Here is a 69,655-nt window from a genome sequence, read left to right on the forward strand (position 1 = left end):
AGAAACTAGGAACACAATGAAAAAGGTAAACAAATCAGGAAGATAAAACTTCCAAGTTCTGGAGACATAGAGACATTTTCCTCCCCACTACTTGACATTCAAAATGTCCCAGCTGCATGGTCAGGGCTTGAAAATGTTTTGTTGAGTTAATTAATGAAACTGAGAGTAACTAAGATCTAGCCATGGATTTCTCGACATGGTATGGATGTCATCAGTCACAAAGTGTCCAACTTCATTATACATGGAGTCTGTCTGTGCTGATTAGCCTACCTGCTAATGTCGATCTATAACCCCCAGACACATGCACTCACCACTATTTGTAGAGGCAGGGACAGAGGCCTGAAATATATGATCCACCTTATGTGTTGCCTAGTGAGACTGAACCAGATGTCCCTCTGCCTTCCTATGTTAATTCCCACACTGTAAACACGTCTAGTTCATGATCCATCTGGTGCCACATTTCTTAAATTACATGATGTTTCTTGGTGATTTCAGCATTTAAAAAGGCCGTGAAGCCCAGAGCTGCAGGATTGACTGGTTCCTAAATACAAGAAGGTGGGATATGACTCATGACAAAACACTTACGTAGGTAAGACTCACTCAGGTTTCCAATGCAGAGCTGTGGACCATAAGGTCAGAGGTAATGAATTATCAATGCAGTAAATCCAAGAAAAAGAATAGAACATTCATGACATCTATATGGAGCCACACCAACGAGTGCTAAAATTACATCTAAGACACTTAGATAATACCACAGAAAAGGGGGGAAAGAATCTATATTTGTGGCTTCATTAGATGATGACTGTTTCTTGTTTGTTTCTTGAAGCATCATGGGCAGCACAGCTGTGGGGCTAAAACCAAAGACACTGGTGATCACAATACATGATGTGGAAAATGTTACACTTCTGAGCTAATATTTCAGCATTGAGAATATGGCACCCAGTGAATTATTTGGAAATTATATATATATATATATATATATATATATATATATATATATATGCTGTTTTTAATCAGAAACACATATGAGTCCAGACTGTGTATTCATCAGTCACCAAATGTTATAAGCAGAAGCTCCTAGGAACCCAGCCCCAGATCTCCCCCCAGGAGCAATGGCTCACTGTCACTGACTGTATCCTCATGATGGTAAGACACAGCAGTCATGGATGCTAGGAGGCACAGTATGCAGTCTCTCTGCTGGATCCCCATTTATTCCTGAGCAAAATATTCCTGCTTTCTTTCCTGGAATGTGTCGTTTCTGTTCAGAGACACCCTTGGCACTGCTACCTCTCAGGCATCATTTATATCAGTGCCTCTCACATTTTATGCATCTGTGAATCCCTTGCTGACTTTACTAAAAATGCAAATAGTGATTTAGTGAATCTCTGCTGAGCCCAAGACCTTATATTTCTAACAAGCTCCAAGGTGACAACTCTGCCACTGTCCCTGAGCCTCACAAAGAGCAAGCATCCTGCCTTCCTCTTTTTATTCAGAATACTTGGAGCACCAGGTCCACTCCAATAGGGGTCTGCAGTAAATGCTTACGGGTAAAACTGAGTTTCTTCTCAGAGGCTCAGAAATGACACAAGTCATTATGTCCCTTCACACAAGTGTGAAGTCCCTTGGCCAAGTGAGAAGATTTTTAATAAGAAGAGCACCAAACATCTTAACTACTATCAACATTTCAGGAAGGAAAAGAAGACAACCTATAAATTTTACAAAAACCCAACACAGGTTTTTATTAAGCATGTATTCCATGCAGGTGAGACACCTTACCAAGGATACTAATAGTTAAAAAAATATGTATGAACTTTGATCTCAATGGGCCTAAGAATTAGAAGGAGAAAAGGCACCTCACTAGGGCCCACATTGGGTGGGGCTCAGAAATAGATTTGCCAAAGTGCAAGTAAAGGTTGTGAGAATTCCCACCAGGCAGAGACTGCTTCCACTAGTGAATCAGGGAATACTCTGAAGAAAATGACATTTCATGTCTGATGTCCCATGGAGGTTCTGGGACTTTTTTCCATACGGAGTTAAATTTTGAATTTTAAGGTCCCAGAATCAGGTCACAACAACAAATCCTGGTATATCACACTAAGCGTATATTGACAACTGGTCATCAATCAAAAATGAAAGACAAAGTTGCACACAGAGAGTTACAAGCACATCACCACCAAGTTGGGTTTAGGTAAGTACTGGAGCTGAGGCTGTCAGGATCTCACTCCAAAGAGAAGCCAGTGCACTGATGTCTCCATTGTGTTTTCCTGGGAGGAACAGAGGAAGAGTCATTCTGCAGCAAGTTGGAGGTGTGGACTGCACAGGGGAAGGACACTGGGAGCAGGAGGGCTGAGGACAGCCTGAAAGGTAGGGAGACACCTAGGAAAGAGCAGGAGGGTGGCTCTAGAGACTTACCAGCACTTCCAGAGCCACAACGTCAGACCTGCCAGAAGCACCAAGGGCACCATCACTGCCAGGAAAACCAATCCCTTGGAGTGGGATTGCTCTATGGGTTTGGCACACAAGGAGTGTTATTTCCCATCCACCACAGGTTGACCTGCACCTCCCTGGTCCTTTTTGCTCCTGTCACCCTCTGCCTTACCAACTGCCCTTCCTCCTTTCACTTCTCCCGTCCTGCCTCAGAGGTGGGCCTTCACCCAACAAGATGCATCCTCCCACATCCAGAAGGCCTCTACTCTTAGTTCTCCATTCCTTGGTTTACTTATTTTAGTCATTTTTTTGTCTGGAATCCCAGCAACCCCAATTTTTCATCTGGCTCTCCATCTCTGCTTTAGCACCACCTGCCCCCTTTCGTAGGTGGGTCCCAGCTCTTTCTTACCCCAGTAGAGGACCATGTCCTGGCCTCTTAGACTGCTGTGCCTCACCCGGCACAACAGGCCTGCTGCCTCCCTGGTTTTCACATCCAAGGACACCTGAAGATACCATGTCCCATCAGCATGAGGCAGGACTTCACCTTGGTGGGTGCCCTGTTGCTCCTGCTCACCACGCATCCACATCACCAACACAGGCTTTGGGTAGAACCCAGAGACATGGCACACCAGCAAGAGACGACCAGGACCAAGACTGGGGCCAATGGACAGCCAGGCCTCTGGTCTCACTGCAGACACAGAACAGGAATTCACAAACTGAGGATAGATCTTCACATCACTTTATATAGACGTATTTCAAACCTCTAGAAACCTGTCACCATCCTCCCCTCTCCCTCTTGGCTCCTTCTCTCCCTGAATTTGAGGGAATGGTGCAAATGTATGAGTGCAGAGTAGAGAGTTCATGGATGGAGGGAGCAAGACTGACCTTGCCGCTGGAGATCTGCCTTTCCTGCATCAAGAAGACCCAACAGGAACTTGGGGCAAGTGTCACTGAAGAATGTGTGTATTTCTTCATTGAGCACATGGTACTGATTGAATCGTTTGCAGACCTCTTGAGCCCTACTTCCTCCCTTTGGAGATGGCCACCATGTCGTGTTCTGGAAGCTTGTGAGATCTGCCCCTTGATAAGCAAACTTCACAAATCCTACTGATGCTTCCCCAAAGTGTAGCTCACAGCCTTCTGCCAGCTGTATCTGAAATGGATCTGGGGAAGGGAATTTGTGAGTTACAGGACAGGGGGTGTGAAGGACATGAAATAAGATGAGTGGAACCAAGGAGGCCTGAAGCAGAGGGGAAAGTTCAGGGGCTTGGAGGGAATGGAGCACAGTTTGGATTAAGGGCAGGCTCAAACAAAGGGGAAGTAGTGATCACTAGATGCAGAGGAAGTGGTGAATGACTGAGGAAGGAACAAATGTTAGAGAAGATACATGAAGGGTGTGGGCAGAGAATAGGGAAGGGCTCAGTAGAAGACCTGGAGATGAAAACAATCTAGAATGAAGAGAGTACAGTGCAGTACAGGGAAAACACAGACATAATTTGCTGGTGGGACTGAATTGGGAGAAAAGCACAGCCCAAGGAGTCAGTCACAGAATTACGGAACAAAGTGTACCTGGTTGAAGGCCAGGGAAAGTGGTGGTCGCAGGAGACACTAGTGAGAGACAGGAGAGCACAGCCTGTGGTCACCGAGATAAGTGGGAAGTAGCAGAAGAAGTGAAAATTTTCAAGAATCAGGATCTGGCTTCTACCCCTTGCCCAGAGGTTGTGATTCAGATTTCTGATGGGGAAATGTGAGTTTTAGAAGCCAGTGGATGCTCTTTCCTTGAGGAAGAAGGAACCCAAGGATACCTACACACACCTGCCACCCCCATCCCTCCTTCCCTGAGGGAACTGAACTCACATTCAAGATGCCAGTGTCTGACATGGTCTTGAAACACCTGACGAAGTCCAATGAAGTATGCATAGAGTAACTTTTCCAATTTTATCAGCTCCACATTGCTCCAGTTGCCTTTGGACCAAGGCCACAAGAAAATGAAAGCACCAGTCTTGTTGTCCCAGCCATGAGTCTGTATTTCATCCAGCCAAGCTGAACCCAGACTTTGTGTCCAGGAACGGTTGTAAAAGGATACAGTCAGGGTAATTTGGAAGGAAATTGGCTCCTGCACAGCTGTGGCAAAAGTAAAGATAGACTTTGGAAGAGAGGGCATTGGGAAGGAGAGAGAATGGAGAAGGTGCCAGGGAGGGGAACAAAAATCTAGACCACAGAGAAGCCATAGTTGTCCCAGGAGACATGTGGTGCTCCAGAGCCCCGAGTTTCCTACCCACCCTTCAGAAGAGCACACTGCCCTGGGATTAGGGGTGCTCTCAGAAAGGAAAAAGGCTGGTACTTTCCCTCCCCAGGTATTTGGTGGGGACTCACTCCGCAAGTGGTCACATATGCTCATGCACAAACACACTTATGAACTCATATAAACTTACATAACTTTATACACTCTTACACAAACAAACATACACAGATACATATGTACATGGGCATACAGACACAGAGACACACATATAAACATAAATAAACACAGACAGACATATACCCACATGTACACATACATAGACACATGTAGAGATACACACCTACACATGAACACACACAAACTCCTATGTACCTATACATACACATGCACACATACAAACAGACGCACAGGGACACACATCCCATATACAAAAAGGCAGAAACACACACACACACTCTTAAACCCACTGGTCAGGACCAGATCTCACCATCTTCACTGTCACCATCTGGGAGGAAAACCACCAGCAGCACAAGTTGCAGGAACAGCATTGTATTTGCAGATGTTCTTTCTGTCTCTTACAAAGTTGGTCTTTGACGGTTTTTCTAACAAACCTACCGCACACACAGCCCTCTCTTCTGACTTCCTTCTCCACACACAAGCCTTCCTTTAGTCTCTGCGACAATGTTAATGTGCTCCTCCCTCAACCCTCGATACCTACTCAAACTCTTACTTCCCATCCTGGTCTGTCCCCTACTCTAGCTTCTAACTTCTCCCTGTCACCAGTTTCCATCTACTCCCATCCCCTAATTCAGATGGTGTGGAACAATATTGTGTATCATGGAAAAATTACCCCACTTCTCATGCCCATTCTTCTCATCCAGACAGTAACCCATGAAAATCCATGGCTCCCAGCACCCAGCCCTGGACCCTGCTGCCACTCTGCCCTCCTGCCTTTTGACACCCTCTGTGTATTTCCTTCCGCATCTCACCCCCACCCCAGCTCATTCACATTCTGACTTCTCACTGCTTTTGTTAAAAAACAAATCCATCAGGTAAATTTGAAGATCTAGTTGGTTTTATTAAGGGACTCAAGAAGCCGGTAGCATGCCACCTGATAGGTAGAGGGGAGCTCTGAAGAGTCCTGCAAATGGGAAGTTTTTAATAGGAAGGAAGTTGGCAAAATAGGAAGCAGTGTTTCAGGGAAGGTCACCTTCTCTTGGTTAGGAGAGGAGGGGGTATTATCATGCAGATGACCTCCCCTTTTGGGGGGTGGAGAAGGCCCACGTGACAGAGCATCTCCTTGCTGCTGACTAGAGAATTCCTCACTGACAGATGGATATTTCTGAGGGAGGTGAGAAATATAGTGAGAATAGGGATGAAACAAGTTTGGGGGACTTGACTGGGCCTGAGGCACCATTTTGGTCCCAAGTGTTCCTTTTTAAAAGTTGATCTATTTGATTGTCCAGATTCCCCCATGATTGCTTGTGGAACAGTATCAGCTACCAGCAGTCTGCCATGGTTCATAGGGAGGAGCCAGTAGCCATCACAGAGACCACAGGACATTGAAATAGCTGAAGAATATCCCTCTCAGTCAGACCTGCATTAATATATGTTTACTCCCCGGTCACTTAGCAGCAGCCAGGATCCAAGCACTGTGCTACAGTCATGAAGATACAGTGTTCATGGTGCAATCACTTTATGCAAGGAGTTTTTAGTCTACTTGGGAAGAAAAACCATAAACTGAGAACTACACATTTTTGTGTGCTGGGTTTTATTATAATGTGCTGACTCTAGACAAACACGAGTCTGCTGGAAATAATATTTTCTAGAATGGTGGTCCTTGGTGATGTTTGCCCACTGATTATCTTTTTTTTTTTTCTCTTCTTCCATTTTTTTTATTGTGTTATGTTAGTCACCATAAAACACATCATTAGTCTTTGATGCAGTGTTCCAAGGTTCATTGTTTATGTACAACACCCAGTGCTCCATATAATACGCGACCTCCTTAATACCCACCACCAGGCTCACCCATCTCCCCATCCCCCTCTGCTCTAAAATGCTCAGTTTGTTTCTTGACTCACTATTTGGCCTCACGTGTTTCTACTCCTTTGTGAACCAGATTCCCACATCTAACAGAAGGCCTAGCATGAGGTTCATGCTCAATGATTATTTCTGAATGATTGAATAATTCAGTCCAGGTATCTGATTATTCTTAATGATTACGGAGATTTTCAGCATAAAGTTTTTTAAGCATCCAAAAGTTTAAGCTATCTTACTTAATGAAATGAATATCCTACTCAGTTTTCTCTAGAATAAAACCATATGCTAATAATCATGAAGTTTACAGAAAGTCCTGCCATGTATCTCCTATACTTGCCATACAAAACCATGAAAACTTAAAGGAAGTGAGGTCAGTATTCTAGAATCATGCATCCAGATTCTCTTCTTACTGTTCCTGCTTGAATGTTCCATGCTTGTCTTATCATGAGCTGGCTTCTACTGGACATGGTGCCCTTCCTCTTTTGTGATGTTCTTACATGTTTTATGCCGCTTCAGTATTTGTGCGTGCTTCATATCATTGGAGCAAATGTGCCTAGGTTATTGGTCTTGTTATTTCTTGGCTTACAAGTAAACAGAAGTAACCTCGGGTTGTTAGAATGATATCTCTTGGAAAGTTCCAACTGAAATCCAGAAAGAGATCACTCTCATGCTCAAGATGTTGAAAAGCTGAAGATCAAAATGACTTCTCTTGAATCCATCAGAGCTGAAGGATCAGGACAATTTGTTAACCCAAATTATAGGGAAAGACAGATTCCTCCAAAAAAACTGAGATTGCAAACCTTGCTTTCTTGGAACAGATCCCAGATGCTCATTAAGTCAGAGAGAATAATTCAGCTAAAATTTCTAACAAATAATTAAAGGCTAGCATGAGTACTGGGAACCTGAGATTCACAGACCTGGGAAGCTCCTGTATCTCCAGGCTTCCCACACACCCCTTGAACTCACCAGGGACTCCTGACAGGCTGGAATCCAGGATACAGACCAGAAAGCTGATTATATCTATTGCAAGCCTGAGGCCAGAGAGCAGCTACTGCCTGAGAAGGGCAGGAAGGCCACCATCTCCACACAGAAAGAAGACTTAACTGTGTGTGGGAAAGGCAGGGAGCCCCACTGCCTCAGGGCACAGGTGAAGCCACACTACAGCTGGGGAGGAAGGCCAGTGGGTAAGGGACTGTAACACACCCTGTCCCGGATTAAGAGATTCTACTGAGGGAAAGGTGGGGAACCCTTAGAAGTCCCAGACCCCAAAACTGAAAATAAAATGCTCTGCTGAGGATGAGACTGAACCAGAGCAGAGCTAGTGCCCCACTCTCTGTCCCAAGCAGGCTAGCCAGCAGGTACCAAGAGCTGCTCTGCTGGTGGAGGCGCAAGTGAATGAAGTGAATGAAGAACCTCCCCATGAGGTTCTTCCTATTAGAAAATTGTAAGTCCAAAATGATGTCATGAAGTGAGTTCCCACACTGAGCTTCACACCCAATCTAAATAATTTAAGCCCATTCCTCCAGAAATATGGCCTTCATGAGTCAGTGTCAGTACATTTTTCTTTCCATCAGAGCTAATGAGTCTGTCACCTGGACCATCTCCACCCAAAAGGCAGATGAGATCATGTGAATGATATGACCCCTTGCTCTTCCACCTAGAAACCAGGCTGGCAGTTGAAACACCTTTCTTTTGCTAATAAGTCCCTGGTCTCACCTTCTGTATAAAACATTCCACTTTGTACAACTCTTGCTAAATGGGGGCTGCCGAGTCATGCTTCAAATAATAAAGCCAATGAGATTTTCAAAAGTACACCATTGAAATTTGTTATTTAGCAGGTTTGGTGGTAGCAGTGGGATTCAAAGTGAGCTTCCAGCAGCATTCAGGGACCCAGAGAAACACAGACAGGTACCCAGGCTGCCTTGGACCGCACTGCTTTTCCCATGTTTCCAAAGATTGTGGGTAAGCTTCTGGCTCCAAGCTCAGCTGTGTTGGTGCTTCCAATCTGGTTGGCTTTCTTTGACACGAAGCTGGAGCTTATGCCCAGAGCCACCTGCACTTTTGCCTGGAACATGCTGAGTAGACAGAAGAGTATGCCCAAAGCCAAATCTCCAGGCTTTGAGACCATAACTCCTGGGGGGGAAACCTCAGCGAGGTTGCCAGGGAATTGGTGATGCACACAGGACCTTCTTATGGCCAGATGAAGTACTACCAGTATATTAAATACATGTTTGTTATCTTGTTTTGTGTAAATAGAGGCTGTTACTAGTGAGATCTCAGAGGTCAAATATTCCCAAAGTTGGTGGGTGCACGTCAAGCACTGAAAGGCTGTTAAAGCCCTCACCACCTCCAGAAGGCTCCCGAGACAGGATAAGTTGGTCACCAAATGGGTTAACACTAGGTCACCTGCCAACCTCAAGAAAACTTTTGGCAACAAGGTATACTATAAACTATGCACACCCCAACCCCACAGCCTGTCCCTTGTAGGTATTACCACAGCTCCAGAAAACCTAGAGGCTTAGTTTGGGGGACGATCCTTACATTCCAGAGTCAAGTGTACCACCTTTGGGTGCATCTGCTCAGTTTACATCTACTGACTAGAGTCCTGGAAATTGTAGTCATGGAGCAAGATTTTTTTTTAATTATTATTAAAAACAAAACAAAACAAACAAACAAAAAAACCAAACTAGAATTACAGTGGCCCCTACAGGGAACATTCCTCTTAGACCATTGCTCATTTAGGAAGTACACATGAAAGTAAGTGTTCCCAATTTCAATAAACAGAAATGGATGCCTGTTTTTTTTTTTATTGATTTTTTATTTTTTCAGCATAACAGTATTCATTATTTTTGCATCACACCCAGTGCTCCGTGCAATCCGTGCCCTCTCCAATAACCACCACCTGGATCCCCAACCTCCCACCCCCCTCCACCCCTTCAAACCCCTCAGATTGTTTTTCAGAGTCCATAGTCTCTCATGGTTCACCTCCCCTTCCAATTTCCCTCAACTCCCTTCTCCTCTCCATCTCCCCATGTCCTCCATGCTATTTGTTATGCTCCACAAATAAGTGAAACCATATGATAATTGACTCTCTCTGCTTGACTTATTTCACTCAGCATAATCTCTTCCAGTCCTGTCCATGTTGCTACAAAAGTTGGGTATTCATCCTGGATGCCTGTTTTAATTGGCATGCAGAAAATTCCAAGAAGCATCAAGATTCAAAAATAGCCTCATCAGAAGATTCACCACAGGGGCGCCTGGGTGGCTCAGTGGGTTAAGCTGCTGCCTTCGGCTCAGGTCATGATCTCAGGGTCCTGGGATCGAGCCCCACATCGGGCTCTCTGCTCAGCGGGGAGCCTGCTTCCCTTCCTCTCTCTCTGCCTGCCTCTCTGCCTACTTGTGATCTCTCGCTGTCAGGTGAATAAATAAAATCTTTAAAAAAAAAAAAAAAAAAGAAGAAGAAGAAGAAGATTCACCACAATAGTCTGACCAAAAACAAAAAACAAAAAACAAAAAACAAAAAACCTAAAATGCAACAGGTGCCTAAGAGAAAAGAAAAAGGCTGATGCATCTCCTATTACCCCTCTACCCTTCTTCACCTGAGGACTCATAGTCTAATTTTCCATCTCAATCACCCCTCCACTCTAAAGAGACAGCTCCCTTTCCAACAAAACCTCCTGAGATCACAGATTATTCTCCTCAGAGATCTTCTACTCCTTGATCAAAGACTGAAAAAAGGGCCATAGCAAAATAGTTCTTTAACTTAGATAGGGTTCTCCAGAGTCATTTTAAATAGATTACCTCCTGAGTCCAGTAAGTCGGGGAAATAAAAGTTCACATTAAGTCCTTCCTTTCCAAATCCAAACCCATCCACTACTAGTCCTTTCCTGAAATAACTATTTCCTTCCTGTTCATAGCCTTTGACATCCTAAGAGCATGGTTTGTGGCTTTCTGCTGCCTGAGATATGCAGGTTGTTGGTTCTTTCTAGGTGATCTTGGGGGGTGGCTAAAAGTAATACCTTGGTGGATGCCTCTTGGGTCCATAAGGTCGTAGTGCCAGAAATCTCTACTGTTTGTCCCAGCTACATCCTGATAAGATACATTTAAAAATTTAGTGACTCCATGATAGAAAACTAAGCCAAATTAAAAGCTGATAATCAGAGCTTGAAAGAAAATGCTTTAGGCCTCCTCTCCTCAGTGAAAGGTAGTCAGAGGAAAAGAAGACTTTCTCATAGGTGGATGGATGTGTCAGTCTTTTGATACATTCAAGGCAATTGGGACATTCCTTGAGAAACTAAAAATACCTGTTCTTGTTTTACACATCTAGTCTTTATGGGGTGAGAAGTGTGGTTCCAGAAGCAATTCAAAGACCAAAGATCTTTTTTTATCTGAAACTGCTATATGTATTCTAACCATTCCATCCTTGAAAGATCAAGTCATTCTAGAAAGGGCTGGCATTTATTTTCTCTGAGTGTTTCAATTGCAAATATATGGATTTCTGCTTGGCTCTTCTCCAGGAATTCCTTTCAAATGCAAATGTCAGATCCTTATCAAGTACAAAATGAGAGGGAAAATCCATTTAAAAAGTTGACTTGCCCAGGTTTTTGGGTGGTTTTGGGTGGTTCAGTGGGTGAAGCTTCTGACTCTTTCTGGCTTATGTCAAGATCTCAGGGTCATGATATCAGGGTCACGAGTTTGTGCCCTGTCTGGCTTTGCACTCAGTGTGTAGTCAGCCTGTGATTCTCCCTCTGCCCCTTTCCCTGCTTGTGCAAATTTTTTCTCTAATTAAATAAATAAAGATCTTTTTAAATTATTTAAAAAATTTAAAAACTAAGTAAAATTTGACTTGCCAAGGACAAATACAAATCTTAAGTGTCTTTACCACAAGTACTTTAAAAGAGTCTTTAGCCATCTAGACAAATCATGTTGATTTATTCCATCTGCCCAAAACAAAGAAACAAAGAAAGTACTTCAAATTCAACTTTTATAACTAGTGAATTTGCACCTATTTGATGGCAGTCACTTGAAAACAGAAGCTGTAAAGTTCTACATCTGTCTTGTATGTTCCTGTCTGTCTATACCTGTGTTGTAAATGTGTTTCTGTCTCGTGAAAGTATTGCTAAAATTAATTTGTGAAAGAGCTATTTAGCTTTAATTTGTGAAAGAGCTATACAGTGGATTTGAAGACAAGCAGTTGTGGAATTTGGGCATTCCAAAACTCAAAATATAGAAACAGACCCAAATTTTGTTGAAGTCCTTGTGAATGGAATAATATTTAATATAAAAGCTAGTTTGAGATTGATAGTTTAATTAAACCAAACATGTTTTTAGAGTTCTCAACCTTAAATATAACACTTCTGCCTTTTTTACTAACTGAGTAAGTGTGCCTTATCTCGTTTAAGAGCCAGCGATAACAACAGCAAAACATACACGATGGTTGACTTTCTCTAATGCCTCCTGTAATCTTGTGGGTAATCTAATCATAATTGTTAAGAACAAGCAGTTTTTTTTTCTACTTTACATTGATTCTTATTTATAAACAGTAAGTACACTTTGAGTACATATCATCAAGGACAGAAGAAGGAAACCAAATACAGCTACAAAGAATGGCATTTAAGATGACAAAGTGAAATGAAACAAAAGGTCTACTTGTGCCTTTGATCATTCACTGTAGGTGACTCAGTTCCGAACCTGCTTTTTTTTTTTTCCTTTCAGCCTTTTTAAAAAATTTTATCTTATTTTATTTTATTTCAGTGTTCCAAAATTCATTGTTTATTGCAGTGCTCCATGCAATCCATGCCCTTCTTAATGCCCACCACCAGACTCACCCAACCCCCCACGCCCCTCCCCTCCAAACCCACAGTTTGTTTCTCAGAATCCACAGTCTCCCATGGTTCATCTCGCCACTCTGATTTCCCCCAACTCCCTTCTCCTCTCCATCTCCCAGTGTCCTCCATGTTATTCCTTATGCTCCACAAGTAAGTGAAACCATATGATAATTGACTTTCTCTGCTTGACTTACTTCACTCAGCATCATCTCTTCCAGTCCCATCCATGTTGCTACAAAAGTTGGGTATTCATCCTTTCTGATGGAGGCATTATACTTCATAATATATATGGGCCACATCTTCTTTATCCATCCATCTGTTGAAGGGCATCTTGGCTATTTCCACAGTTTGGCGACTGTGGCCATTGCTGTTATGAACATTGGGGTACAGATGGCCCTTCTTTTCACTACATCTGTCTCTTTGGGGTAAATACCCAGTAGTGCCATTGCAGGGTCATAGGGAAGCCCTATTTTTAATTTCTTAAGGAATCTCCACACTGTTTTCCAAAGAGGCTGCACCAACTTGCATTCCCACCGACAGTGTAAGAGGGTTCCCCTTTCTCCACATCCTCTCCAACACACGTTGTTTCCTGTCTTTTTGATTTTGGCCACTATAACTGGTGTAAGGTGGTATCTCAATGTGGTTTTGATTTGAATCTACTTGATGTTATTAATTCTTTTACATATTTGGGTACTCCCAAGTTGGGTGCATAAATATTTACAATTATTAAATATTCTTGTTGGATAGCCCCTTTATTATGTATAGTACCCTTCTTCATCTCTTGTTACAGTCTTTGATTTGAAATCTAGTTTGTGTGACAGAAGTATGACTACTTTGAATTTTTTTCAAACTCCATTTACATGATAGATGGTTCTCCAATCCCCTTAGTTTCAACCTGTGGGTGTATTTAGGTCTAAAATGAATCTCTTTTTGGCAGCATGTAGGTGGGCCTTGGTTTTTCATCCATTTGGACACCCTATGTCTCTTTTGGAGCATTTAGTTCATTTATGTTCAGAGGGATTGTTAATAGATATGAACTTAGTGTTGTTTTATTACTTGTTTTGTCATTGTTTCTGTAGATTTTCTGCTTCTGTCTAGTCTTTGTTGCATTTGATCTTTCCAAAAGAGTCCTCTTTAATATTTTTTGTGGGGATGGCTTAGTGGTCACTAACTTTTTTAGTTTTTATTTGTCTGGGAATCATTTTGTCTCTCCTTCTATTCTGAAGGACAGCCTTGGTGGATAGAATATTCTTGACTGCATATTTTCCAATTTATCACACTGAATATGTATCATTCCACTTCTTCTGGCCTGCCACATTTCTGTGCACAGATCTGATCTGCTGCTAACCTTATTTGCCTTCCCTTGTAATTTAGGGACTTCTTTTTTCTTGTGGTTTTTATTGTCACTGTTAGGATTGTTTCTTTATATCTATATTTTGTAAATTTAACTATGATTGTCTTGGTGTTGGCCTGTTTTTGATATTTTGATGGGAAGTCTCTGTAACTCCTGGATTTGAATATCTGTTTCCCAGACTGGGGAAATATTCAGCTATAATTTACTCAAATAAAGCTTCTGTCCCCTTTTCCTACTCTTCTTATTTGGGGAGTCCTGTAATACAAATTTTATTGTGCTTCATGGAGTCACTGAATTCGCTAAGTCTCCATTTCTGATCCAATATTTTTCTTTCTCTTTTCAGCTTAAATATTTTTCACAATTTTATCTTCTATCTCACTTCATCATCCCTCTGTTTCTTCCATCTTTGTGGTTATTACATTCAGTCAGTTTTGAATCTCAGTTATAGTACTTTATTTTCAGCCTGACTAGTTTTTAGGTATTTTATCTCTATGTAAGAGACTTCCTGGTTTCTTCTATGCTTTTCTCAAGCCCGCTAGTATCCTTACAATTTTTGCTTTAAATTTGGGATCAGGCCTATTGCTTATCTATTTCAGTTGGCGCCTAGCTGTGACCTTTTCTTGTTCTTTCTTTTGGGATGAATTCCTCCATCTTGGCATTTTGTCTAGGTCTCTGTCTTCTTCTGTGTGTTCTGAAAGCCTGTTATGCTTCCGGCTCCTGAGAGTAATGACTTTATTAACAATAGTTCTTAAACAGTCCAGGATCTGGTGCTTCGAGAAGTGTCTCCATTGTGTGCTATGTTCACCCTACTACTGTGTTTTGGCTGCTCTTTCCCTCAGGCCAGTCATCTGCAGAGACTCTCCTTGCCTGCAGTGGGGAGTATTTATACCTTGTCTAGAGTGTGGCAAGTTTTAACTAGGTGTTCAGTGATCTGCTGGTTAAATGAAACCTGATGCAATTTCCACTAGAAATAAGCTCTGCAGAACTCTGTGGTCAGTAGATGCTGCACATGTGGAGGTTTCTGCTGGTCTTTTAGGGAGGGGCCCACTGCTCTGGTTCTCAGGAACACTTGTTTGCAAAGCAGTACCTGCAGAGCACTGAGGAGGAGGGATTGATGAAGTGGTTTAGGCCACCACTGTTGCACTTGTCTGCTTACTGAAGTTAGTTTATGCTGAGGGACAGGGGAGGGAAATAGTACAAGCCTCATCCACAGAGAGGGGTTCAGTGTTTACTGCTCTGAGGGAGGCACTCAAGAAGAGCGAACAATCTCACTTCATGTGTCCCAAGTGTTCCTTAGATCCATGCCTTCACCCTGAGCATCTTCTATCTGGCAATGCAGTGCCCTGTGTTCTAACCCCAGCAGGCTGACTGAGTTTTAAAATTCCAGACTTGAGGGAACTGGCATGGTGCTGACGCCTACTGTTCCTTGGGGAAGGTCTCACTGGGCTGGAACTGCCTCAGATTTGTTCTAGAATGACAGTCACACCAAAGCACAGGGATGTGGGTTTGGACTAAAGTGCAGCAAATAGCTGGTGTCCAGGTAAAGAACCCTCTGCAAGTGTCTCTAACCCTATGCTTTGATGTGGGGAAGGGTAATGTTGCCCCCTGCTTGGCTTTTTTGTCCCTGGAGATGCAGTGCCACCTCTCCCAGATGTACTCCAAGAAGGGGAACCATTTCTCCCTGAGTGTCCCAGGGTATCCTCAGGTCATACCATCTGCCCTTGGGCTTACTGCTCTCCTTCTCCACAGGAGCACTGCAGTGCCTGCCAGACTCCACACTGGCCAAAGTACCAACTTCTAAAACTCCCTTCTTTCAGCCCTACTGGTTGTAACAACTCATGAAAATCAGCCTCTCTCCATTTAGTCAGTGGCACTGGGGAAGTGTTTTCATTGGTGATCTCCTGTGGGTTCCTCTCTCTAACTCTCTCTCTCTCTTTCTCTCTCCCCTCTCTCTCAATGACCAGGATTTCTACCCCTCCACAGAACCCGTGATCTGTGTCTACTCAAACCACAATTCCATACCTCCTACCTTCCGTGATGTGACCTCTTCTCTCCCTAAGTTGTGCAGTTTGTTCTTTCAATCTTCAGACCTATTTTTGAGTATTCAATATGCTTAGATATTTGTCTAGCTGTGTTCAAGGGAAGAACAAGCCTGGGATCCTCTTACAACTCTGCCAACTGAGCTCTTCCCTCCTGACCCTCTTCCTTTTTTACTTTTCTTTCATGTTTCTTGTGGTGAGACACTTGGGATCTACCTTCTTGGCAAATTTCACGTATACAATTTCCCTACCTCCTTGCAAGCAGATTTTATCTTCAGGGTTGCTTCTCTGCTGCTGAAAAATAGACAATAGTTGTTTCAACTTTTATACCCCAAACCTGATCATCCAGGCAAAGAGAGAGTGTCTCATTCCTCTCTATCAGTGATAAAAATCAGGCTCTGTGTGACCTGTGCCAACTGGAGCAGGTGACTCGATTGATCACTCTTTGTGAGGTCAAATGGCATCTATCTGATGATTGGCCTGAACTGGAGGTTACCTGCCAATCGTTCAGCCTGTCTCATGGTCATGGTCGCCTTCTCCTGATGGCCTCAGGCTGATCAGAACCCAGGGCTACAATGATATTGGAGTCAACCAACCAAAAATTACATGACAGTTGTGCAAGGGTGATAGGTGGCCTGGAACATAGAGAAGCAGCCATACAGTCTGATCCAGGTGAGGAGACTGTGGTAGCCCCATGATTTTCTCTCCCTGCCTCCCATTTTCTCATCTTTGCCACCTTTCCCAACAAAATGTTATTTTCTAGAAATGTCCACTTGAAGTGATGGAAGTTTACACATGGTCCCTCTGGATGTTCTCCTGTACTGGGACCCTCTAAACAAGGTAGAACAAAGTGCCTTTCCCCTACATCAACACAAATAAGATGCTGTACTAACTGGATAGAAAAAATAAAAACCATAATCAAATCAGAAAACAAAATTTTCAAGCTCCAAAAGTAATGATGACCTTTTCTTCCCCACTACTTGACACTCAGAATGTCCCTGCTGCACTGGGATTGAGAATGGTTTGTTGAGTTAATTAATGAAACTGAGAGTAACTGAAGTCCAGCCACGGATGTCTCCACTCACACTGCCATAAACGTCATTAGTCACAAAGGATCCGTCTTCATTATTCATGAAGTCTGTCTGTGCTGGTTGACCTACCCACTGACATTGATTTGTAACCCCAAAACACATGTGCTCATCATTGTTCATGGACATGTAGAGTGGCCTGACATGTGTCACCTACTATAATGTGTTCTCACCTGAGGCAGAACCAGGTGCTGCTCTGCCTTCTTGTTTTAATTCCTATACAGTAAACATGTGTCCTATTCATGGTCCAATTGGTGCCACACTTTCTGCATTTACATGTTCTTTCTTGGTTATTTCAGTGTTCAAAATGGTCCTGAAACCAGAGCTACAGGGCAGACTGATGTTCCTAAGGAAAAAAAAAAAAAAAAAAGTAGCATATGACTCACAAACAAAATGAACGTGTAGATAATGCTTGCTCAGGCTTGGGAATCATAGTCGTGGGTCATGAATTCAGAGGTAATGATTCAACAATGTAATGAATCCAGGAAAAAGAACAGGGAATTTGTGAGGTTTATGTGGATCATGTAACAAAGCAAAAGAAAATAAAAACCTATGAATTTGGCATATATCACCCATATTTTTATTAAGGAAATATTCCATGCAATGAGACATTTGGCAAAGATAGAAATATTTAAAAGACATGGACATTGTTCTCAAAAGGACTAAGAGTTAGAAAGCAAAAGGAACCTAATGGGACCAACAAGGGTTTGGGGACAGGAACAGATTAGCCAAAGTGGAGGTCAAGGTAGTGGTAGTCTTACAAAGGATACTGAATCTACTTGTGAATCAGGGAATTCTCACTGGAGGAAGTGATATCTGATTCTCGTGACCCATAGAGGTCACTCATAATTCATTTTACTCTGAGTTCAGTTTTGAGATTAAGTTGCAAACCAAATCAGAAAAACAAATCCAGCTAAGTTACACTGGGCTTAAATTGTCAACTGATCATTAAGCACGAATGAAACACAAAAGTTGCACAGAAAGGGTTGCAAAGACATCACTGCTGAGCTGGGTTTAAGTATATCCTGGTCCCTGGGCTGTTGATTTCTCATTCCAGTGGGAGGCCAGTGCATTGAGGTCTCCAGTGAGTTTTCCTAGGAGGAACAGAAAAGGAGTCATTTTGCAGCAGGTGGAGGTGAGGAATACATGGTGGGAATGACAACAGAAGCAGGAGGAGTGAGGACAGACTGAAAGGTGGGGAGCCACCTGAGAAAGACCAGGAAGACTCCATAGATTTACCTGTGTTTCCAGAGCCACAATGTGAGAACTCCCAGGAGCACCAGGGGCACTATCACTTCCAGGAAGACCAAGCCTATGGGTTGATGCTTCTCTGTGGGTTTGGTGCAGAGATTGTGTCATTTCCCAATCATCCAGGGTTGGACTGTACCTCCCTGGTCCTCTTTGGTCCTGCCACCCTCTGCCTCACCAACTGCCCTTCTTCCTCTCTCTTCTTCCATACCTCCACAGAGATGGACCCTTCACCAACCCTTTGCACCACCCACATTTACAGGACTCTCACCCTCAGCTCTTCCATTTCTTGGATTACTCATTTTTGTCCTTTTTGGAACGGAGTCCCTAGCAACCCAAATTTTTCTTCTGGTTCTCCTGCTCTTCTAGAGAAATACCCATCCCCCTTCCCAGCTGGGTCCCAGCTCTTTCTCACCCCAGTAAAGGACCATGTCCTGGCCTCCTAGACTGCTGTGTCTCACCAAGCATGACACACCAGAAGCCTCCATGGCTTTCACATCCAAGGACACCTGAAGATACCACGTCCCATCAGCATGGGGCAGAACATCACTTCGCTGGGTGCCCTGTTGCTCCTGCTCACCACGCATCCACATCACCCACACAGGCTTTGGGTAGAAGCCAGAGACATGGCACACCAGCAGCAGATGGCCAGGACCTGGACTGGGGCCAGTGGACAGCCAGGCCTCTGGCCTCACTGCAGAGACAGGACAGGTATTCACAAACTAAGAGGTTAATTCTTCACATCACTTTAAACAGATGCATTTTTCTACCTCTAGAAAGTTGTCACTGTCAAACTCTCTTGACTCCTTCTCACCCTGAATTTGAGGGAATGGTCCAAATTTATGAGTGCAGGGTAGAGAAATCTTAGAGGAAGGGAGCAGGACTGACCTTGTTGCTTCAGATGTGTCTTCCCTGCATCAAGAAGACCCAAGAGGAAACGGGGACAGGTGTCACTGATATGTGTTTGTAGTCTTACATTGATCACATGGTACTGATTGAATAGTCTGGAGACCAGCTGAGCCCTTCTTCCTCCCTTTGGAGATGGCCACCATGACTTGTTCTGGAAGATCACAAGATCTGATCCTTGATAAGCAATCCTCATGAAGCCTACTGATGGTTCCCCAAAGTGCAGTTCACAGCCTTTTGCTGCCTGTACCTGGAAGGGATCTGAGGAAGAGAGACTGTGAATTTCAGGACAGGGGGGTGAAAGAAATGAAATGAGATCAGTGGAAGACAAGGAGGGTGGAAAGCAGAGGGAGAAGTTCAGGGGATTGAGGGAAATGGAGCAAAGTTTGGTTTGAGAGGAGGCTCAGCCAAAGGAGAAGTGTTGGTTTCTGGAGGCAGAGAAAGAGGTGAAATATTGAGGAAGGAGCAAATGTTGGAAGAAGAGACATGAAAGGTCTGGGTAGAGAATAGGGAAGGGCTCAGAGAGAGAGCTGGGGTAAAAATAATCAAGGGAAAGGGAGTCCTATGGGGTACAGGGAACACATAGACAGACATCACTAATGGGATTCAATGGGGAGAAAAGAAATGTTCAAGGAATAATCACAGAGTGAGGGAGCAGGTGTGCCTGGATGGAGGCTAGGAAGAGGGGTTGTCTTGGGAGACACAAGTATGAGAAATTGAGGATAACCTGTAGTCAATAAGAAATTGCAGAAGACATGAAGCTTTTCAAGAATTGGGGTCTGGCTTCTACCTCCTCCCATAAAAGGTATAATTCAGTTTCAAAATGAGGAGACCTGAGGTTCAGAAGCCAGTGGAGTCTCTTTCCTAGAGGACGAAGGAACTCAAGGAGACATACACACAACTGCCGCTCCATTTCACCACTGAGGGAACTGAACTCACATTCAAGCTGCCATTCACTGAAATGGTCCTGAAATATCAGAGGAAATCTAATGGAGAATGTATGGAATGACCTTTCCTCTTCCATCAGCTCCTTGTTGCTGAAGTTTCCCTTGGACCAAGGCCATAGGCATGTGAAATTGCCAGAGTCACTGTCCCAGCCATGAGTCTGTAGTTCATCCAGCCATGCTGAGCCTAGTTTTTGTGTCCAGGAATCATTGTAAAAAGATGTGGTCAGGATGATTTGGAAGGAGGTCTCCTGGAAGTCTGTGAAAAAAGGACAGATAAACTAAGGAGAAGGAAGACTTTGGGAAGGACAGAAAATGCAGAAGGTGCCAGAGAAGAGAACCAAAATCCAGATGACAGGGAAGCCATACCTGTCTCAGGATAGATGTGCTGCCCCCGAGCCCTGAGCTTTGTATCCATCCTTGAGAATAGCACAGGGCCCTGGTGTCAGGGAGTTCAGAAAGGAACCAGGCTGACATGCTCCTTTCTCACGTATGTGCTGGGGAACCCACACCACAAGTGCACACACACACACATACATGTACACACATGCACCACAGATTCACACATGCACAAAAACCCTGCACAACCATAAAAAACATACACACATTTACACACTCTTAAATGAACATGCAAAGACACACATGCACTAAAGTATCCAGATACAGAGACACATATTCACACATGCACATATGTACACACACACATTCACATATTAAAACACACACATAGACATACAAGCATATGCACACACGCACGCACACACACACACACACACACACACACACGCACCCGGTGGGCAGGGTCAGAGTTCTCACCGTTTTCATTGTCACCACCTGAGAGCAGAACCACCAGCAGCACAAGTTGCAGGAAGAGCATTGTATTTGCAGATGTTCTGTCTCTTACAAAGTCAGTCTGTGACAGTTCTAACAAACCTACCCCACACACCGCACCTCTCTTCTGACTTCCTTCTCCACACACAAGCTTTCCCTGAGTCTCTGCTAAAATGCAAATGTGCTCCTCCCCCAACCCTGGAGACCTACACAGACTCTCACTTCCCTTCCTGGTCTGACCCTTCTCTCAAGCATCCAGCTTCTCCCTGCCATTGGCTTCCATCTGCTCCCTGTTCCCTATTTCAGTTGCTATGGGAAAAAAATCTTGTGTGGCTTGGAAAAGTCATCCCAACCTTTCCTTCTCATGCAGAGAGTAAACCATGAAAACACATGGCTCCCAGCACTCAGCCCTCGACCTACTGTTACTCTGTCCCTCCTGCCCTGTGACACTTCTCCTGTATTTCCTTCCCGGTCTTGCCCCCACCCCAGCTCATTCGCACCTCTGACATCTCACTGCTTTTCCTAAAAAACAAAATCAACCAGGTAAATTCGACGATCTAATTGGTATTATTAAGTGATTGAAGAACCTGGCTGCATCCCATCTGGCAGGTAGCAGGATTCCACCTGCTGAGAAAAGGGCAGGAATGATTAGAATGTCCAGTCCCCAAAACTGAAACACAAGTGCCCCGCTGCAGATGAGACTGAACCAGAACAGAGCTAGTGCCCCACTCTCTGTCCCAAGCAGGCTAGCCAGCAGGATACCAAGAGCTGCTCTGCTGATGGAGGGGCAGAAGTCTGAAATACGTCCCCATGAGGCTCTTCCTCTTTAGAAAAAGAAAATCACAGGTCCCAAAAATGGTGTCGTGCAGACCCAGTTCCCACACCGGGGCTTCATACTGAGGTTTCAAATCCAATCTAAATACAGTTTCAACCTCTCTTAGAAATTCAGCCTTAACCAGGCAGGCAGGAAACTTTTCTTTCCCTCAGTACCAGTGAGTCCATCACCTGGGTCTTCTCCATTCCCAACAGACAGATGAGGTCATGTGTATGATTACACCTCTTGCTTTTCTCTAAGAAAACAGGCCTCACTCCTGGAAAAATGCCCTTTTACTACTAACTCCTTGGTCCCAACCTTTCTTTAAAAAAAAACCTTCCATTTTGTACAACTCCTTTGAAAGAACCTCCGCATGTCAGATGGGAAGTGTCCTGATTCATGGATCATTTAATAAAGCCAATTAGATATTCACATATATGTGGCTGACTTTCCTTACTGAACAGTTCTGAAGTTTGACTCTGGGTAATTAAATGTGACATGAAAAAGGAAAGAGCTTGCAGGAAGAGATGATTCCTAATATCTTACATGTCTGCACACAGAGCTGCTTCTCATGTCTGTTGGAACCACTCTCAGGATATGTTTACCAGACAAATAGGAAAAGCTAAATATATGATGAAATGAATGAATGGATGGATGACTATGTCAAGAAGAATTCTATGGAAGATTTCTTGCATTTTGACTACTTAACTGCCATTGGCATGACACTTTCTGATTTATTACATGCTGAGGCAACTTGTCCTTTCATTGGTAGGAAAACCTTGGAGTATAAATATTTGCCAGTCACTAAGCAGCAGCAGACCCAGCACCTTGATTCCTGAGCAGTGGTTTGTTAGATATCCATGAAAACACCCATGACAGGGATTGCTCCAGATGTCAGAGTTAACACACAAGACAGGGGAAGTGTCACAAGATGAGCACACATGGAAAAAAAAAATAAATAAAAAGCAAACAGGCAAGAAAAAAAAATAGAAGAATACTTTCAAGAATCAAAGGACAGGAAGAGTGAAGTGAGGAGGAAACTTGCAAACAAGAGAGACATTAGCCAGTATCCCCCAGGGGCCACATCCACCGCTGTCACAGGGGAGCTACCAGTCACAAAGAATAGAAATGCACCTTGTTGGGCTGAAGTCATGTGGGGAGTGTATTGGCTGATGGAACTGGGGAGCCCAGGGTCACTGGGGATCCAGCCCCTTCCGTGGGTCTATGTGCCTGCCTTTGCTTTTCTGATGCCTTGATTTTGTTGTTGCTACTATTTTCTGCTTCACTGATGTATGATGATAGATGAACATTGGACCTATGGACAGTGTGCAACTTTCCAGCCTCCCAGGAAGGAAGGTTGGGAGGCAACATGGGCCATGTGAGTCCTCGAGGGCTCTAACAGGTGCAGTAGAGCCTGTGACATGACATGAATGAAGGTCTTCCTGAAGAAAGTCCTTCAACAACTTCTCAGAGAGGATGATCTGAAGACCCACAGGAGCCTGGTACACATGGAGCCTGCAGGGAGCTCAGATGAATACCCACATCCTTACCTGTAGTGCCTCTAATGAGGGCACACCGCATTTCAGAAGGAAAATGCAGAATTGGTCAAGAAAACTTCTATTGAAGCAAATCATGAAAATTAATATTTTATGTAGCATTCATCACATGTTTGAATACTTTTAATTGCTGGGCAATAAACTCTGTTTTCTTTCTAAAAATGTAAAACAAAGTAACCACTTGATGTTTTAGTGTATGTGTACATGGAGACATGATGCCCACAATGAGGCCAATTAACACAGCTACACACTTCACATCCTAAGCCTCTTCGTTCCTTTCATTTTTCATTTTTAAAAATTTTTATTCAAGTTCCAGTTAGTTAACTTACTGCGAACATTAGTTTCAAGTGTGGAATTCAGTAATTCATCACCTACCTATCAGACCCAGTGCTCATCACAAGTGCCCTCCTTAATGCCTATCCCCCATCTAACCCATCCCCACCCACATCCCTCCATTCATCCTCAGTTAGTTCTCTATCTTTAAGAGTCTCTCTTATGGTTTACCTCTCTCTTTTTCCCCCTTATGTTCACCTGTTCCGTTTCTTAAATTCACATATGAATGAAATACGGTATTTGTCTTTCTCTGACTGACCTACTGTGCTTAGCATAATACCCTCAAGTTCCATCCATCTTGTTTCAAATGACAAAATTTCATTCCTTATTTTGGCTGAATAATCTTCCATCGTGTATATATATGCTACATCTTCTTTATTAATTCATCAGTCGATAGACATTTGCTCTCTTTCCATAATTTGGCTATTGTCAATAAATGCTGCTCTAAACCTTGGGATGCTTATGTCCCTTTAAATTAGTATTTTGTATCTTTTGGGTAAACACCTAGTAGTGCAATTGTTGAGTTATGGGATAAGTTCTATTTTTAACTTTTGAAGACATCCATACCGTTTTCCAGAGTGGCTACACCAGTTTTCATTCTCATCAACAGTGCAAGAACATGCCTCTTTTTCTGCATCCTCACCAATATCTGGTGTTTCCTGTGCTGTTAATTTTAGCCATTCTGACAGATGTGAGATGATATTTCATTTCACTTTTTATTTGTATTTCACTGATGATCATTAATGTTGAGCATATTTTCATGTGACTCTTGGCCATCTACATGTCTTCTTCAGAAGAATGTCTACTCATGTCTTCTGTCCATTTCTTAACTGGGTCACTAGTGTTATTGGTGTTGATTTTGACAAGTTCTTCATAGATTTTGGATACTAACCCTTTATCAGATATGTCATTTTTCAAATATCTTCTTCCATTCCAAAGGCAGCCTTTTTCTTATTGTTCTTTCCACTATGCTGAAGGTTTTTATCTTGATGATTATAAAATACTTTATTTTATTTTATTTTATTTTATTTTATTTTATGTTTTCAGTGTCCTAATATTCATTGTTTAGGCACCACACCCAGGGCTCCATGCAATACATGCCCTTCTTAACACCCACCACCAGGTTCTCCCAACCCTCCCAAAACCCTCAGTTAGTTTCTCAGAGATCGCAGTCTCTCATGGTTCATCTCCCCTTCTGATTTCGCCCAACTCACTTCTCTTCTCCTTCACCCAGTGTCCTCCATGTGACTACTTTTGATCCACAAATAAGTGAAACCCTATGATAACTGACTCTCTCTGCTTGATTTATTTCACCCAGCATAATCTCCTCCAGTCCCATCCATGTTGATTCAAAAGTTGGGTATTCCACCTGGACGGGACTGGAAGAGATTATGCTGAGTGAAATAAGTCAAGCAGAGAGAGTCAATTATCATATGGTTTCAATTATTTCTGGAGCATAACAAATAGCATGGAGGACAAGGGGAGATGGAGAGGAGAAGGGAGTTGAGGGAAATTGGAAGGGGATGTGAACCATGAGAGACTATGGACTCTGAAAAAACAATCTGAGGGTTTTGAAGGGGTGGGGGGTGGGAGGTTGGGGGAACCAGGTGGTGGGTATTGGAGAGGGCATGGATTGCATGGAGCACTGGGTATGGTACAAAAATAATGAATACTGTTATGCTGAAAAAATTAAAAAAAATTAAAAGTCAGGTATTCATCCTTTCTGATGGAGGTATAATACTCCATTGTATATATGGACCATACCTTCTTTATCCATTCATCTGTTAAAGGGCATCTTGGCTCTTTCCATAGTTTAGCAACTGTGGTCATTGCTGCTATGAACATTGAGGTACATATGGCCCTTCTTTTCACTAAATCTGTATCTTTGGGGCAAATACCCAGTAGTGCAATTGCAGAGTCATAGGGTAGCTCTATTTTTAATTTCTGAAGGAATCTGCACACTGTTTTCCAAAGTGGATGCACCAACTTGCATTTCCACCAAGAGTGTAAGAGAGTTCCCCTTTCTCCACATTGTCTCCAACACTTGTTGTTTACTGTCTTGTTAATTCTGGCCATTCTAACTGGTGTAGGGTGGTATCTCAATGTAGTTTTGATTTGAATCTCCCTGATGGCTAATGATGATGAACATTTTTCCATGTGTCTGTTAGCCATTTGTAAGTCTTCTTTGGAGAAGTGTCTGTTCATGTCTTCTGCCCATTTTTTTACATGATTATCTGCTTTTTGAGGGTGAGTTTGAGGAGTTCTTTATAGATCTCGGATATCAGCCCTTTGTCTGAAGTGTCATTTGCAAATATCATCTCCCATTCCATGGGTTGCTTCTTTGTTTGTTGACTATTTTCTTTGCTGTGCAGATGCTTTTGATCTTGATAATGATCCACTGGCATTTTTCAAAGTGCTGGAAGAAACAATCCTAAAATTTGTATGGAACCAGAAGAGACCCCAAATTGCTAAGGAAATTTTGAGAATGAAAACCAAAACTTGGAGCATCATGTTGCCTGACTTCAAACTTTACTACAAAGCTGTGATCACCAAGACAGCATGGTACTGGTACAAAACCAGACACATAGACCAGTGGAACAGAGTAGATAGCCTGGATATGGACCTGCAACTGTATGGTCAACTAATCTTCAACAAAACAGGAAATAATGCACAGTGGAAAAAAAGTCTCTTCAATAAATAGTGCTGGGAAAATTGGACAGCTATGTGTAGAAGAATGAAACTTGGCCATTCTCTTACACCATACACACAATAAACTCAAAATGGATAAAAGACCTCAATGTGAGGCAGGAACCTATCAAAATCCTAGAGGAGAACTTAGGCAGTAACCTCTTCAACATGGGCCACAGAAACTTCTTTCAAGATATGTCTCCAAAAGCAAAGGAAACAAAAGTGAAAATAAACATTTGGGACTTCATCAAGACCCAATATTTTATTTTTCTGTTCTTTCCCTTGACTCAGGGGACCTATCTAGTAAAAAGTTTCTACGGCCCATATTAATGTGATTGCTGCTTGTTTTCTCCTCTAGGGTTTCATGGTTTCCAATCTCATATTTAGGTCTTTCATCCATTTTGAATTTATTTTTGAGTATAGTGTAAGAAAGTGGTACATTTTCATTCTTCTGTATGTTGCTGTCTAGTTTTCCCAACACTGTATGTTGAAGATTCAGTCTTTTTCCACTGGATAATCTTTCCTGTTTTCTCAAAGATTAGTTGACCCTAGAGATGAGGGTCCATTTCTGGGCTCTCTATTCTGTTCCACTGACCTATGTATCTGCTTTTCTTGCCAGTACCTTACCATCTTGATGACTACAGCTTTGTAATACAGCTTGAATTCCAGAATTGCGATGTCTTAAACTTTGCTTTTTTAATTTTTTTTATTTTTTATATTTTAAAAATATAAATTATATATTTAAAAAATATTTTATATTTTTTATTATTATTTCTTTCAAAATTGCATTGACTCTTCAAAGCTTTTCTAATTCCATACAAATTTTCAGTTTGTTTGCTTTAGTTGTGTGAAAAATATTGGTGGTATTTTGATAGGGATTGCATTAAATGTGTAGATTGCTTTGGATTGTATAGGCATTTTAACAATGTTTGTTCTTCCAGTTCATGAGCATGGAACATTTTTCCATTTCTTTATGTCTTCTTCAATTTCTTCATCACTGTTCTATTGTTATCAGAGCCCAGGGCTTTTACTTCCTTGATTAGGCTTATTCCTATATACCTTAGTGGGTCTGGTTCAGTTGTAAATAGGATGGATTCCTTGATTTCTCTTTCTGTTATTTCATTACTGGTCTGTAGAAATGCAACAGATTTCTGTACATTGATTTTTGCATCCTGTGACTTTACTTAATTCATATATCGTTCTAATAAATTTTTAGTGAAGTCTTTCATATTTTCTCTATAGAATATCATGTAGTCTGTGAATAGTGCAAGATTGACTTCTTCCTTGTTAATTTAGATGTCTTCTGCTTATTTTTGTTATGTATTGGTGAGGCTAAGTACTTCTGGTGCTATGTTAAGTAAAAATGGCAAGAGTGAATACCCCTGTCTCGTTCCTGACCATAGAGGAAATGCTGTCAGGTTTTTTTGCCATTGATGATGATTTTAGCTATAAGTCTTTCATATGGTCTTTATGATGTTTAGGTATGTTCCTTCTATCTCTACTTTCTTGAGTTTGTTTTTTTTCTTTTTTTTAAATCAAGAAATGGTACTGTATTTTCTCAAATTTTTTTTCTGCATCTACAGAGGTCATATGTTTCCTACCCTTTCTTTTATTAATATGGTGTATCATGTTGATTGATTTGGGAATATTGAACCACCCCTGCTGTCCAGGAATAGCTCCCACTTAATTGTGGTGAATGATTCTTTTAAAGGACTATTAGATTCAATTTGCTCATCTATTGTTGAGAATATTTGCACCTATGTTCATCAGGGTTGTTGGCTTCTATTTCTCCTTTTAATTGGAGTCTTTTTCTGGTTTGGGAATCAAAGTAATGCTTGCTTTATGGAATTAGTTTGCATTCTTCCTTCCATTTATATTTTTTGGAAGAGTTTGAAAAGAACAGTTATTAACTCTTCTTTACATATTTGATAAAATTCCACTGGAAAGCCAGCTAGGCTTTTGCTTATAGGGAGATTTTTGATTACTGATTCAATTTCTTTGCTAGTTATTGGTAGGTTAAATTTTTCCATTTCTCCCTGTTTCATATTTTGTAATGTGTGCTTTTCTAGGAATTCACCCATTTCTTCCAGAATTGCCCCATTTGTTGGCATATAGTTTTTCATAATATTCTCTTAAAATTGTTTATATTTTGTGATCTCTCCACTTTCATTTATTATTTTGTTTATTTGGTTCCTTTCTCTTTTCTTTTTGATAATTCTGGCTGGGGGTTATCAATTTTACAATTCTTTCAAAGATCCTGCTTCTGGTTTCTATGATCTGTTCTACTATTATTTGTTGTTTCTGTATCATTTACTTCTTCCCTAATTATTATTATCCCCTACTTCTGCTGACTTTAGGCTTTATTTGCCATTCCTTTTCTAGCCCTTTAGGTCTAAGGTAATATTATGTATTTGAGTCTTTCTCACTTCTTCAGATAGGCCTGTATTGCTATATACTTCTTCCTATGTCCACTTTGCTGCATCCCAAAGTTTTGGACAATCATTTTCTCATTTCATTTGTTTTCATGTATTGTTTTATTTCTTCTTTAATTTCCTGGCTGATCCATTTATTCTTTAGTAGGATGTTCTTTAATCTCCACGTATTTTTGGTCTTCTCAAATTTTTTCTTGTGACTGACATCAAGTTTCATAGTGTTGTGGTCAGAAAATAGCTATCATGTGATCTCAATCTTTTTGTATATATAAAGGTCTGATTTGTGACTCATTATGTGGTCTATTCTGGAAAATTCCCCATGTGCACTTGAAAAGAATTGAAAAGTGTATTCTGCTTCTTCATATAAAATGTTCTGAATATTAAGTTTATCTAGTCCAGTGTGTCTTTCAAAGCCATTGTTTCCTTGTTGATACTCTACTTAGGAGATCTGTCCATTGCTGTAAACGTTAAAGTCCCCTACTAGTATTGCAGTATTATTAATGAGTTCTTTCATGTTTGTAATTAATTGATTTACATATTTGGGTACTTCCAAATTGGAGGCATAAATATTTATAATTGTTTGATCTTCTGTTGGATAGACCCCTTTTATATGATATAGTGCCTTTCTTCATCTCTTGTTACAGTCTGGTACAATATCTACTTTGTCTGATACAAGAATGGTTACTCCAGCTTACCTTTGACATCCATTCATATGATAAATGGTTCTCCATCCCCTCAATTTCAATCTGTGTGTGACTTTAGGTCTACAATGGATCCCTCATGCCAGCATATAGATGGGTCTTATTTTTCATCCATTCTGACATCCTATGTCTTCTTATTAGAGCATTTAGTCCATTTGCATTCAGAATGATTATTAAATAGGTACAGATTTAGTACTATTTTATAACTTTTTTTTTCTGGTTTCTGGAGGTTTTCTCTGTTTCTTTCTAGTATTTGTCACACTTGATCTTTCTCAAAGAGTCCCCATTAATATTTCTTGCAAGGCTGGCTTGTTGGTCATTAACTCCTTTAGTTTTTGTTTTTCTGGGAAACTCTTTATCTCTCCTTCTATTCTGAATGACAGCCTTGCTGGACAGAGTATTCTTGGCTGCATATTTTTCCCATTCAGCACTTTCAATTTATCATTCTACTTCTTCTGGACTGCCAAACTTCTGTGGAGAGATCTTCTACTAACTTTATCTGTCCTCCCTTGTAAGTTAGGGACTTCTTTTGTCTTGCTGCTGTTAAGATATTTTTCTTTATATTTTACCTATTTAACTATGATATGTCTTGGTGTTGGCCTGCTTTTGTTGATTTAGATGTAAATTCTCTGTGCCTCCTGGATTTCGATGTCTATTTCCTTCCCCAGGGAAGTTTTCAGCTATAATTTGCTCAAATAAAACTTCTGCCTCCTTTTTCCTCTCTTCTTCTTGGATTCTTAAGATATGAATGTTTTTTACACTTTATGATGTCACTGAGGTCCCTAAGTTATGATCCAATATTTTTCCTGCCCTCTTCTTTTCAGCTTCATTATTTTCCATAGTTCTGTCTTCCATATCACTTCTTCATTCTTCGTGGTTATTACATCCATTTGGTTTCACATCTCGTTACAGCATTTTTTGACCTGATTGGTTTTTAGGTCTTTTATCTCTGCTGTAAGGGACACAGGGTGTCTTCTATGATTTTCCAAGTACAGTTAGTATCTCTATCTTTGTTGCTTTGAATTCTGGATCAGGCATATTACTTATCTGTTTCAATTAGTCCCTGACTGTGACCTTTTCTTGTTCTTTCTTTTGGGATGAATTTCTCCATCTTGGCATTTTGTCTAGGTCTCTGTCTTTCTTCTGTGTTTTATAAAATCCTGTTATGTTTCTTACTTTTTGGAGCAATGGCCTTATGAAGAAGATATCATATACTGTACAGGGCCTGTTGCTTCACAGAGTGTCTCTGGTATGTGTTATGTGTACTCTGCTACTGTGTTTTGACTATTCTTCCCCTCAAGTCAGTCATCTGCAGAGGATATCCTTGACAGTAGGGGAGCAATGTTTGGACTTTATCCAATGTGTAGTGAGTTTTAATTCTGTGTGTTCTGGTCTGCTTGTTAAATGAGACCTGACGTTATTCACTAGAACTGAAATTTTGCAGAACTCTATGTGCGGTTGAGGTGGTGAGTGTGGAGATTTCTGCTAATCTTCTGGGGGAGGAGCTTACTGCTCTGGTTCTCAGGCACACTTGTCCAAGAAAGAAAAGCACTTGCAGAACATAAGGGGTGGGATGGGTGAAAACAGTATAGGTCTCCACTCCTGACACTCTTCCGCTTACTGAGTTTAGTTTATGTTAGTTAGTTAGAGGCAAGGGAGGGGGAAAAGCACCAGCCCCGCCCTCCATCCATAGAAAAGGGATTCCCTACCACTGCTATCAGGGAGTACTCCCAGAAGAGTGAAAATTCTCCCTTGATATTTTTCAGGTGTCCCTGAAATCCCTCCCTTCACCCTATCTGAACTTCTACCCACCAGGCAGCAGAGTGACCCCTGTGTTCAATTCCAGGCATTAAACCTCCAAACATTAGTGACCTGGCATGTCAGGGACTCATATTGGTTGTCTGGGATAAAGTCTTGCCACACTGGGACTGGTACAGGTTTGTCCCAGAGGGCAGTTGCACCAAGGCACAGTGGCATGGAATGTGTGGTAAAGTACAGCAAATAACAAGCATCTAGGTTAGTCACCCTAGGAAGTGTCTCTGTGCCTATGCTCTGTGGTGGGTGTAATGGTGCCCATCAGCTCTTTTGTTCCCAGAAAGACAGTGCCACCTCTTTCAGATGAACTCCAAAATGTGAGACAGTCTCTCCCATGTGTCCCAGGGGATCCTCAGATCATGCTGTCTGTTCCCAGACTTCTTCACTCTTTCTTCACAGGAGCACTTCAGTGCCCACTGGACTTAACATCCATACTCACAGCATTGAACTCTAAAACTCTAGTCTTTAAGCTCTAATGCTTGTAAATTTCACAAAAATCAACTGCTCTTGCTTTCTTAGTCAATGGCTGTGGGAAAGTATTTTCCTCCTGTGATACTCTGCCTCTCTCTCTCTCTCTCATTTTCTTTCCTCTATACATGACCAAGGCTCCCTCTCCTCCACAGAATCTATAATTGTATCTCACCAAAAGGATGACTACCCATGTCCTACCTTCTATGATGTGGCTTCTTGTCTCCTTCTAGTTGTGTAGTTTGTTCTGTCAGTCCTCATATTATTATCTTGTCTATTCAGAAGGATTTGATATTCATCTAGCTATGTTTCAGGATTGAAGCAAGCTTAGGGTCCTACTACTCCACCAACTTAGCTCCTTCCCACCAACCCTCTTTTTTTTTTCTCTTTTTATTTTCTTTTCTTTTTTTTTTTCCTTTTCTTTTCATCTTTCCCATGCTGAAAACACTTTGGATCTATGCTCTTAGCAAACTTCACATATACAATTACTCTGCCTTCTTTCCTGAGGATTCCATCCTCAGTCTTGTTTCTCTGGTGCTAAAAAATGGATGGTACTTGTTTCCATCCAAATGGATGGTACTTGTTTCCATCCTGCATTCCTTCCCACCATGCACCTTCTCATCCAGGAAGGAGAGAGCACCTCCATTGACCAGAAGAATCAGTTTTTTGTGGAACTTGTGTCACCTTGGGCAGTTGTCTGGCCCTGAACCATCACTCTCAGTGAAGATGAGAGGCATCTGTCTGATGACTGGCCTGAACAGCAGGTTACCCCTCTATCCTTCAGCCTGTCTCATTGTCAGGGATGCTTCTCCTGATGGTCTCAGGCTGATCAGAGCCCAGAATTACACATAATGGTGGAGTCAACCAACCAAAATCCACATGGAGGCCATGTGAGGGTGACAAGGTGGTCTGGAAGTGAGAGAAATAGCCAGCAATCTGATCCATGTGGGAAGATTGCAGACATCTCATGATTTGCTTTCCCCATTCCCATATTTTCACCTTTGCCACCTTTCTCATTTCAATGTTATTTTCCAGAAATGTCCACAGACACAGTGCTGAGAAACTGCTTGTGGTTCCTATGAATGTTCTTCTGCTCTGGGTTCCTCTCTCAGCCCCTAAAAAAAGATAGAGTTAAGTTCCTTTCCCCTAGTGTTGACAAAGAACCTTTGTGTTGACAAAGAAACTTTTTTTTTTTTTAATTCAATTAGCCAACATGTAATACATGATTAGTTTTTGTGTAGTGTTCAGTGACTCATCAGTTGCATATATACCCAGTGTTCATCACATCATGAATCCCCCTCAGTGCCCATCACCCAGTTATCCCATCCCCCACCCACCTCCATTCCACAATGCCAGTTTGTTTCCCAGGGTAAAAAGTCTCTCGTGCTTTGTCTCCCTCTCTCATTTCTACCCATTTACTTTTCCATCCCTTCTCCTATGATCCACTGTATCAGTGAAACCATACAATAATTGTCTTTCTCTGTTTGATTTATTTTGCTTAGCATAATACCCTCTGGTTCCATCCATGTTGATGTAAATGGTAGGCATTCATCCTTTCTGGTGCTGAATAATATTCTATTATATATATGAGCCACATTTTCTTTATCCATTAATCTGTCACAGGATATCTCAGTTCCTTCCACAGTTTGGCTATTGTGAACATTGCTGCTGTAAACATTGGGATTCATGTGTCCCTTCTCTTTACTACATCTGTATCTTTGTCGTAAATACTCAGTTGTGCAATTGCTGGGTCATAGAGTAGCTCTATTTTTAACTTCTTGAGGAAAATCCATATTGTTCTCCAGATTGGCTGTACCAGCTAAGAAACTAGATAGATACACAGTGAAAAGGGTAAACGCTGCAGGAAAGCAAAGCTTTCAAGCCCCCAAAACACGGAAGACATTTTCCACCCCATTACCTCACACTCAAAATGTCCCTGCTGCATTTCTGGGCTTGAGAATGTTTTTTGTGTTAATTCATAAAACAAAGAGTAATTAAAGTCTAGCCATGGAAGTCTCCACTCTCACTGCCATGGGGGTCATCAGTCACAAAGGTCCATCTTTATTATACATAGAGTCTGTCTGTGCTGATCGGCCTATCTGTTGACATTGATTTATAACCCCCAGACACTATTTCAGAGGCAGAGGGAGAGGCCTGAAATGCATCACCCACTTTACATGTTGCCTAGTGAGGCTGGACCAGGTGCCCCTCTGCCTTCCTCTGTTAATTCCCACACTGTAAACTTATATCTTATTCATGGTTCATTTGGTGCCACATGAACAGACACTTCTCCAAAGAAGACATATAAATGGCTAGCAGACACATGAAAAAATGTTCATCATCATTAGTCATCAGGGAGATTCAAATCAAAGACACATTGAGATACCACCTTACAACAGTTAGAATGGCAAAGATTAACAAGATAAGAAACAAAAAATGTTGGAGAGGTTGTGGAGAAAGGGGAACTCTCTTACACTGTTATTGGGAATGGGTACAGCCACTTTGAAAAAACTGTGTGGAGGGGCGCCTGGGGGGCTCAGTGGGTTAAGTCTCTGCCTTTGGCTCAGGTCATGGTCTCAGCATCCTGGGATTGAGCCCCATGTCGGGCTCTCTGCTCAGGGGGGAGCCTGCTTCCTCCTCTCTCTCTGCCTGCCTCTCTGCCTACTTGTGATCTCTCTGTCAAATGAATAAATAAAATCTTTGAGAAAGATCCATTCATCTGTTGATGGACCTTTCTCAAAGATTTTATTTATTCATTTGACAGAGAGATCACAAGTAGGCAGAGAGGCAGGCAGAGAGAGAGGAGGAAGCAGGCTCCCCCCTGAGCAGAGAGCCCGACATGGGGCTCAATCCCAGGATGCTGAGACCATGACCTGGGGGGCTTAAGTGGGTAGGAGAAGAATAAATGAAACAAGATGGGATTGGGAGGGAGACAAACCATAAGTGACTCTTAATCTCACAAAACAAACTGAGGGTTGCTGGGGGGAGGGGGTTTGGGAGAAGGAGGTGGGATTATGGACATTGGGGAGGGTATGTGCTTTGGTGAGTGCTGTGAAGTGTGTAAACCTGGTGATTCACAGACCTGTACTCCTGGGGATAAAAATATATGTTTATAAAAAATAAAAAATTAATTAAAAAAAAAAGAAACTAAGCAAAAAATACAGTCAAAATTAGCTTATTAAGCTGATATTTTATTTCAGTGTGCTTCAATGCATAATTCATAATTATATCTGTCTACTCACAGAGTACATGAACTTTTAGTGTGTTTAATGAATTTTTCAATAACTGTAAGACATTAGTCCAAATAGAGTTTTTCTTAGCAAACTGAAAGCTAACAATAACATCTGTGAGGTTTGTGATCCATTTTTTATACTTAATAAATTTGTCAGTTTAAAAAAAAAAATCTTTGAGAAAGAAAGAAAGAAGAAAGAAAGAAAGAAAAAAGAATAGAAAAGAAAAAACTGTGTGGAGATTCCTCAAAAATTTAAAAATAGAGCTGCCTTATGACCCTGCAATTGCACTACTGGGTATTTGCCCCAAAGATACAGATGCAGTGAAAAGAAGGGCCATATATACCCCAATGTTCATAGCAGAAATGTCCATAATTGCCAAACTGTGGAAAGAGCCAAGATGTTCTTCAAAAATGAATAGATAAAGAAGATATGGTCCACAAATACAATGGAATATTACTCAGCCATCAGAAAGGATGAATACCCAACTTTTGCATCAACATGGACGGGACTGGAGGAGATTATGCTGAGTGAAATAAGTCAAGCAGAGAGAGTCAATTATCATATGGTCTCACTTACTTGTGGAGCATACGGAATAACATGAAGGACGTTGGGAGAAGGAAAGAAAAAGTGAATTGGGGGAAATTGGAGGGGGAGACAAACCATGAAAGACTGTGGACTCTGAGAAACAAACTGAGGGCTTTGGAAAGGAGCAGGGAGGGGGGATGACTGAGCCTCTTGGTGGGTACTAAGGAGGGCACGTATTGCATGGAGCACTGAGTGTAGTGCATAAACAATGAATCTTGGAACACTGAAAATATAAAATTAAATATAAAAAAACTTTCTGAATTATATGCCATTTATTGGTGATTTCAGTGTTTAAAAAAGCCCTGAACTCCAGAACTGTGGGGCTGACTGGTGTTCCTAAGAAAAAGAAGGTTGTATGTGCCTCATGACAAAACATCTGTGTAAGTAAGACGTGATCAGTCTCCTCATGCAAGGCTGTGGACCATGAAGTCAGAGGTAATGAATTACCAATGCAGTAAATCCAGGAAAAGGAATAAGGCATTCATGGCATTTACATGGAGCCACTCCAGAGAGTGCTAAGATCTGGGACACTATGATAACATCATGGAAAAGGTGGTAAAGAGCTATATATGTGGATTTATGAGGTGTAGACTGTTTCCTATTTGTTTGCTTCTAAAAGCATCGTGGGAAGAACAGCTGTGGGGCTGAAGGCCAAACACCTTGGCAATCATAGTGCCCAAGCTGGGAAATGTTACACTTTTGAGCTAATATTTCACCATAGGAATATATGGCAAAAGACACTATCTTTAGTCAGAAACACATGGGAAACCAGGCTGTGGAGTCTTCACTTGGCAAGTGTTGTGACCAGAAGCTCCTAGGAGCAGATGCTCCCACCCTCATAGTCTCCCCAGGAACAATGGCTCAGTGTCTGTCCCTCAGTGACTGTAACGGAGCAGCCATGAATTCCAGGAGGCACTGTATGCACGCTCCTTGCTGGATCCCCATTCATTCCTGAGCACGATATGCTTTTTTAAAATTAACATATAATGTGTAATTTCTTTCAAAGGTACAGGTGTGTGATTCATCAGGCTTACATACTTCAGAGCACTCACCATAGCACATACCCTCCCCAATGTCCATAACCCAGCCACCCCACCCCCGCCCCTCCAGCAACTCTGTTTGTTTCCTGATATTAAGAGTCTCTTATGGTTTGTCTCCCTCTCTGGTTTCACCTTATTTCATTTTTCCCTCCCTTCCCCTATGATCCTCTGTCTTGTTTCTCAAATTCCTCGTATCAGTGACATCATATGATAATGTCTTTCTCTGATTAACTTATTTTGCTTAGCATAATATCCTCTAGTTCCATCCACATCATTGAAAATGACAAGATTTTTTTTTTATGTCTGCATCATATTCCATTGTGTATATATACCACATCTTCTTTATCCATTCATGTGTTGATGGACATCTAGGCTCTTTCCATAGTTTGGCTATTGTGGACACTGCTGCTATAAACATTGGGGTGCACATGCCCTTTTGGATCACTACATTTGTATCTTTAGGGTACACGCCTAGTAACCTGAACACAATTCTCTTACTCTCTTTCCCAGAGCATCTGTTTTTCACTCAGGGACACACTTGCACTGCTACCTCTCTGGCCTCACCTGTATCAGTGCCTCTCATATTTTATTTACCTGAGAATGCCTTGCTGATTTTGCTAAAATGCAAAGTGATTCTGTGGGTCTCAGCTAAGACCAAGACCCTATATTTCTAAGAAGCCCTAAGGTGACAACTCTGCTGTTGTCCCTGAGCACCAGAAACATTAAGGCCCTGAGCCCTGCCTTCCACTTTTTATTCAGAATACTTGGAGCAATAGGTCCACTCCAATATGTGTCTGTAGTAAACAACTGGATGGCCACAGGTAAAACTATTTCTCCTCATGATGTCAGAAATGGAACAAGGAGCTGTGAGGGTGTGAAGTCCCTCAGCCAAATGAGAGGACTTTTAACAAGGAGAGCACCAAACATCTCAACCACGACAAACATCAAGAAGGAAAAGAAGAAGAGAGCCTATAAATTTGACAAAAATTGAACACAGTTTTTATTGAGCACATATCCCCTTGCAAGTGAGACACCTTACCAAGGAGAGGGGAAAAAAAAGAACATATATATATATATATGAATGACATGGGCTTTGTTCTCAAAAAACCTACCCATTAGAAGGGCAAAAGGAACCCAAGTAGGAACAAAAAGGGCTAAGGTTCAGGAATAGGAATAAGTTGTGAGAACTCTCACTTAGCAAGGACTTCTTCCTGTTGTAAATCAGGGAGAGTTCTGGAGGAACTGACATTTAATGCCTGATGCCCCATGGAGTTTCTTGGACTTCATTCTATCCAGAGTTAAATTTTGAATTTTAAAGTTCCAGAATCAGGCCCCAACAATGAACGTCACTAAATTCTGTTTAGGATATACTGACAACTGATCATTAAGAAAAAAAAATGAAAGACTAAAGTTGCACATGGACAATTGCAAGGACATCACCGCTATGCTGGATTTAGGTAGGCTCTGGCCCCTGGGCTGCTGGGAGGTCACTCCAAAGGGAGGCCAGTGCACTGCGGTCTCCAGTGTGTTTTCCTGCAAGGAACAGAAGAGGAATCATTCTGCACCTGGAGGTGAGGACTGCTAGGGGGAAGGGCACTGGGGCTAGGAGGGGTGAAAATCGACTAAAGTTGGGAAGACACATGGGAAAGAGCAAGAAGGTGGCTCCAGAGACTTACCAGCACTTCCAGAGCCACAACACCAGACCTGCCAGAAGCACCAGGGGCACTATCACTGCCAGGAAGATCAAGCCCGTGGAGTGGGGCTGCTCTGTGGATATGGTGAAGAGAAGGTATCATTTCCATTAAACCAGATTGAAGTGTACCTCCTTCATCCTCTTTGCTCTTTTCATCTTCTACCTCACCAGCCACCTTCCTCTCTCTTCTCCCATCCCTCCTCGGAGATGGACCCTTCACCAAACCCTCCACACGACCCACATCTGCAGGATCTTGACCCTCAGCTCTTCCATTTCTTAGGTTAATGATTTCTTGTCATTTTTGTTCTGGTGTCCATAGATTCCCAAATTTTCCACCAGGCTCCCCTGCTCTGCTTTAGCCCTACCTGCCCTTGTCCCATCTGGGCCCCAGCTCTTTCTCACCCCAGTAAAGGACCATGTCCTGGCCTCCTAGACTGCTGTGTCTCACTCTACATGACAGGCCAGCTGCCTCCTTGAGTTTCACATCCAAGGACACCTGAAGATACCACGTCCCATCAGCATGGGGCAGGATGTCGCCTCGCTGGGTGCCCTGTTGCTCCTGCTTGTCCCGCATCCACATCGCCCACACAGGCTTTGGGTAGAAGCCGGAAACGTGGCACACTAGCAGGAGACGGCCAGGACCGGGACTGGGGCCAGTGGACAGCCAGGCTTCTGGCTTCACTGCAGGGAGAGGAGAGTGTAAAGCTTCACATCATTTCAGAGAGACACATCGCTCTACCTCTAGAAACCTTTCACCACTCTCCCTTCTCCCTCTTGACTTCTCATCCTGAATTTGAGGGAATGGTGCAAATGTATGAGTGCAGAGTAGAGAGTTCATAGAGGGAGGGAGCAGGACTGACCTTGTCGCTGGAGATATGTCTTCCCTGCATTCAGGAGACCCAACAGGAGCCGGGGGCAGGTGTCACTGAGAAGCTTCTGTGTTATTTCATTGCTAACGTGGTTCTGATTGAATAGTCTACAGACCTGTTGAGCCCTTCTTCCTCCTTTTGGAGATGGCCACCATGAGGTGTTCTGGAAACTCAAGTGGTCTGTTCCTTGATAAGCAATCTTCAGGAGGCATATTGATGCTTCTCCAAAGTGAGAATCACAGCTCATTACTGTCTGGACCTGAAAGGGATCTAGGGGAAGAGAGACTGTGGGTTACAAAACAGGGACAGTAAAAGATGGAAAATGAAATGAATGGAATTCATGGAGGGAAGAAGGAGAGGGAGAAATTTAGGGGATTATAGGAAATCAAGGGATTATAGAGAAAGATTTGTTTGAGGAGTGGCTCAGACACTGGAGAAATGGTGGTTGCTGGAGGCGGAGAGAGAGGTGAGTGTTTGAGAAAGGAACAAACATTGGAGGAGAGACATAAATGCGACGGGTATAGAATAGGGAAGGCTTCAGCGGGAGAGCTAGGGTAAAAAACACCCTAGGATGAAGGGAGTGTAGTGGGTACAGGAAACACACAGAAAGGCATTGCTGATGTGACTGAATGGAGAGAAATGCACGGTTCAAGGAGTCAGTCACAGAGTGAGGGAGCTAGTGTGCTTTCTTGGATGCCAGAGAAAGGGGTGGTCATGGGAGACAGGAGAGCACAGCCGACAGTCAATGAGAGGCATGGGAAGTAGCAGAAGACATGAAGATTTTCAAAGATCAGGATCTGGATTCTACCCCCAGATGGATGTGATTACATTTTATGGCAGAGAGAGGTAAGGTTCAGAAGCGAGTGGAGTTCATTTCCCACAGGAAAAAGGAACTCAAGGAGACACGAGTGCCTGTCACCTCCATCCCACCCAGAGGGATCTGAACTCACATTCAAGCCACCAATCGCTGATATGGTTACGACATGATGAAATAGTTATAATGGAGTATCTGTAGAATATTTTTTCCATTTCTTTCAGTTCATGATTGCTGAACTTGCCCTGGGACCATGGCTGCAGGTAGATGAAAGCACCGGTCTTGTTGTCCCAGGCATGAGTCTGCAGCTCATCCAGCCATGCTGAACCTTGATTTTGTGTCCAGGAATGGTTGTAAAACGATGTGGTCAGGATAATTCGGAAAGATGCCAGCTCCTGGGAGGCTGTATCAAAAGAATGGAATAGGGAGGAGTAGGAGGGCATTGGGAAAGAGAAAGAATGGAGAAGAAGGTGCCAGGGAGAGGAACCAAGGTCTGAGGACTGGGAAGCCATAATTGTCTCAGGAAAACAGGTTCTGCCCCAGAGCACTGAGCTTCATACTTATCCTTCAGAAGAGGATGGGTCCCTGAGGTCAGGGATGCTCAGATGCACCGGACTGATACTCTTGACCCCGAGTATGACTGCACACAGAGAATGACACAAATGCACATATGTACACACACCCACACACGGAGATTATACATATGCACACACGTGCACATCTATGAGAAGAGATATACAGAGACACACCTCCACATGTACACCCACAAACACACACAGAGATGCACTTAGGCTCCTAAGCATATACACACATAATCAAATGTACACACACACACACACACACACACACTCACTCACACGTACAAAATTGCACCCATTGAGCAGGGTCAGAGTTCTCACCATCTTCACTGTCACCATCTGGGAGGAGAACCACTAACAACACAATTTGCAGGAACAGCATTGTACTTGCAGATGTTCTGTCTGTCTCTTACAAAGTTGGTCTTTGGTGTTTGTTCTAACAAACCTTCCCCCACACACAGCCCTTTTCTTCTGACTTCCTTCTCCACACACCAGCCTTCCCTGCGTCTCTGCGACATGCTAATGTGCTCCTCCCTCCAGCCTGGACGCCTACTCAGATCTCACTTCCTCTCTTGGTCTGACCCTCCTCTCTGGCTTCTAGCTTCTCCCTGTCACCAGCTGCCATCCTTCTCCCTGTCCCCTAGTCCAGTTGCTACAGAATAAGTCCTGTGTGGCTTGAAAATGACCCTACATCTTGCACCTTGCCTTCTCATCCAGACAGTAATCGATGAAAACACATGGCTCCCAGAATCCCACCCTGGGTCCTATCATTCTTTCCCTCCTGCCCTTGTGACACCACCCTGCGTAGCGCCCTCAGCACAGCTCATTCATATCTTTGACTTCTCATTGCTTGTGTGAAGAAACTAAATCAACCAAGTAAATGTAAAAATCGGTTTGGTTTTATTAGTGATTCAAGAGTCAGGCAGCATCCCCTCTGGCAGATAGAGGGGAGGTTTGAGGAGTGTTGTAAATGGCAGGTTTTGTAGGAAGGAAGTTGGCAAAAGAGACAGAAGTGCTTCCCTTCAGGGAAGGTCACCTTCCCTTAACTGGGAGAGCAGGGAAGGGGCTTACCGTGTAGATGACTTCCTCTCCTTGGGGATGGAGAGGACACATGTGACAGAGTACCTCATTGATGCTGACCAGAGAATTCATTGACAGGTGAACATTTCTGAGAGAGATGGGAACTGTAGTTAGGTTAGGGATTCAGCAATTTTGGAGGACTTGGCCTTGCCCCAGGTGCCGTTTAGGCAAATGGATTTCTTTTTAAAAATTGCTCTACTTGTTTGTCCAGATTCTCCCATGATTGCTAGTCTAACAGTCTCAGCAACCACCAATCTGTGATAATTCTTAGGGAAGAGCCACTATGATCACAGAAACCACAGGACATTGAAACATCTGAAAAATATCCCCTCTGTCTAACTTACATTAATATATATTGACTCACTAAACAGTCACTTATCGCCTGCCTGGATCCACGCACGGTGCTGCACTCATGAAAATACAGTGTTCACAGTGCAATCACCTTAGTCTACTTGGGAAGTAAAACACATATACCAAGAACTATATATTTTGGTGCATTGGGTTAGTTTTTCATTTTTTTTTAATTCCACTGTAGTTAACATACCATGTTAATTAGTTTCTGGTGTACAATATAGCGATTTAACAATTCTATACATGACTTAGTACTCATGAACATAAGTGTAATTTTAATCCTGTTCACCTGTTTCCCCCAACCCCCTACCAACCTCCTCTGGGAACCAGCAGTGCGTTCTCTATAGATAAGAGTCTGCTTGTCTGTTTTCTTTTCCACTTTGTTCTTTTGTTTTGTTTTTTGATCCCACCTATGAATGAGACCATGTAGTGTTTGTCTTTGTTCAACTGATTTGTATGACTTACCGTCATGTTCTCTAGCTCCATTCATGTGTTTGCAAATGGAGAGACCAGTTATTTTTATGTCTGAATAATATGCCATTGTGTGTAGATACCACATCTCTTCTCTTTATTCATCTATCTGTGGTTGCTTGCGTTGTTTTCATATGTTGGCTACTTGGTAAATAATGCTGCAGTTTCTTTTCATATTAGTGTTTTCACATTTTGGGGCAAATATCCAATAATGCAAAAAAAAATCCAGTAGTGAAATTGCTGGATCATACAATAATTCTGTTTTTAGTTTCTTGAGGAACTTCCACAATGTTTTCCACAGTCGCTGCACCAGTTTACATTCCTACCAACAGGGTACAAAGTTCTTTATTCTCAACATCCTCCCCAAGACTTGATTCTTGTGTGTGTGTGTGTGTGTTAAATTGACCAACATGAGAGGCATGAGGTGATATCTCATTGTGATTTTGATTTGCATTTCCCTGATGATGAGTGATGCTGAACATCTTTTCATCTGTGTGTTGGACATCTGGATGTCATCTTTGGAGAAATGTCTATTCTTCATTCGGAAGACCTGTCCATTTTTTAATTGGATTATTTCCTTTCTTGAGTGTTGAGTTGTACAAGTTCCTTATATACTTTGCATACTAACCATTCACCACATATGCTATTAACAAATTCCTACTCACATTCAATAGATTGTCTTTTAGTTTTGTTGCTTGTTTTCCTTGCTTTGCAGAAGCTTTTTATGCTGATGCAGTACAACAGTTTCTTTGTTTTGTTGGGGTTTTTTTTTTTTGGTGTTTTTGTTTTGTTTTTTGTTTTTGTTTTCTCGCTGAGGAGACAAATCTGGAAAAATGCTGCTATGGCTGATGTCAAAGAACTTAATACCTCTGCTCTCATACAGGATTTTTATGATTTTAGGACTCACATTTAGGTCCTTAATCCACTTTGAGTTAATTTTTTTCTATGTTGTAGGAAATGGTCCAGTTTCTTTCTTTTGCACGTGTCTCTAATTTTCCCAACACCACGTGTTGAAGAGACGTTCTATTTCCCATTGCGTTTTCTTGTCTCCTTTGTCAGCTTCCAATTGACCATAAAATTGTGTGATTGTGTCTAGGTTCTCTACTCTTTCATTGATGTATATATCTTTTGTGTCAGTACCATACTGTTTTGATTAGTACAGCTTTAGTATAACTTGAAATCGGAGGACATTGGGAGAAGGAGAGAAGTGAGTTGGGAGAAATCGAAGGGGGAGACAAAACATGAGAGTCTGTGGCCTCTGAGAAACAAACTGAGGGTTTTGGAGGGGAGTGCGGTGGGGGATGGGTGAGCCTGGTGGTAGGTATTAAGGAGGGCACGTATTGCATGGAGCGCTGGGTGTGGTGCATAAACAATGACTCTTGGAACACTGAAAAATTAAGTTAGAAAAAAAGCACATGTATTCAGGGTTTGGGGATGGAATGTTCTGAATATATCATTTTGATCTAACCTAGTCCAATGTGTCATTCAAAGCCACTGTTTCCTTACTGATTTTCTGCTTGGATCCATCCATGTAAGTGGGGTGCTAAAGTCCCCTACTATCATTATATTACTATTGATTAGTCCTTTATGTTTGTTTCTAGCTACTTTATGTATTTGGGTTCTCCCATGTTGGTTGTATAAATATTTATCATTGTATCTTTTTATGGCTCTTTCCTTTTATTGTGATGTACTGTCCTTCTTTGTCTCTTGTTAAGTCTTTCTAAAGTTTATTTTGTCTGAGACAAATATTATTACCATTTGCTTAATATATGCTTTTCCAACCCTTCACTTTGAATCTCCATGTGTCTTTACATCTGAAATGAGTCTCGTGCTCACTTCAGCAGCACATATACATCTGAAATGAGTCTCTTATTGGCAGAATTTAAATGTTATATCCATTTCGTCACCCTATGTCTTTTGACTGAAGCATTTAGTCCATTGCATTCAATATAATTATTGATCAGTATATACTTATTGACATTTTATTACTTGTTTTGTTTTTGTAATTCTCTATTCTCCCATGGTGAACTGGCTTTCTTCAGTTACATACAGGGATTCTTCCCTCTTGATTTTTTGCATGTGTATGACTAATTTTTAATTTGTTGTTATCATTCACTTTGAATATAAGAGCTTCCGTCTATAGCAGTCATTATTAAGTCAAGGTCACTAAGTTTGAAGTCATTCTTACTGATCCCCACACCCCAATTTTTTGAAATACAGTGCCATACTTTGCAACCTTTTATTTGTGGGTCCCTTGACTGATTTCTATGTATTCATATATTATTCATATATTATTTTACTGCTTTTCTGCTTGCTTTTCCTTCCATCTTTCGTTTCCTTCGCACTCAGAGGCCCCTTTAACATATCTTGTGCTGAGTTAGTGTTCAGGAATTCCTTTCACATTAGTTTGTCTGGGAAACTCTTCATCTTTCCTTCTATGCTGAATGACAGTCTTGGTGGATAGAGTATTCTTTGCTGTGGATATTTTTCCTTTTGGTACTGTGGATGTATCATGATATATCCTTCTGATCTGTAATCCTTCTGATCTATAATTTCTGCTAAAAAAATCAGCTGATGCCTCTATAGGTTTCCTTTGCATGTAATTTTCTTTTCTCTTGCTGGTTTTAAATTCTCCTTCGTTGCTACTTTTTGTTATTTTAACTAATATGTATGATGGTATAAACCTTCTTGGATTGATTTTGTTAAGGGCTCACCGTGTCTCCCAAATCTAGATTTCTGTTTTCCTCACCAGTTTGCATATTTTCACCTATTATTTCTTCAAATACTTTTTTGCCCCCCCTTTCTATCATTTATACTGCAAATATTTTTATGTTAGACGGATTGCTGAGCTCTCTAAGCCTATTTTCTTCTGTATTTTTCCCCTCTCTTCCTGTTCAAATTGATTGCTTTCCATACTCTCTCTTCTAGATCACTGATCTGTTCTTCTGTTCTTCTAGTCTCCTACTCATTCCATCTAGTGTATTTTTAATTTCTGGTATTAAGTTCTTCAACACTGATTGGTTCTTTTTTTATGTTTTCTGTAAAGGACTAAGATCCTTTACTCTTTTCTCAAGTCTAGAAAGTAACTTCGTGATCATTACTTTAAATTCTCTATCAGGCATATTATTTATCTCCTTTTCACCTAGCTCTTGGGCTGTGATTTAGTCCTGTTCTTTCATTAGGGACATAATCCTCCATGTCCCCATTTTGTTTAAATCTCTGGTCTCTTTTTGTATGTTCGGAAATTAGCAACATCTTCTGCTCTTGAAAGTCACGTCCTTATGAAAAAGGTCTGTAATGTTCTTCAGTGTGGTGTGCCCTGTTCACCAGAGCCTGACACTTTAGGGTTATCTCCTATGAGTGTTACATGTCTGTTGTGAAAGCTAATCCACTTTTTGCTTTGCTGTCATTGCCTGTGTTGTTTGGGTTTGGCCCCTGTGTTCTTAGTGGGTCATTCAGCAGCCTCCTTAGTCTTAAGTTGTGTCATATTAAATGTTTGCCAGGGGCAAAGTAGCACTGAACTATAGCTGTCCCCTGTGAATTTTCATTGGTGGAAGGGCCCTACATCAGAACAGATGTCTACCTAGCCCACTTGCAGAGCCTCAGTCAGAATGTTCTGTGTACTCATCTTTCCCTCTCCTCAGGGCAAGATTCACTTTGTAGTAGAGTGGTCCCTGTCAGGAATGCTTGGGCATTACCAGACTTGTGGCACCACTTTGGATGGGTTCCTACCAAGATTCGATTGGAGTGAGCAGAAGCTCAGAATAGCATGAGGGTGGGTGTCAAGGTGTTAGCAGAGTTTCCACAGGTCTGCTGTTGGAGCAGCCTGCACTCAATGGGATGCAGACAGTCTGGCTTGGAGGGGGAAGATCCACAGAAGCACACTGGGTCTGCATGCCCAGTGTTAACAAGGTTTGCACAGATCAGTTGTGGGAAGGGACCTGGCATTAAAGGTCTGGCTGGAGGGAATATGCCTGCAGGGGAACATGGATTTGGGGCACGCTGCAAGCAAGTTAGTGAGTGTTGTCTCTACATGGGCTCCTACAGTGCCTGTGTGCTCACACTCCGGGGAGGAGGAGGGAAACGGCCCCTGACAGCATCTTTATTCCTGGAGGAGACCTCCAACAGTCTCTGTCCGTTTGGACTACGCCATGAGATTAGGAAATAACTCTCCCTCCTGTAACCCCAGGTGTATTTCAAACTGTGGCTTCTATGCTGTAACTCTGTGGGACTGTATGTTATGCTACTGCTTTCAGAGTGTGGGGACTCAGTTTCCTCCTGATATCCAGCCCTCCCAGAGCCGAGCCTGACAATTTTTTATGTTCCAGGTGTAAGCCCCATGGTTCATAAGGACTCCAGAAACTGATTTTCAAAACCAAATATTATGGGAATTCATCTTCCCCAGTAGGTTCCTTATATGAATCTATTTCTATCCCTTCTCTGTGGCTGCTGTGTCCCTTCCATCTGTGGACACGTGTGGGTCCCTTTACCTCTCTACCACACCTCCACCCATCCTGCCCTGTTCAATACGGTCTCTTCTCTACATTTATCTGTGGAAAGTTAGTTCTTCCAGTCTTCATGTCAATATCTGGGTTATTTACACTGATACGTGGGAGCTCTCTGCCGCTCACGGAGCTCCCAGGGGAGTGAGCCGGTTCGATGGTGGGAGCAAACGGGTCCCACACAATAACTGAAAGCGAAAGCTGTTTATTAGCGCATACCACACAAGCTAATACAAGACAGACAACTCTAGCCGCATGGGCTAGGGAGAGGACCCAGGGTACTCCCGCCCGATCCCCTTCTCTGGAGCACACCGGTTGGGTGCATCGACCGAGAAGGTGACCGATCCCCTCCCTGGAGCACACCGGTTGGGTGCACCGACCGGGAGGATGAGCGAGCGTGTCCCAAGAGCACACTCTGACAAGCAGAGGGCCAGTGTTGCTTATATGCCAGTTCAGTCACTGCTCAAGGGCGCTTGCGGTTAATCTGCGGTCTGCTGTACGTGCGAGGCTGCTCGTCTGCTGCTGTTGATGTTGCTTGTAGCATGGACCCCATGTCCCGGTGGTCTATCTGCTGTCAGCTATAACATCCTGCATAACACCTTCTAGTTCATAACAGGTCTTGGAAGCCCTTTTGTCTGCTGAGAAGGTCTGCAAAAGTGGGGCTCATGCTCACAGGCCTCCCTCAATACGGGTGTTATCTAGTTGGAAGAGGTGGATCTTGGGGCCTTTCTATAGCACCATTTTCCCCAGAACTTTGTGTGCTGAGTTATATTAATGGCAACAACTAGGGCATTGGAAATGGGACTGCCACTCCTTCCCATTAACAGGAAGTTCATCCCATCCCCAAAGCCTAAGCCCAAGCTCTTCCAGGTAATCACCAGCTTCAGGCCAAGGATACTCTGGACAATCTGCAGCTGCCCTTAGCTCTGTACAATGAGGAGCCCAGTGGAGGAAGGGTAGAAAATCTCTTCTCCTTTGACTGACAGGGTGCAAAGACTTCAGGCTCCCATATTCTCTGTCATTACAGTACAGCCTCAGGTAACGCTGGATGTGGCATGAGACATAACTGAAATTTCTACTGTATGTGGGAATCACTTATTCCACCCTTACCAAATACTCAGGCATCATCTTGCAGTCCTAGACTCCTCATCCACATAGATGGGTCCCCAAAGAGTGAGCATTTCACTACCTTTTTATTTCTTGGAGGGTTAAATACCTTTCCCCACTCCTTTCCTGTTTTACCTGACTGCCCACTCCGTTACTTGGAGGGGAGATAATGACAAAGTTACAAACTAATCTTTGTCTTTCTGAGACTGACCAACACTTGCTGGCATTTTTGTCCTCTGAGTCCTCCACCAAGTACGGCTGCAATCCAGTTGAAAATCAACTCTGTTATTCAGAGACTGGGAGGATGCACACCCAGAGGCCTAGAGGCCCATGAATCTGGACCACTGCTGATCTCCACTCTCCTGTATTCAATCATTCTAAGATATTATCTTAGAAAAACTCCCTAAATACTTTCCTCCCCAAACTCTTATGATTTCTCCTTCCCAATTCCAAGACTACATTCTCAACATTTTCCTACAATGTGAACTCTCAGAATGTACCTGGTCAGAAATTGTAATGCACCTGGGGCTCCCCCATTTCCCCACCTTGATGTCCTGTTTTCACAATACAATCATTAGCTGTTTTAGAATTATCCTTGTCCTTTTCATCTAAAAGTTCTTTGGCGTCCTTCCTCCAGGACTGTGAAATATAAGGATGGTTTTCCTGGGATGAAACCTGGCAATGACTCTCTTGGCTACTTCCTTTCTGAGGACCCCAGTCCTCAACACTCGTACTCCTAATTATTGGCCTCCGTTTATTTAGTCCCTTTGTTAAACTTGTCTCTTCTAGAATCCAGCAGTTCCATAGATGAATAAAATAGTTCAATAGAGTTTGAAGCCTATATTGTCAAGGGGTCCCTTCCCCTTAATCCTGCGGACCAGGCCATCAAAGAATTTCACTCAAATCACCTATCAGCATTTTAATATAACACTATGCTCTTGTCTATAACTGCATAGAAAACTTGATGGACTGAGTTCAGTGGGGATCCCTCCATGCTGCCCTCATTCAGAAGGAAGAAGCAACTGCAGATGAGACCTCTGTGCAAATAAATGCCAAAGATTTGTCACTGTCAATATTGGGGGGAATGTAGAGGCCACTAGAAGGCAACCAACTTGAATGAAGAAATCTGAGTCAGGAAAAAGGACCCAGAGTGACCACCCACCCCCAGCTGAATATAAACAGGTCCGTTAGACAAATCACCTCAAAATGTGTTTAGGCCTACAACAGGACACAGGTACCAATGAAGGAAATTCCATATGCTCATGTTCCTCCTTAACCAAGGCCCCTATCACTGCCTCCTGGAAGACAGTATTTCCCTCCTGATCTGCCTGCAGGCCCCTTGCAGTGTATTCAAAAAAGTTCTATCTCCTTTTCTCTATTTTGGGTAAATTCTTCCCCCACCTGAAATACCATCCTTCACCTGATCAGGTTAATGAGGGAGCAGAAGGCAAGCTGAAGACAAAGCACATGCTGACCCCTGCAACCACTCCCCACCACAAACACACACACACACACACACACACACACACACACAATCCTGGGGGAATATGTGAGACATTCATTCAGGAAGCTCCCAAATGTCTTAATTTTAATGCCTTGCTAGAGAGAAAAACAACCTGAACTTGATAATGGCAAGGCCTCCAGTATCCTGTGAGTCTTTAACATATGAAAACTCTTTTGAAACCTCCCTTTTCATTACCTCCTCCAACTCCCAAGTACATATGTAATTAGCCACTCCTTACAACCCCTGGGCAGCAGTTCTTTCTGCCCACAGGTCCTGTCCCCAGGCCTTAATAAAACCACCATTTTGCACTAAAGACATCTCAAGAATTCTTTCTTGGTCCTCACCTCTGGACCTTACCCCACAGAACCTCACCTATATTCTAAAATAACATCAAAATCACCCCACAGTGTTGTAACCAAGTTCTCGCATCTAAGAGACCACCAAGGAGTCAACACCGATGCAATCACACGAGGGTTTATTCCACAAGCTTAAGCTTGGGCCCAAGTACACCAGACACAGTGGAGTAGGGACTTGGACCTCGAACTTAGTTAAGGCAGGGGTATTTATGGGTCGTTATAAGAGGCTGGGCAGAGGGAGGAGAGAAAATTTACAAAAACAGGGTGGGAGTCTCTGGAACCAGAGCATGGTGGGACTTCCTGGAACTAAAGTAAAGTAGGGGATAGTTCAGCCCTTAGCATAGGGGTCTGAGATACCTGTACTATGATAAGGTTATGCTAAGGTTATGCTAAGATTAAACCTGAGGTGGGATGACCTTCATTTTTCTCAGCCTCCACACACAGTATGCAAACTCTTACTTCCTTAGGACAGTTGCCTGATGCTTTACAGCCAGAAAGAAGAATCCCACTGAAATTGTTAACAAATTGCTAGCATGAGTACCAGGAGTCCCTGATAGTCACAGACTAAGGAAATTCTTCGTATGTCCAGGCTTTTTGCCACTGACCTCACCAGGAGCTCCTGATAGGCTGGAACCCAGGATACAGACCAGGGGAATGCTTTATTGTGGTGTATGCTTGAGGTTTGAGAGGACCTGCTGCCTGAGAAAGGCAGAAAGCCACCATCTCCCACACAGAAAGAAGCCTTAACCAGGTGTGGGAAGGACAGGGAACCTGCCTCGGGACACAGGTGAAGCCACACTGCAGCTGGAGGAAAGGGCCAGTGGGGTAAGAACAGTACCACATCCTGTCCTAGACTAAAAGGTTCCATCTACTAAGGGAAAGGGAAGACCCAATTGGGATTAGAAGACCCAATCCCAAAACTGAAAGAGCAGCTGACTGAGAATGAGACAGGATCAGAATGGAGATAGGGACCGACGCTCTGTCCCAAGCAGGCTAGCCATCAGGATACCAAAAGTATCTCTGCTGGTGGAGTGGCAAGTGTCTGAAGATATATCCCCATGAGGCTCTTCCCCTTAGAAAAAGAAAATCACAGGCCCAGAATTGTGTCGCTTAGACCCAGTTCCCACACTGGGGCTTCAATCCCAGTCTAATTACAATATCAACCACTGCCACCCCCACCCTCCACCCCTGCCCATAAATGTAGACTTAACTAGTCATGCAGGAAATTTTTCTTTCCATCAGAGCCAGTGAAGTCTGTCTGCTGGGACCTCTCTGTCCCTTAAAAGCAGATGAAGTCATGAATATGAAAAATCCCTTGATTTTTCTCCCAAGGAAATAGACCTGTCCCTGGAACAATCTTCCTCTTTTGCTACTAACTCTCTGGCCCCACCATCCCTCTACAAAAACCTATATCACAAGACTGTAATCTCCAAGACAGTATGGTAAAAATGACACACCAAGCAATGGAACAGAAAGGAGAACCCAGTAATGAATCCTAAACTCTGTGGTCAACTGGCTACATCAAAGCATAAAAGAATGTCCAATGGAAAAAGACAATCTCTTCAACAAATGGTGTTGAGAAAATTGGACAGCCACATGCAGAAGAATGAAACTGGACCACTTTCTTACACCATACACAAAAAATAGGCTCAAAATGGATGAAAGACCTAAATGTGAGACAGGAATCCATGAAAATCCTAGAGGAGAACATAAGCAGCAACCTCTGTGACCTCAACTGCAGCAATTTCTTGTTAGACAAGAAATCAAGGCAAGGGAAATAAAGGCAAAAATGAGCTACTCAGACTTCATCAAGATAAAAAGTTTTTGCATAGCAAAGGAAAGAGCTGACAAAACTAAAAGGCAGCCAACAGAATGGGAGAAGATATTTGCAAATGACATATCAGATAAAGGGCTAGTATCCAAGATCTATAAAGAACTTATCAAACTCAACACCCAAAACACCCAAAAAACAAATAATTCAGTCAGTAAGTGGGCAGAAGACATGAACAGATATTTCTCCAAAGAAGACATACAAGTGGCCAACAGACACATGAAAAAAAAAAAGTGCTTCACATCTCTCGGCATCAGGGAAATACAAATCAAAACCACAATGAGATACCACCTCACACTAGTCAGAATGGCTAAAATTAACAAGCCGAGAAAAAACAAATGTTGGCAAGGATTTGGAGAAAGGGGAATCCTCTTACACTGTTGGTGGGAATGCAAGCTGGTACAGCCACTTTGGAAAACAGCGTGGAAGATCCTCAAAAACTTAAAAAGAGCTATCCTAAGTCCTAGCAATTGCACAACTACATATTTACCTCAAAGATAGAAATGTAGTAAACTGAAGGGGCATCCACATCCCAATGCTTTTAGCAGCAATATCCACAATAGATAAAATATGGAAAGAGCCCATATGTCCACTAACAGATGAATGGATAAAGAAGATTATCTCTCTATTTTTAATAATTGTAAAGTTTTTCCAGGGAGATAAACACAACACCAGGCAAAGTGGGTGCAAGGCAAGATTTATTAAAAACACTCTCCAGCAAAGTTTCAGGGCTCAGGAGAAGGGGAGCCAGGAAAGTTGCCCTGGGAGGAGGTGGACACCCTCGGGTGAGGTTCCGTGACTCTGGAAAGCAGAGTGGTGGAAGTCGCACCCAAGGCAGGGAGGAGGGGGCTTTTAAGGCATCTTGGGGGAAGCTCAGGGGTCTTTTGGCAAGTTTCCCTTATTCGGATACTTCGCCTGCTCCTCAGGGTCCCATTGGTCCACGGGAGCCCAGGGTGGGAGGGTTTTCAGATTCCTGCTTGGGTCTTTGTTCTCCTGTCTGAGCTCAGGTTTTGTGGCAGAAACTTCCACCATCTTAAGTAGCCCTTTCTGCCAGCCCAACAATAATACTCAACCATCAAAAAATGAAATCTTGCCATTTGCAATAATGTAGATGGAACTAGAGAGTATTATGCTAAGGGAAATAATTCAATCAAAGATAGAATTATCTCATGAATTCACTCATATGTGGAATTTAATAAACAAAACAGAGGAGTATAGGGGAAGGGAGGGAAAAATAAAGCAAGACAAAAATCAGAGAGGAAGACAAACCACACAAGACTTTTAGTCATATGAAACAAACTGAGGGCTGCTGGAGGGGAGGGAGGTATGATGATGGGTTAACTGAGTGACGGGCATTGTATGTAAGGGATGAATCACTATACTCGACCTCTGAAACTAATAACACACTATATATTAATTAATTGAATTAAAAAAAAAAAAAAGAACAAGGAAAGTGTGAAGACCTTGGCCAAATGGGAACACTTTTACAAAAGGAGCATCAGACATCTCAACTACTACCTACCGGTCAAGAAACAAAAGAAAAAGAAAAACATGTAAACATGGCATAAATTCTCCCAGATTTTTATTCCATGAAAGTGAGACTCCAGGCCAAGATACAAATATTAAAAAGACATGGAGTTTGCTCTCAAAAAGTCCAAGAACTATAAGGGGAAAAGAAATGTAACTGGGGACAAAAAGGACTGGGAGACAAGAATATATTAACCAAAGTGCGGGTTAAAGTGGTGGAAATTCTCACCAGCAGAGGCTGTTAACACTTAGAATCAAGGAAGTTTCACTGGAGGAAGTGACATCTGATTCTTGTGACCCATGGACTTTGCTGGGACTTCATTTACTCTGAGTTAAACATTGAAATTTATGTTCCAGAACAAATTCAGAACAACAAATCCTGTTATAATACTTTAATAATATTGATAATTGATCATTAAACAGTCATGAAAGACAAAAGTTGCTCGCAGAAATTTGCAAGGACTTCACTGCTGAGCTGGGTTTATGTAAGTACTGGAGACTGGGCTGCTGAATTCTCACTGCAAAGTGAAACCAGTGCATGGATGTCTCCAGCGTGTTTTCCTGGGAGGAACGGAGGAGTTACTTTGCAGTAGGTGAAGGTGAGGACTGCATGGGGCAAGAGAAGGGGAAGGAACTGCATTGGAAGCAGGAGGGCTGAGGACAGAATGAAAGGTGGGGGACACATAGGAAAGAGCAGCAAGGTGGCTCCAGAGACTTACCAGCGCTTCCAGAGCCAAAGTGCAAGACCTGCCAGAAGCACCAGAGGCACTATCACAGCCAGGAAGACCAAGCCTACGGAGTGGGGCTTCTCTGTGGGTTTGATATACAGAAGTTGTTATTTCCCATCTACCCTGGGTTGAACTGCACCTCCCTGGTGCTCCTTGCTCATGTCAGCTTCTGCTTCACCAACCATCCTTCCTTCCTTCACTTCTTCCATCCCTCCTCAGAGATAGGCCCTTCACCAACCCTCCGAATCCTCCCACTCCTGCAGGACCTTCACCCTCAGTTGGTGGATTACACTGATTTTATGTCCTTCTTAATCTGGAGTCCCTAATTTCCCAAAATTTTTAACAAGATCTCCAGTTGTGCTGGAGGACCACACATTCCCTTTCCCAGGAAGACCCGCATTCTTTCTCACCCCAGTAGAGGACGATGTCCTGGCCTCCTAGACTGCTGTGTCTTACCCGGCATGACAGACCAGCAGCCTCCCTGGATTTCACATCCAAGGATACCTGAAGATACCACGTCCCATCAGCATGGGGCAGAACGTCACCTCGCTGGGTGCCCTGCTGCTCCTGCTCACCACGCATCCACATCACCCACACAGGCTTTGGGTAGAACCCAGAGACGCGGCACACCAGCAGGAGATGGCCAGGACCTGGACTGGGGCCAGTGGACAGCCAGGCTTCTGGTCTCACTGCAGACACAGGACAGGTATTCACAGACTGAGAGGGTAGATCTTCACACCACTATAGATAGACATATGTTTCCACTTCTAGAAAATTTTCACCATCCTCCCTTCTCCCTCATGTCTCCATCTTATCCTGAATTTAAAAGAAACATTGCAAATATATGATTGCAGGATAGAGACTTATGGAGGGAGGGAGCAGGACTGACCTTGTCGCTGTAGATCTGCTTTCCCTGCATCAAGCAGACCCAACAGGAACCGGGGACAGGTGTCACTGAGGTGCCTGTGTAGTCTTAAGTTGATCATATGGTACTGACTGAACAATTTGCAGACCTTCTGAGCCTGAATTCCTCCCTTTGGAGATGGTGACCATGACATGTTCTGGAAACTCACTAGATCTGATCCTTGATAAGCAATCCGCAAGTAGCCTACTGAAGGTTCCCCAAATTGCAGGCCACAAACTTTTGCCATCTGTAGCTGAAGGGGATCTGGGAAGAGATACCATGAGTGACAAGACAGGAGAGCGAAAGAAATAAAATAAGTAGAAGCCAAGGATGGTGGAAGCAGTAGAGAGAAGTTAAGGGTATTGAAGGGAATGCAGTAACATTTGGTTTGAGGGGAGGCTCACACACAGAGGAAGTAGTGGTCACTGGAGGAGGAAGAGGTGAATGATTTTAGAAGGAGCAAATGTTGGAGGAGAGACATGAAGGGTGTGGGCAGATAATAAGGAAAGTGTCAGTGGGAAAACTGGAGTAAAAACTATCTAGGGTGAAGGAAATACAGGGGATGCAGAGGACACATAGACATCAGTGATGGGATCAAATGGGGAGAAAAGCACACAGTTCAAGAAGTCAGTCTCAGAGTGAGGGAGCAGAGGGTGCCTGGTTGGAGGCCAGGGAGAGTAGTGGTAGTAGGAGACAAAAGTGTGAGACAGGAAAGCACAGCCTGTGGTCAATGAGAGGAGTGGGAGAGAGCAGAAGACGTAAACCTTTTCAATAATCAGGGTCTGGCTTCTACATCTTGCTTCAGTTTTATGAGGGGAAGATAAGAGGTTCAGAAACCAGTGGAGGCTCCCCACCCCCATGAAGAATAAGTAACTCAAGGAGATACACGTACACCTGCCACCCCATCCCACCCCTGAGCGAAATGAACTCACATTCAAGCTGCCATTCACTGAAAGGATCCTTAAATATCAGAGGAAATCTAATGGAGAACATATGGAGTGCCTTTTCCTGTTCCATCATCTCTTCCTTGCTGAAGTTGCCCTTGGACCAAGGCCACAGGAAAATGAGGGCCCCAGTCTTGCTATTCCAGCCGATAGTCTGCAGCTCACCCAGCCAAGCAGAGGCCAGATTTTGTGTCCAGGAATTGTTGTAGAGGGATGATATCATGATGACTCGAAAGGAGTTTGGATCTTGGAAGTCTGTGGGAAAATTACAGATAAACTTTGGAAGTGGGGAGTGTTGGGAAGGAGAGAGAATGGAGAAGAAGGTGGGAGGAAGAGGAACCAAAATCTGGAGGCCAGAGAAGCCATAGTTTTCTCAGGAGATATGCGCTGCCCCAGAGCCCTGAGCCTCAAACCCATCCTTCACAAGAGCACAGAGCCCTGGGGCTGGGATGCTCAGGAAATAATCAGGCCAACATTCTTGTCCCAGAGTATGTGCTGGGGAATGCATTCCACAAGTGCACATATGCACATGTACACAAACACACACCCATACAAACTTATACATATTTATACACTCACACAAATGAATACACAGATATACACATATGAACAAGTATAAAGACAAAGCACACAAGTACAATCATGCAAGGACATGTGCACACATCACACACACACACAGACTGGCACACTTGCATCCACAGGGCAAGGCCAGAGTTCTCACCATCTTCACTGTCACCATCTGGGAGGAGAACCACCAGCAGCACAAGTTTCAGGAACAGCATTGTATTTGCAGATGTTCTTTCTGTCTCTTACAAAGTCGGTCTTTGACGGTTGTTCTAACAAACCTACCCCACACATAGCCCTCTCTTCTGACTTCCTTCTCAACATACAAGCCTTCCCTGATTGTCTGCAACAATGCAAATGCTTCCCTTCCTCAACCCTGGATGCCTATTCAGACTCTCACTTCTCCTCCTGGTCAGACCCTCCTCTCTGGTTTCCAGCTTCTCCTTGTCACCAGCTTCTACCTTGTTCCCTGTCTCCTGATTCAGTTGCAAGAGAATGAGTCATGTGTGGCATGGAAAAGTGACCCCGCCTTTCCTGCTTTTCCTTTTCATCCAGACAGTAACTCCTGAAAATACATGGCTCCCACCACTCAGCCCTGAACCTGCTGTCACTCTGTCCCTCCTTCCCTTGTGATACCCCCTATGTATTTCCTTCCCCATCTCACTCCCACCCCAGCTCATTCATATCTCTGACTTTGCACTGCTTGTGTTAAAAAAATAAATTAACCAGGTAAATTTGAAGATCTAACTGATTTTATTAATTGATTGAAGAATCAGGCAGCATCCCATCTGGCAGGTAAGAGGAACTCCAACAAGTAGTACAAATGGGAGATTTTTAGAGGAAGGAAGTTGGCAAAAGAAGAGAAAGGAGCATTTCAGGCAAGGACACCTTCCCTTAATTGGGAGAGCAGGGACGACCTCCTCTCCTTAGAAAACGGAGGGGACCCATGTGACAGGTATCCCTGGTGCTGACCAGAGAATTCATCTCTGCTGGGTGAACATTTTGGGGGGAGGTGGAAACTGTAGTTGGGTTAAGGACTAAGCAATGTTTGGGGACTTGGTCTGGCCCGGGGTGCCATTTATTCCCCAAGCGTTTCTTTTTAAAAGTTGCTCTATTTGCCTGTCCAGATTCCCCCATGATTACTTATATAAGAGTATCAGCAACTACCAATTCAGTATTATTCTTAGGGGAGGAACCAGTAGCCTCACAGAGACCACAGGACATTGAAACATCTGAAGCATATTCCCTCCATTTGACTTTCATTAATATATATTCATTCAACTAACAGTCACTTAGCCTGGATCCAAGCACCATGCTACAGTCATGAAAACTTAGTGTTCACAATGCAATCACTTTATGCAAGGAGCTTTTAGTCTACCTGGGAAGAAAAATGCATAAACCAAGAACTACACATTTTGGTGTGCTGATTTACTTTTTCTTTGGTTGTTTTGTTTGTTTGTTTGTTTGTTTGTTTGAATTCCACTATAGTAACATATCATGTTATATTAATTCCAGGTATACAATATAGTGATTCAGCAATTCTATACATTACACAGTACTCATCAATATAAGCATCCTAATCCCATTCACCTGTTTCCCACATTTTCCTACCCACCTCCCCTCTGGGAAACTGTAGTGTGTTCTCTATAGATGAGTCTGGTTTTTCCTTTGTCACACTATTCTTTGTTCCTTTCTTTTGTTTCTTAAATTCAAAATTTGAGTGAAACCATAGGTATTTTTCTTTCTCTGACTGACTTATTTCACTTCCTATCATACTCTCTATCTCCATTTGTATTGCTGCAAATCACAAGATTTGATTTATTTTATGGCTGAGTAATATCCCAGTGTGTGTATATACCACATCTTTTTTTCTTTATTCACCCCTTGATGGACACTTGGGCTGCTTTCCTAATTTGGTTTTTGTAAGTAATGCTGCAGGAAACATCAGAACACATATATCTTTTCTTTGTAATGTTTTTACATTCTTTTTTTTTAATGTTCATTTTTTATACTTTTTTCTTGATTTTAGACATATAATATTGTATAATTTTAAGGTATACAACATAATGATTTGATACATGTATATTTTGCAAAATGTGTATCATAAGACAACTAATTAAAATTCATCATTTCACATAATACCAATTTTTTCCTTCCATATAATGAGAACTTTTAAGGTTTTCTCTTAGCACTTTTCATATTCACAATCAGTATTGTTAACTATAGTCATTGTGCTATATTTTATTTATTTTTATTTTTTATTTTTTTAAATTTTTTATTTCTTTTCAGCGTAACAGTATTCATTGTTTTTGCACCGCAGCCAGTGCTCCATGCAATCCGTGCCCTCCCTAGTACCCACCACCTGGTTCCCCCAACCTCCCAAACCCCGCCCCTTCAAAACCCTCAGATTGTTTTTCAGAATCCATAGTCTCTCATGGTTCACCTCCCCTTCCAATTTCCCTCAATTCCCTTCTTCTCTCCATCTCCCCTTGTCCTCCATGCTATCATGTACTTTTCTTTTATGTATCTTGTGGTAAGACAGTTGGGACCTACCCTCTTCGCAAATCTCACATATGCAATGTCTCTATCTTCTGGTATGCATATTTCATCCTCAGGCTTGCTTCTGCTGCTGAAAAATGGATTGTAGTTGTTTCAGGCTATATACCCCGCACCTTAAAACCTAGGACAAGAGAGAACATGTCTATCCCCGGTAAATAACCCTACCCTTGTAAAAGTCTTCTACCCCTGTAAAAGTCAGTCTTTGTAACCTATTCCACCTGTAGCAGGTGTCTAATGCTAAAGCATCAACCTGTGTGAGGATGAGTAGCATCTGTCTGCTAGTTGGCCTGAAATGGGAGTTGCCTGCCCATCCTTCAGCCTGTCACATTGTCAAGATTGTTTTCTCCCAATGACCTCAGACTGACTGGAGTCCAGAACTACACGTGAGGGTAGGGCCAACCAACCAAAAACAACATGGTGGCAATGTGAAGGTCATGTGGTAGACTGTAAACTGGAGAAGCAGCCAGCTGGTCTCATCAGGAGAGAAGATTGGGGAAATACCACTGTTTCCACACCTGTATCCCATAATTTTCACCTTTGCCACCTCTCACATCTCAACACTATTTTCCAGAAATGTCCACATATGTAATAGTAGAAGCCTGTCTGGAAGTTCCTCTACCCTGAGCCCCTATATAGCCTCTAAACAATTAGTACTAAGTTCCATTCCCCTAGTTCAATCCAAATAAGTTGCTGCACTAACAAACTGGATAAAAACAACAAGGGAAGCCATATTCAAATCAGGAGAACAAGATTTTCAGGCTCCTAAAACAGTGATGACCTTTTCCTCCCCACTACTTGACACTCAGAATGCCCCTGCTGCATGGTCAGGGTTTGAGAAGGGTTCGTTGAGTTAATTAACGAAACCTAGATAACTGAGGCAATGAATGTCTCCACTCCCACTGCCATAGAAGTCATCAGTCACAGAGGGTCCATCGTCATTATTCATGGAGTCTGTCTGTACTGATTGACCTACCTGCTGACATTGATTTGTAAGCCCCAGACCCAGGAGCTGGCTCCTTCTCCTGGACACATAGGGTGGCTTGACAAGAGTCACCCACCTCAGGTGATCCCACCTGAGGCTGCACCATGTGCTTCTCTGCCTTCCTGTGTTAATTCCCACACTGGAAGTATGTGTCCTATCCATGGTCCATTTGGTGTCACATTTTCTGAATTATGTGCTCTCTCTCGGTGATTCTAGTGTTTAAAAGGGCCATTAAGCCAGAGCTACTGGGCTGACTGGTATTCTTAGGCACAAAGGGAGGGTGAGTCTCACAGACAAAACACCTTTTTAGCTAAGACTTACTCAGATTCCTGATGCAGAACTGTGGGGCATGAGTTCAGTGCTACTGAGTGAACAATGTAGTAAATCCAAGAAAAAGGATAAGACACTCATAATTTCTATGTGGAACCACTCAGAAAGTGCTGAACTAACATGGATGCTATCATAACACTAGAGGAAAGAGGGATAAGGAGCTATATTCATGGATTCAGAAATGATGACCACTTCTTGTTTACTTGTTTGTCTGTTTGTTTGTTTGTTTGTTTCTAAAACCATCACAGATAGCAGAGCCGTGGGACTGAAAGTCAAAAACACTGGGAAACACAGGACCTAAATTGGAAGTGTTACATACTTCTGAGCTAGTATTTCAGTATGGGGAAAAAGAACATACAATAAATTATTTACACATATATATGTATGTGTACATATATATGTGTAAATAATTTATTTTAATATACATTAGATATTATATGATATATTATATATGATAATATATTAATTATTAATATTAATAATATAATATAAAATATATATTTAATAGAGCATAAAATAAATTATTTAATAGAGCATGAAATAAATTATTTACATATATATTTGTAAGTAATTTATTTTTATATATAATATAGTATTAATTATTAATATTAATAATATAATAATACAATATAAATTATATATTATATATATTTCCTTAATATATATTTCCTTTATATATATATATAAAGGAAACTGTCCTTAAACAGAAACAAATGAAACAAGGCTGGGTAGTCATCAGTTGGCAAGCATTGTGAGTAAAGACTCCAGGAACCCGGCTCCAAATTTGCACCAGGAGCAATGGTTCACTGTCACGGACCCCATGTCCTCAGTGACTATAACCCAACAGCCCCGAATGCCAGAATGAACTGCATGCACCCTCCTTGCTGAATCTCCCTTCATTCTAGAGGGCAACAGTCTTCTTTTTTCTATATTTTCTCTTTTCCTTTTAAGGACACACTGTCACTGCTACCTCTCAGGCATCACATTTTATGCACTTGTGAATCCTCTGCTGATTCTGCAAAAACATAAATTGTGATTCGGGAAGTCTGTCCTGAGGACAAGGCCCTGTATTTTTTAAAAGCCCTGAGGTGACCACTCTGATGCTGTCCTGGAGCCCCACAAATAGCAAGGGTCTGAATCCTGTTTTGCTCCTTTACTTCAGAATACTTGGAGGAATGGGTCCAGTGTAGTAGGTTTATTAGTTAAATAATAGAAATCTTCACAGGAAAACCTGTTTCTACTTAGGGGCTTGGAGATGTCAGCAGAAACAGGGAAAGACTAAAGACCTTGGCCGAGTGAGAAAACTTAAAAAAAAAGAAAAAAATGTCTCAACTACTGCAAAATTCCAGGGAGCAAAAGAAAAAAAACTCTAATTTTGTCATAAATTCAATATGTATTTTCATTGAGCACATATTCCAAGCAGGTGAGACTCCTTGTCAAGGAAACAAATATTGAAAGGATATGGTTTTTGCTCTCAACAATCCTAAGACTTAGAAGGGAAAAAGAACCTAACCAGGAACAAGAAGGGCCAAGAATCAAAAACAGATTAGCCAAAGTGCAGGTTAAAGTGGTGGAAATTCTCGGGATGCCTGGGTGGCTCAGTTGGCTGGACGACTGCCTTCGGTTCAGGTCATGATCCTGAAGTCTCGGGATCGAGTCCCACATCGGGCTCCCAGCTCCATGGGAAGTCTGCTTCTCTCTCTGACCTTCTCCTCGCTCATGCTCTCTCTCACTGTCTCTCTCTCAAATAAATAAATAAAATCTTTAAAAAAAAAAAAAGTGGTGGAAATTCTCACCAGGCAGAGACTGCTTGCACTTTGTTTTTGTTGGTTGGTTGGTTGGTTTTTGTTTTTTATATATATATATTTTTTTTTATGTTCAGTTAGACAGCATATAGTACATCATAAGTTTTTGAGGTCGTGTTCAACGATTCATTGGTTGCATAAGACACCCAGTGCTCATCACAACACATGCCCCATTTCTGAATCAGGGAGGCCTCACTAAAGGAAGTGACATCTAATGCCTGTGACACATGAGTGTTGGGACTTCATTTTACACTGAGTTAAATTTTGAGAATTAAGTTCCAGAACCAAGTCAGAACAACAAATCCTGCTAAATTACACTGAGCTTATATTAACAATTGATCATTACACAAAAATGAAAGACAAAGTTGCACACAGAGATTTACAAGGATGTCACTGCTGAGCTGGGCGTAGGTAAGTACCGGAGCCTGGGCTGCTGGGATCTCGTTCAGAAAGGAGGTCAGTGCACGGAAGTCTCCAGTGTGTTTTCCTGGGAGCAATAGAGGAAGAAGTCACTCTGTGGCAGGCGGAGGTGAGGACTGCAAAGGAGAAGGGCGCTCGGAGCAGGAGAGCTGAGGACAGACTGAAAGGTGGGAGGAAAGAGCAGGAAGGTGGCTCCACAGACTTACCTGCACTTCCAGAGCCACAATGCCAGACCTGCCAGAAGCACCAGGGGCACCATCACCACTAAGAAGACCAAGCGCATGGAGTGGGGCTGCTCTGTGGGTTCAGTGCGTAGACAGTATTATGCCTCATCCAGCCAGTACTGAAATCTACCTCCCTGGTCCTCTTTGCTCTTGTCACCCTCTCTCTCACCAACCGCCCTCTCCTTTTACTTCTCCCATTTCTCCTCAGAGATGTACCCTTCACCCAACCTGACGCATCCTCCCACAACTGTACGACCCTCACCCTCAGCGCTTCCATTTCTTGAATTAGTGATTGTGTATCCTTTTTGGTCTGGAGTCCCTAGATTCCCAAATTTTTCATCAGGCTCCCCAGCTTTCCGAGAGGAAGACCTCCCTCTTTCCCAGCTGGGTCCCAGCTCTTTCTCACCCCAGTAGAGGACCAAGTCCTGGCCTCTTAGACTGCTGTGTCTCACTCGACATGACAGGCCAGAAGCCTCCGTGGCTTTCACATCCAAGGACACCTGAAGATACCATGTCCCATCAGCATGGGGCAGAACGTCACCTCGCCGAGTCCCCTGCTGCTCCTGCTCACCCTGCATCCACATCACCGAGACAGGCTTTGGGTAGAACCCAGAGATGCAGCACACCAGCAGGAGATGGCCAGGACTGGTACTAGTGCCAGTAGACAGCCAGGCCTCTGGGCTCACTGCAGAGACAGGATATGTGTTCATAGACTGAGAGGGTAGATCACTTTAGGTAGACACATCTTTCTACCTCTAGAAACCTTTCACCACCCTCCACTCTCCTTCTTGGCTCTTTTATACCATGAATTTGGGGGAATGGTACAAACTTATGAGTGCAGAGTAGAGAATTCATGAAGGGAGGGAGCAAGACTGACCTTGTCGCTGGAGATCTGCCTTTCCTGCATCAAGAAGACTTGAGAGATAACGGGGACAGTAGTCAATGATGAGCTTATGCATTAGTTCATTGTCTTCATGGTCCTCATTGAGTAGTCTGCAGAACTGCTGAGCCCTACTTCCTCCTGTTGGAGATGGCCACCATGACGTGTTCTGGAAACTCACAAGATCTGATCCTTGATGAGCAATCCTCATGAAGCCTACTGATGGTTCCCCAAAATGCAGCTCACAGCCTCCTGCCAGCTGTACTTGGAAGGGATCTGGAGAAGAGAGACTGTGAGTTTCAGGACAGGAGGAGTGAATAAGATGAAATGAGATGAGTCGAAACCAAGGTAATGGAAGCAAAAGTGAAGTTCAGGGGATTGGAGGGCATGGAACACACTTTGGTTTGAGGCAAAATTCACACAAAGGGAAGTGGTAGTGGATGGGGGAAGAGGAAGAGGTAAATTACTTAGGAAGGAAGAAATGTTGGAGGAGAAAGACGAAGGGTGTGGGCAGAGAATAAGGAAGGACTCAGTGGAAGAGCTGGGGTAAAAACGATCTCGGATGAAGGGAGTGTAGGGGGTACAGAGAATATGTAGGCAGAGTTCACTGATGTGATTGAGTGTGGAGAGTCAGTCACATAGTGAGGGAGCAAAGGGTGCCTGCTAGGAGGCCAGGGAAAAGAGGGGTCATGGGAGATGCTAGTGGAAGACAGGAGAACACAACCTGTGGTCAATGAGAGGAGTGGGAGAGAGCAGAAGACGTGAAACTTTTGAAGAATCAGGATCTGGCTTCTACCCTCTACCCACACATGTGTGATTCAGATTTATGTTGGGGAGGCTTGAGGTTCAGAAGCCACAGAAATCTCTTCCCTAGTGGAAGAAAGAACTCAAGGAAACACACAAGGCCACCTCCATTCCACCTCTGAGGGTATAGAACTCACATTCAAGCCACCATTCACTGAAATGGTCATGAAAACACTGGGGCATTCCAACGATGTTTGAATACAGTGACTCTTCTGCTGTAATCACCTCCTCATTGCTTAAGTTGCCTTTGGACCAAGGCCACAAGAAAATGAAAGCTCCAGTCTTGTTGTTCCAGCCATGAGTCTGCATCTCATCCAGCCAAGCTGAGGCAAAATTTTGTGTCCAGGAACGGTTGTAGAGGGATAAGGTCAGAATGATTCGGAAGGAGATAGGCTCCTGGAAGACTGTGGGAAAAAACACAGACAGACTGATGAAGAGGAAGGCATTGGGAAGAAGAAAGAATGGAGAAAAAGGTGCCATTAAGGGGAACCAAACTCTAGAGGCCAAAAATCTGGAGGCCAGGGAAGCCATCGTTGTCTTCAGGAGACATGTGCTGCTCCAGAGTCCCAAGCTTCTAACCCATCCTTCAGAGCAGCACAAGGCCCTGGGGTCAAAATACTCAGGAAGGAACCAGGCTGACACTCTCATCCCCAGGTATGTTCTGGGGAACCCACACCACAGTGCAGACACACACACACACACACACAAACACTAACACACACACACACACACACACCCCACAAGTGCACAGATGCTCATATACACAAACACGATTACACAAAAGAACATGCACAGATACATACACATGCAAGTATACAGTCACAGAAACACATGTATACAAACATGCATAATCATACATATATTAAAACACACAGGGGCGCCTGGGTGGCTCAGTGAGCTGAAGCCTCTGCCTTCAGCTCAGGTCATGATCTCAGGGTCCTGGGATCGAGCCCCGCATCGGGCTCTCTGCTCAGCGGGGAGCCTGCTTCTTCCTCTCTCTCTCTGCCTGCCTCTCTGCCTACTTGTGATTTCTGTCTGTCAAATAAATACATAAAATCTTTTAAAAAAAAAAAAACCTACACATACAGTCACACAAGCACATCTACACACACTGACGCACACACACACATGTACCCACTGGGTAGGACCAGAGTTCTCACCATCTTCACTGTCACCATCTGGGAGCAGAACAACCAGCAACACAAGTTGCAGGAATAGCATTGTACTTGCAGATGTTCTGTCTCTTACAAAGTCAGTCCTTGATGATCGTTCTAACAAATCTACCCCACACACAGCACCTCTCTTCTGACTTCCTTCTCCATATACCAGCCTTCTCTGAGTCTTTGTGACAATACAAATGTGCTCCTCCCTCAACCCTGGACAGCTACACAGACTCTCACTTCCCCTCCTGGTCTGACCCGCCTCTCTGGATTCCAGCTTCTCCCTGTCACCCGTTTCCATCCTGTTGCCCATCTCCTAATTCAGTTGCTGCAGAACCAGTCCTGTGTGGTATAGAATAGTGACCCCACCTCTCATGCCTTTCTTTCTCATCCAGGCAATAACTCATGGTAAAACACGACCCCTGGCACCCAGCCTTGAACCCTGCTGTCACTCAGTCTCTCCTGCCCTTGTGACACCCCCTATATATTTCCATCCCCATTTCTCCCCCACCCCAGCTCATTCACATCTCTGAATTCTCCCTGCTTGTGTGAAAAAAAAAATCAACCAGGTAAATTTGAAGATCTGGTTGGTGGTTGGTTTTATTAAGTGACTCAAGAATTAGGCAGCATCCCATCTGGCAGATAAGAGGAACTCTGTGGAGTGGTGCAAATGGAAGGTTTGTATAGGAAGGAGGTTGACAAAACAAGAGAAAGGAATGTCAGGGAAGGTCACCTTCCCTTAACTGGGAGAGCAGAGAGGCTTACCATGCAGGTGCCTCTCCTCCTTGGGGATAGAGAGGACCCATGTGACAGAATACCTCACTGGTGCTGACCAGAGAATTCTCCACTGACAAGTGAGCATTTCTGGGGGAGGTTGGAACTGCAGTTAGGTTATGGATCACCAAAATTCGGTGACCTAGCCTGACCCATGGGTTTCTTTTTATTGGCTACTCTATTTGCTTGTCCAGATTCTCGCATGATTGTCTGTGTAACAGTACCAGCAACCACGAGTCCACTGTTACTCCTAGAGAGGAACCAGTAGCCATCACAGAGACCACAGGACACTGAAACACCGGAAGTATACCTCCTCAGCCTGATTTGCATTAATATGCATTCACTCGCCAAACAGTCACTTAGCACCGGCCTGGATCCAAGCACTGTGCTACACTCATGAAAATGCAGTGTTCACAGTGCAATTACTTTATACGAGGAGCTTTTAGTCTATTTTGGAAAAAACCATAAACCAAGAACTATAACTTTTGATATGCTGAGTTAGTTTTCATTTGTTCGTTTGTTCTTTTCTTTAAACTCCGTTAACACACAGTGTTATATTAGGGTCTGATGTACAATAGAGTGACTCAGGAATTCGATACATTACTCAGTGTTCGTGAGTGTCAGTATAATTCTAATCCCTTTCATATACTTTTCCCATTCCCTACCCACCTCCCCTTTGAGAACCAGTAGTGTGTTCTCTGTAGATGTCTATTTTTTTTCCTTTGCTTCTTTTTCTACGTCCTTTCCCATCCATGTTGTTTCGAATGGCAAGATTTCAGGCATTTTAATAACTGAGTATTATTCTGCTGTGTATACATATCACATCTTTTTTTCATTATTCATCTGTCTATGAACACTTGTGCAGCTTCTACAGTTTGGTTATTGTAATTAATGTGGCAGTAAACATTGGGGTGTATGTTTCTTTTCATTTTAGTGTTTTCACATTCTTTAGGTAAATATCCAGTAATACAGTTACTGGATCAGGTGGTATTTCTATTTTTAATGTTTTAAGGAACCTCCATACTGTTTGCCACAGTGACTGCCCCAGTTTGCATTCCCACCAAGAGGGCTTCAGCATTCCTTTTCCCACACATACTCCCCACCACTTATTCTTGTGTGTTTTTTTAAGTTTAGCCAATATGGCAGGTGTGGGGTGATATCTCATTGTGGTTTTCATTTGCATTTCCTTGATGATAAGTGATGTTGAATATTATTTCATGTTATATTGGGCATCCAGATGTCTTTTTTGTGAAATAGCTATTCATGTCTTTTGTCCATTGTTTAATTGAATAATTTGTTCCTTTGCTGTTGAGTTGTACAAGTGTTCTTGTTTTTTACAGGTTCTTTATATCATTTGGAGTAATAACCCCTTATCAGATATGTCATTAACAAATGTCTATTCACATTCAGTAGACTGTCTTTCAGTTTTGCTGATTGTTTCCCTTCCTGTACACAAGCTTTTTATTTTGATGTAGCTCCAGTAGTTTACTTTTGCTTTTCTTTCCCTTGCCTCAGGAGACATTTATAAAAATGTTGCTGGGGCCAATGTCAGAGACCTTACTGTCTGTTCTATCTTCTGGGATTTTAATGATTCAAGTTTGACATTTAAGTCCCTAATCCCACTTTGAGTTTACTTTGTGAATAGTATAAAAAAGTGACCCAGTTTCATCCTTTAACCTTAGAGCTGTCCAGTATTCCCAACACCATTTTTTTCCTTTTTTTTTAATTTTTAATTTTTAAATTTTTTAATAAACATATGATGTATTTTTATCCCCAGGGATACAGATCTATGAATCACCAGATTTACACATTTCACAGCACTCATCATAGCACATACCCTCCCTAATGTCCATGCCCCACCACCCTCTCCCGTCCCCCCTCCCCCCAGCAACCTTCAGATTGTTTTTTGAGATTGAGTCTTTTATGGTTTGTCTTCCTCCTGATCCCGTCTTCTTTCATTTTTTTTTTCCCCTACCTCCCAAACCCCCTACATTGCATCTCCACTTCCTCATATCAGGGAGATCATATGATAGTTATCTTTCTCTGATTGACTTATTTTGCTAAGCGTAATACCCTCTAGTTCCATCCATGTTGTCGCAAATGGCAAGATTTCATTTCTTTTGATGGCTGCATAGTATTCCATCTTCTTTATCCATTCATCGGTTGATGGACATCTAGTTTCTTTTTGGCTATTGTGGACATTGCTACTATAAACATTCAGGTGTATGTGCCCCGTCAGAGCACCACGTTTGTAACTTTAGGATATATACCCAGTAGTGCAATCACTGAGTCATAGGGTAGCTCTATTTTCACTGTTTTCCAGAGTGGTTGCACCAGCTTGCATTCCCACCAACAGTGTAGGAGGGCTCCCCTCTCTCCACACCCTTGCCAGCATCTGTCGTTTCCTGACTTGTTAATTTTAGCCATTCTGACTGGTGTGAGGTGATAGCTCATTGTGGTTTTGATTTGTATTTCCCTGACGCTGAGTGATGTGGAGCATTTTTTCATGTGTCTGTTGGCCATCTGGATGTCTTCTTTGCAGAAATGTCTGTTCATGTCCTCTGCCCATTTCTTGATTGGATTATTTGTTCTTTGGGTGTTGAGTTTGGTAAGTTCGTTATAGATTTTGGATACTAGCGCTTTATCTGATATGTCATTTGCAAATATCTTCTCCCATTCTGTCAGTTGTCTTTTGGTTTTGTTAACTGTTTCCTTTGCTGTGCAAAAGCTTTTGATCTTGATGAAGCCTCAATAGTTCATTTTTGCCCTTGCTTCTGTTGCCTTTGGTGATATTCCTAGGAAGAATTTGCTGCAGCTGAGGTCGAAGAGGTTGATGCCTGTGTTCTCCTCAAGGATTTTGATGGATTCCTTTCTCACGTTGAGGTCCTTCATCCATTTTGAGTCTATTTTCATGTGTGGTGTAAGGAAATGGTCCAATTTCATTTTTTTGCATGTGGCTGTCCAATTTTCCCAGCACCATTTATTGAAGAGGCTGTCTTTTTTCCATTGGACATTCTTTCCTGCTTTGTCAAAGATTAGTTGACCATAGAGTTGAAGGTCTATTTCTGGGCTCTCTATTCTGTTCCATTGATCTATGTGTCTGTTTCTGTGCCAGTACCATGCTGTCTTGATGATGACAGCCTTGTAATAGAGCTTGAAGTCCAATATCGTGATGCCACCAACTTTGGCTTTGTTTTTCAATATTCCTTTGGCTATCCGAGGTCTTTTCTGGTTCCATATAAATTTTAGGATTATTTGTTCCATTTCTTTGAAAAAAAT

General features: G+C 42.6%; 5 protein-coding genes and 1 long non-coding RNA gene across 9 annotated transcripts; all 6 read right to left on the reverse strand.

Moving 5' to 3' along the window:
- Positions 1 to 1,730: 1,730 nt before the first annotated feature.
- LOC116575717 (T-cell surface glycoprotein CD1a-like) lies at positions 1,731 to 5,398 on the reverse strand. Of its 3 annotated transcripts, none has more exons than XM_032317134.1 (6): positions 5,160 to 5,398; positions 4,285 to 4,551; positions 3,313 to 3,591; positions 2,972 to 3,115; positions 2,413 to 2,503; positions 1,731 to 2,264 (listed from the first exon to the last, which is right to left on the reverse strand). In XM_032317134.1, exons 1-6 carry the CDS (start codon positions 5,218 to 5,220, stop codon positions 2,219 to 2,221), a joined length of 888 nt encoding a protein of 295 aa, XP_032173025.1. In that variant the 5' UTR covers positions 5,221 to 5,398; the 3' UTR covers positions 1,731 to 2,218. The 3 variants fall into 3 exon arrangements, with proteins under 3 accessions (XP_032173025.1, XP_032173024.1, XP_032173026.1); XM_032317133.1 differs by having other exon boundaries at positions 2,837 to 3,115; positions 5,160 to 5,397; XM_032317135.1 differs by lacking the exon at positions 4,285 to 4,551 and having other exon boundaries at positions 2,837 to 3,115; positions 5,160 to 5,395.
- A 12,186-nt stretch (positions 5,399 to 17,584) lies between these two features.
- LOC116575719 (T-cell surface glycoprotein CD1a-like) lies at positions 17,585 to 21,101 on the reverse strand. 2 transcript variants are annotated; one of them, XR_004279924.1, is made up of 6 exons: positions 20,936 to 21,101; positions 20,115 to 20,378; positions 19,158 to 19,436; positions 18,731 to 18,963; positions 18,261 to 18,351; positions 17,585 to 18,115 (listed from the first exon to the last, which is right to left on the reverse strand). XR_004279924.1 is itself a non-coding variant. In XM_032317137.1 (6 exons), the coding sequence occupies exons 1-6, from the start codon at positions 20,994 to 20,996 to the stop codon at positions 18,070 to 18,072; spliced, it is 1,020 nt and encodes a 339-aa protein (XP_032173028.1). In that variant the 5' UTR covers positions 20,997 to 21,101; the 3' UTR covers positions 17,585 to 18,069. The 2 variants fall into 2 exon arrangements, 1 of the variants encoding a protein (XP_032173028.1); XM_032317137.1 differs by having other exon boundaries at positions 18,685 to 18,963.
- A 12,373-nt stretch (positions 21,102 to 33,474) lies between these two features.
- Positions 33,475 to 42,803, reverse strand: LOC116575726. The gene is made up of 3 exons (XR_004279927.1): positions 42,790 to 42,803; positions 41,270 to 41,274; positions 33,475 to 33,576 (listed from the first exon to the last, which is right to left on the reverse strand). It is a non-coding gene; the product is annotated as an uncharacterized LOC116575726 (long non-coding RNA).
- LOC116575716 (T-cell surface glycoprotein CD1a-like) lies at positions 37,588 to 41,083 on the reverse strand. Its single transcript, XM_032317132.1, has 6 exons — positions 40,891 to 41,083; positions 40,128 to 40,394; positions 39,169 to 39,447; positions 38,711 to 38,989; positions 38,292 to 38,382; positions 37,588 to 38,148 (listed from the first exon to the last, which is right to left on the reverse strand). Exons 1-6 carry the CDS (start codon positions 40,949 to 40,951, stop codon positions 38,103 to 38,105), a joined length of 1,023 nt encoding a protein of 340 aa, XP_032173023.1. The 5' UTR covers positions 40,952 to 41,083; the 3' UTR covers positions 37,588 to 38,102.
- A 10,878-nt stretch (positions 42,804 to 53,681) lies between the features above and the next one.
- Positions 53,682 to 56,761, reverse strand: LOC116575718 (T-cell surface glycoprotein CD1a-like). The gene is made up of 6 exons (XM_032317136.1): positions 56,596 to 56,761; positions 55,863 to 56,129; positions 54,916 to 55,194; positions 54,437 to 54,715; positions 54,018 to 54,108; positions 53,682 to 53,859 (listed from the first exon to the last, which is right to left on the reverse strand). Exons 1-6 carry the CDS (start codon positions 56,654 to 56,656, stop codon positions 53,814 to 53,816), a joined length of 1,023 nt encoding a protein of 340 aa, XP_032173027.1. The 5' UTR covers positions 56,657 to 56,761; the 3' UTR covers positions 53,682 to 53,813.
- Positions 56,762 to 62,304: 5,543 nt separating this feature from the next.
- On the reverse strand, positions 62,305 to 65,750 carry LOC116575712 (T-cell surface glycoprotein CD1a-like). The gene is made up of 6 exons (XM_032317125.1): positions 65,603 to 65,750; positions 64,580 to 64,846; positions 63,636 to 63,914; positions 63,165 to 63,443; positions 62,741 to 62,831; positions 62,305 to 62,601 (listed from the first exon to the last, which is right to left on the reverse strand). Exons 1-6 carry the CDS (start codon positions 65,661 to 65,663, stop codon positions 62,505 to 62,507), a joined length of 1,074 nt encoding a protein of 357 aa, XP_032173016.1. The 5' UTR covers positions 65,664 to 65,750; the 3' UTR covers positions 62,305 to 62,504.
- Positions 65,751 to 69,655: the final 3,905 nt, after the last annotated feature.

Source organism: Mustela erminea, chromosome 17 (genome assembly GCF_009829155.1).
Source record: "Mustela erminea isolate mMusErm1 chromosome 17, mMusErm1.Pri, whole genome shotgun sequence".
Classification (NCBI taxonomy): Eukaryota; Metazoa; Chordata; class Mammalia; order Carnivora; family Mustelidae; genus Mustela; species Mustela erminea.

Bases quoted from the DNA above. Each gene is read 5' to 3' on its own strand.
- LOC116575717 (XM_032317133.1), bottom strand. From the start codon at position 5,220: ATGCTGTTCCTGCAACTTGTGCTGCTGGTGGTTTTCCTCCCAGATGGT. The intron at 3,116-3,312 runs GTCAGTCTTGCT...CTGTGTCTGCAG, and splicing joins GGCAGATCTCCAGCGGCAAG to TGAGACCAGAGGCCTGGCTG. The intron at 2,504-2,836 runs GTAAGAAAGAGC...CCAAACCCATAG, and splicing joins GGACATGGTCCTCTACTGGG to AGCAATCCCACTCCAAGGGA.
- LOC116575719 (XM_032317137.1), bottom strand. From the start codon at position 20,996: ATGCTCTTCCTGCAACTTGTGCTGCTGGTGGTTCTGCTCTCAGGTGGT. The intron at 19,437-20,114 runs GTGAGTTCAGTT...TCTCTTCCTCAG, and splicing joins CAGTGAATGGCAGCTTGAAT to ATCCCTTCCAGGTACAGGCA. The intron at 18,964-19,157 runs GTCAGTCCTGCT...CTGTCTCTGCAG, and splicing joins GACACATCTGAAGCAACAAG to TGAGGCCAGAGGCCTGGCTG.
- LOC116575716 (XM_032317132.1), bottom strand. From the start codon at position 40,951: ATGCTGTTCCTGCAAATTGTGTTGTTAGTGGTTCTCCTCCCAGATGGT. The intron at 40,395-40,890 runs GTGAGAACTCTG...CTTTTGATACAG, and splicing joins AGATGGTGACAGTGAAGATG to CCTCCCAGGAGCTGGCATCT. The intron at 39,448-40,127 runs GTGAGTTCAGAT...CTCTTCCCCTAG, and splicing joins CAGCGATTGGTGGCTTGAAT to ATCCCTTTCAGGTCCAGACA.
- LOC116575718 (XM_032317136.1), bottom strand. From the start codon at position 56,656: ATGCTGTTCCTGAAACTTGTGCTGCTGGTGGTTCTCCTCCCAGATGGT. The intron at 54,109-54,436 runs GTGAGAAAGAAT...TCAAACCCACAG, and splicing joins GGACATCGTCCTCTACTGGG to AGAAGCCCCACTCCGTAGGC. The intron at 53,860-54,017 runs GTAAGTCTCTGG...CGTTCCTCCCAG, and splicing joins CTTTGGCTCTGGAAGCGCTG to GAAAACACGCTGGAGACATC.
- LOC116575712 (XM_032317125.1), bottom strand. From the start codon at position 65,663: ATGCTATTCCTGCAACTTGTGTTGCTGGTTGTTCTGCTCCCAGATGGT. The intron at 63,444-63,635 runs GTCAGTCTTGCT...CTGTCTCTGCAG, and splicing joins GGCAGATCTCCAGCGACAAG to TGAGCCCAGAGGCCTGGCTG. The intron at 62,602-62,740 runs GTAAGTCTGTGG...TATTGCTCCCAG, and splicing joins TTGTGGCTCTGGAAGTGCAG to GAAAACACACTGGAGACTTC.